This window comes from Oreochromis niloticus, linkage group LG5 (assembly GCF_001858045.2).
Source record: "Oreochromis niloticus isolate F11D_XX linkage group LG5, O_niloticus_UMD_NMBU, whole genome shotgun sequence".
In the NCBI taxonomy this organism is placed as follows: Eukaryota; Metazoa; Chordata; class Actinopteri; order Cichliformes; family Cichlidae; genus Oreochromis; species Oreochromis niloticus.
The window spans coordinates 36098555-36170643 of record NC_031970.2 but is presented as its reverse complement, the minus strand read 5'-3'; the positions used below and the strand labels follow the sequence as shown (position 1 = coordinate 36170643).

Below are 72089 nucleotides of genomic sequence, written 5' to 3'. Positions count from 1 at the left end.
GGTTATTGCTCATGAGTCCAACAGCAGAGGGGAAGAAACTGTTCTTATGGCGAGAGGTTCTGGTGCGAATGGACCGGAGCCTCCTGCCTGAGGGGAGCAGGTCGAACAGACTGTGTCCAGGGTGAGAAGGGTCAGCTGTGATCCGAGCTGCACACCCCAGTGTCCTGGAGGTGTACAGGTCCTGCAGAGATGGGAGTCTGCAGCCAATCACCTTCTCTGCAGAGCGCACAACACGCTGCAGTCTCTGCTTGTCCCTGATAGTGGGTCCAGCGTACCACACGGTGATGGAGGAGGTGAGGATGGACTCGATGATTGCAGTGTAGAATTGCATCATCGTCCGTGTTGGCAGGTTGAATTTCTTCAGCTGCCTCAGGAAGTACATCCTCTGCTGCGCTTTTTTTATGAAGGAGGTGATGGTGGGCTCCCACTTCAGGTCCTGGGTGATGGTGGTACCCAGGAAGCGGAATGAGTCCACAGTGGTGATGAGGGTGTCAGTCAGGATGATGGGGGGGAGTGGGGCTGTGTGCTTCCTGAAGTCCACAATAATCTCCACTGTCTTCTGGGCATTCAGCACCAGGTTGTTGTGGCTGCACCAGGACACCAGACGTTCAACCTCCCTCCTGTAGGCAGACTCATCCCCGTCTGAGATGAGTCCAATAACGGTGGTGTCATCTGCAAACTTGATTAGCTTGACAGACTGGTGGGTGGAGGTGCAGCAGTTAGTGTACAGGGAGAAGAGCAGAGGAGAAAGAACACAGCCCTGAGGGGAGCCGGTGCTGATGGTCCGGGAGTCCGAGACTTTCTTTCCCAGCCTCATATGCTGCTTCCTGTCCGTCAGGAAGTCAGTGATCCACCGGCAGATGGGATCAGGCACATTCATCTGGGAAAGCTTGCCTTGGAGATGGTCTGGAAGGATGGTGTTGAAGGCAGAGCTGAAGTCCACAAACAGGATCCTGGCGTAGGTTCCTGGGTAGTCCAGATGCTGCAGGATGAAGTGTAGAGCCATGTTGATAGCATCGTCTACAGACCTGTTGGCTCTGTATGCGAACTGCAGGGGGTCCAGGAGGGGGGCCGCGAGGGTCTTGAGGTAGGAGAGAACCAGGCGCTCAAATGACTTCATGACCACAGATGTCAGAGCCACAGGTCTGTAGTCATTTAGTCCACAGATTGAAACCACAGATTTAACATGAAAGGCATTTTCTGCATTTGTTGCTGATGTGCCCAGTACACAAACAGCCAAAACAGATGCCATTCCTTTTAAGAAATGAAATCTTCTCATTATGAGATTTCTTATCAAGCACAGCACATGACTCCAGTGCGTGTCCACCTTTGCAGAGCAAATCAAGATCATCACAGTACTGTGATGATCTTGAGCCCCTGTTTGATTCTTACTCTCAGCATCAGAGACAGTTGTGCCAAAACTACTTCCTTTAGCCCTTGGATGTGGAGAACGTCTCCCTCCATCACTGCCCTTGGCTGTTAGGTGTGTTGCTGGAACATCAAATAGATTTCCAAAGACAGGATCTGTAGCAATTTTAGCTTGAACCTCAAGGAAGGAAACAATGTCAATGAGTGCAGTTCTGTCGCCTCTCCTGGATGTCACATGCTTGTATTGCCATACAAGCAATACAAGCATTGTATGGCGATTGCATGCCATACAAGCATGCAATCGCAGCAAGCATATTGGCAGTTGTATTTAATTAAGAGAGATCATTAACCTCTTCCATTGCATTGCAGCATCCATGTAAGAACAAACAGTATCCCTGAAGAGCCTTTCCATCTTCTGATCTATTCAGTGGCCATGAGTGAACTTTATTCAATAAGGAGATGCAATCACATGTCCATTCCCAAAGTGCTCATACAGAAGAGTCTTTGCCTTTACATATCCAGCACCATCAGGTGTATGCTGACAGCTTTTAACAAGTTCATTGGGCTGCCCCCTGGTGTACTGTGCAAGATAATGCAGGCAGTCGCCAGCATCACCAGTCTTTGCTTCTATGACCTGTTCAAATAAACGCATAAAAGCCTAAAAATGTAAAGGATCGCCATCAAAGGTTTGAATCTCTCTTTTGGGCAGTGAAGAGAGACTTTGCTGATGGACTGACATACAAGTTAATTCATTTTGTTTTTCCATAATGGACAACAGGTTTTCATTGGCTACTGGATGAGCAGCTTGTTGCCGAGACAAAGGCGGAATTGGTCTAAAAGTGTCAGAGGGCCCCATAAGAGTGGGTGCAGGCCTTTCCCTTTTCATACTCTGTTGTGCTGTTTTTACTTGAAGCTCTGCATTCCCAGTGACTGTCTGTGGTAAGCATCTGTGGAAGAAAAGTCTCTGCATTCGCATTAAGGATTTCAACGCTGTTTCTTTTTGTTTTAAAATATGATTCCATTCCATTGGATTTCCGTGAAGCAACCCACAGTGGATCCAGTTCTCAGCACATTCACTTTTTCAACAGTTGCAGCTATATCTGCTTCAAACTGCTCATATCTGCTTGAAGTTGTTCTTTCTTTCTCCTCAATTGCTCCTCCTATTCTTCAAGAGAGTGTTTTTCTTTGAGCATATGTTGACGTGCGAGGAAGGCAGTCATCTGCCCTGAGATGTGCAGATGAAGTGGATGATGTGCTTGAGTTGGATCTACTGCCTTTATTTGACACACTATCAGATGGCAACAAAGTGCTCAAAGTGCTTTGAGTGCTCAATCATCAGTTTATGGATCAAACTTAGCATCCATCACCAACATACAACCTTCCTCTCTCTATTTATCCAAGTCAATTTCATGTTCACACATTAAACCATTGTTAATAATTCATGCAAATCTACTTCCCACTATACAGCTTTATCTAATGTGTCTATATCTCTCTGGATAGCTGCATCATGCTTGAAGAACCCTGAACACTTGGCTGTTCACAGACTGCTGAGTGAACTGGCAAGTTGTTACTTCCTCTGTGATCTTGAGGATTGGTTTGTGTGGATTGTTTATTGTCCAATAGGAGAACAGCTAATATTTCTATCTTTCACATTTCTTAATGAGATTGTTACTCAGTATCCAAACACGTTTAGAATTGTTAAGTTTTGTTTAGATGTGTCAAGTGTGGATTAAATAATGGAGGGCATTGATAGGATATTATAAGTCCCATAAGTAGAAATAGTAAGGGTTGCTTTAAACAACACTTTTCTTAAAGATGAAATGCAAAGTCTCATAAGTTTTATACTTCTGAGTGTATTGCAATTTATTTTGAGACAATTCTGCTTATAAAACTGCTGTAAAGTTGGCTAATTACACTGTGATTTATATAATAACAGTTTTACATCCCGATATATAAATAAACCTGTTGCTGTAAATTGTTCTGATAAAATAGATACTTTAGATTGTTCATTTTAAATTTTATCCATTTTCACCTTATCACCGGAAGTTTAGATTGGTGAATCCATGTTCTAAACTATTGTTATAAATGGTAGATTTATAACAACAGGTGGTGGATTGTAAATCTAGAACTGAATGTTTCCTTTTAAAGCTTTCCCATATGTACATGTGCTGTCTGAGAGAAGATGCATTTCTCAAAAATGTATCCTAAAAAGTTTAGAGTACAGAGCTATAAAAATCTAAATCTTTATTAAAATGTTTTAAATCTAATTTATTTATTTATTTTTGATAATTTTTCTTTTCCCGTTTGGTTTTTTAACCATCAGAATTATTGTTTGAAGGTCAAGAAAGATGCCCAACGGATTTACTTTACCAAGTGGATCATCACAGCCTTACTGTATTGGTCCATTTGATTGACCTTTCCTATTATCATTGTTTATTTATTTTATTTTAAGTTATTACAGACAGGACAGACATGAACTGGGGGATAGGAAAGGGAGAAAGAAAGAAAGAGAGGGAGGGAAAGAAAACAGGGGAAGAGGGACAGTGAGACAGGACACTTAAAAAAAAGAAAAAAAGAAGAAAAAAGAAAAAAATCACCTAGATCACCTGTTGAGAGAAAAACAGAGAAAACAAGCAACAAAAAAGAAAAAAGAAACACAATACACACAGCATCATTGCAATAACCTAAATAAATGTAAGTAACAGTAAATACGAAATATTGAATGTTATTGTGCAGCCGACAGCGCACAATGTGCTTTGAGGTAGCAGCCAAGAAAGGTGTAGTTTGTTTCTGTGAGCACTCGTGTGCACACCTGTGTGGACATGCGCGCTTGTATTCAAAAGGTTTCTCAATGTAACGATATGCTAGAGGGTGTGGGGAGCCATAGTCCCGTCCCCCATGGCATGAACCAGGCATGGAGGAGATCCAGGCCCCAGACATCCAGAGGCCCCCCAGAGCGCGAGAGCCCAAGGAGGATCAACGGAGGGGCAACTGTGCCACCCTCCCAGAAAGAACTGAGGAGAGCCCCAGACGTGGGGTCACTGAGCAGCCACGGTGCAGAAGCCACAGGCAGCTTCAGTGACATGCCCGCCCACTCTGCTGGCAGCCAGCCATGCCAGAGTGGAGCCCAAGGCCCAGAGGCCTGAGGTCCGAGGGCCCCCAGCCCGGCTTCCTTCGTGGCTCAGTCGGGCCCCTTCCGGGGGGCCCGCCTGAGCCACAGGCCCCCGGCCCTGCCAAGCAGACACTGGGAGTGAGCCGGTACATGCCTGAGCACCCAGCCCCGGACACCGAGAACCACCAATGCCTGAGGGGAATCAGCCACCGGCAGGGAGTGTGGTGAGTGGAGATAGGCCCCCACTAGGAAACTAAACCCCATTAAACTGCACGCTGCTTTGGTCTGCTGTGGTTAGCCATAGACTGAGGTCTCATTACCAGCAACGATCCTTCACAAGAATTTTAAGTCAGTTTGAAACAGAAGTTGATTTTTGGTTGTTATGTACGTTTGAGGATTGTGGTGCAATTGCATAGTAATTAAAGAGGGCAGAACCTGTCATGCCATGTTATGCTTGTCAGAACGGAATTTCCAGAGAATGATAAAAAAAAATTCAGCCATTCTAGGAGCTGTGTGGACATGCCCCAGAAATTCAGTTCTGTTCATACAGAGCCAAATCACAGCACCAGTCACCTCAAGGCAGTTTATACTGTAAGGCAGAGACCCTACAATGACCTTGTATGGCAGATCAGACAAAATCATGTAAGGTTTTTTATTTTTGTGTTCTTAGAACTGTTTGATCATACCTGTAGATTCATTCACTGGACTGTGGGCTTACTTGTTGTTCCTATAGAGTATTTAAAAGTAGAATGGGAGGCAGAGCCTTCAGTTTTCAGGCCCCTCTTCTGTGGAACCAGCTTCCAGTTTGGATTTGTGAGACAGACACTATCTCTGCTTTTAAAATTAGGCTTAAAACCCAAGTAAAGCTTCTCCTCATTTTTCTGGGAATACTGTCAAGGGCTGCCAGGACCTGGAGGCATTCGTGAAGTATAACCAGGATTTGATGAATGACATGACAACTTATATATGTGTATGTAAACGACTTTGAGAAAAGAGTTACATCAGTGTGCCGCGCCTCACGTTGTCACTGGCATTCATGATACCAGTGGTATTTGACAGTGGTATCAAACGCATAATTCTGTTTATTTGTGCTGGTTTCTATCAGGGACCAGTCTAAGGAGCCAAGAGTTTGCGTAAAAAGAGTTTCCACGTAAAATGCCTTTCCTGAGAAGAGGAACACAGCCAGTTTTCTAATGTGATATGCAAATTGCAGAACATACAAGTCAGCAACTTGATCCCTGACAGGTACTATCAATTCTTTATTAAGAGACTAGATGTTGTTAATTTGGTTTATGGGAGATGGGTTGACACCTTTACAATGAAGAAGCTGAAAGTTTCCAGTTGAGAGCAAAATTTCCTTATGCATCCTGGACACTGGAGACCTTGAACATTTCCTTTTTGAGAGGAAAATCTCTCTCTTTTGAACATGAAGAGTGAGAGAAATCCAATGCCTCGCACATACAAAGATAAATAGACTTGACCTGCTTTATTACAAATAAAAGAACTGAAAAATATACACACACAACAGATTGTTTATAAAATGGATAAAGGATCTGTGTCAGTAGCCGCTAAAATCTACAACCCATTAAGACCTTTTATGTACTGTGAATTTTAAACATCATTGTAACAGACAAAGGTTCACTGAGAAGATTTTTTACTGCCTTATAAATATGTATTATTTATTGACACTCTTGGATCACTTTGAAATTATGTTGTTTTTGAATCTCTTAACATCTACCATGTCACTGGAAACCTGTGTAGGATTATGGACCATCATCCTTTTCAACTGAATTTATACCTGTACGGTTGACCCAGATGGAAAAGATTGAATGTATGAGGCTAATATCATGTCTGATATCTTAAATATTTAGTAGCATGTAGCTTAAACTAAACCCAACCCAAATCCTAGATGGATTACTGGGGACCTGACAGAGGTTTAGTAAGTATGTTTATTTTCTTCTAATTATCTTCTTATTTTGGGTGTCACCAAAAGCAGATCATTTCCCTTCATCTCACCATATCCCCTGCATCCTCCTCTGCCACACCTGGGTAACAATGTCCTCCCTCACTACATGCCTTACCTGGCAAATCCATATACAACATCCTTTGAGCAGTATGTCGACTATCCTTCTGCACAAATCCAAACCATCTCAACCTGGCCTCTGTAATGTTGTCTCTAAACTGCTCAAGCTTCTATGTCTGTGATATACTAATTTTTATGCCTGTCCATCCTGATTATTTCCTATGAAAATCATGGCATCTTTAGTTTTGCCACCTTTGTGGCAAATCTGTGCAAAAATATGGAATCATTGTCATGTCATGAGAGACCCTGCTTTATGCGGTTCAACAACCCGACCACGTTCAGAAAAGTTTTTTTTGCCCTTGCCATCATAACATCATAACAGTGTGACTACCTGCCAGAAAATGACAATGAATCCACATTTTTGCACAGATTTGGCACGTGGTCCTAAACCTTTGATCCGCTGTTAAACAACCTGTTTCAGTTTAAGCTTTGTTTTCAATAAATTGCATGCTCAAACAATGTTTTGTCTCACTCCCATTTCTTCTTTTTGCATGTTGAAGCTCGACTTGGAACCTTGTTAAGATCCAACCATGCAAAATATGATTTTTGGCCATTTTTCAAGTGGTCTTAAACTTTTGATCGGAACTGTACTACTACTACTACTACTAATAAAAATTAATTCACAGAGACTATAATGACAATAAATTACATTTTCATTACATTTATAACTGAATAAAATATAACAAGAAGTAACAATTAAAAAAAAAAACTAAGACATACTTGTTAAACATACAAAATATGCTGATAAGAAAATAGGGCTAGGTTTGAGATTCATTAGAGATTCATTCATTAATTCATTAGAATTTAATCTGATGGCAGTTGCTTGTTACCACAGAGACAGCAACAGTTAATGATATTATACAAAACCTTGCCCCACATATCCTGATGTTGATTATTAGCTCATTAACTATATGCAATTACAGGGAATTTATTCATTTATGTAATCTAACTAAAAAGTCAGACTAGATCATTGCAGAACCAGCTGCCCTGTCTCACAAAGAGGCAGGACTTCAGTTTGGTCCATTTAACTTTCTGTTAAACGGCCATAAAAATATATGTAAAAGTTAGAAGTAGAGATGATTACCACAAATACAAGCTCATCATTGTGTTGTCTTTACTGTTTTAAGTGTACGTCAAACAAAATCATATTCAAATTTATTGAGTTTGCTTTATAGATAACCATACATTTTCTTACACCCTTACCCAAATCTGGATTGCGAGGGTTGAACCCATCTGAGCTGATTTCGTTTTAGAAATGACAAATAGTCCAGCTAGTTTTTTTTCTAACTTGCTTAAAAGCCTTCAGCCATTCTAAACACTGCAGTGAGTGCACTAACAGGGGAGAGCTCATATTTTCTCTATTTTCTATTTTCTCTATTTACATATCTGCCAGTGATGTCCACTGATGCACTTAGCATTTCTTCTATACACTCTTTTCAATTGTTGTTCTTTTCTTAAGTCACTGTCAGTAACTTTTGTATACACGATCCCATGGTTTGTGTTTTGTGCTGTTTGTTGTTCATGGTCTTTCTATATCAGTCTGAATCTGGAAGAATCTTAAGTTCCAAAAAGACACCAAAAATGTGAAGCAGCAACATAACGAGATTACAAGTGGACCATTTCTAATTTTCCAAAATATTTGCATGACAAATTTATTTGCTATCAGAATCAGAATAAGAATACTTTATTAATCCCTAGGGAAATTATGTGGGTTACGGTTGCTCCAGTACAGTAACATTAAGAAAAAGAGAAACAGAAACAAAAACAGACTAGACTATTAGCAATACAATATGCCAAGATATTAGGAATAGTACAATATATACAAATCACTAAATAATAGATATCCGGGGTTGACAGATGTGATTATAAATAAATATCAAGAAAAATAGACAGCAACATTACCAAGTAGAAAGGAGCATGTGCAAAAGGATGTAACTATTGCAGTGTTTACAATGTATTAGATGGAGGAGTTGTACAGGGAGACGGCCACAGGGAGGAATGATTTCCTGTGTCGTCCAGTGCTGCTTTTTGGTAATCTTAGTCTCTCACTGAACGTGTTCCTGTGGCATGTGGTCTCTGGCTGCAGCTGTATCATGTTGTTGCTACCTCTAACTTCTCATACACATCCATCAGGCTGTTTTCTGTTTTTGTTACCAGACTCTGCTTACAGAATTAGAAATGATGTCCCAGGAAAAATCTGCCAGATGGTAATATTTATCTGTTGCAATAACATACGTTTGTTTGGGATCTTTCTCAAACACCAAAAGAACATAAAGTACACATTCAGAAAGAGGAATTTTTTGTCTCTTGGTTTCTTTCCACATCAGAATATTCAGAGTTTCAGATTCAGAGTGGGGAGATCCAGTCAAATATATGCTTGAGATGGGAGAATCATGATGATTTGCAACCTCAAAGGAAAAAGATCCTCCATACTAGTGCGATTTATTGCCATAAAGCAGACAACATATTACTTCCTACAGAGAGGTGTTTTACAAAATATGAAGGAAGTTGTGCATGTTGTTTTTGCAGAATCAAGAAGCAGTTCACAATTCTTGTTTCAACTTCAGTCAAATATCTAAAGACATTTGTGGCTTCTGTGTACACTTCAGTCCACCAGGAAAATGTTATACTGGGAAAATATAAATCCTCATTGTGTTATGTTCCTGTTTATAAAACAGTCCTGGTGTGATACCAGCCAAAGCTCAAGTGGTTAGTCTAACAAGCCTGGTACGCACATACTGGCTGCTATGCCAGCGTGGGTCACAGATCTGATAAGTCATTTAATGCAATTCTTACACTAAAGCCAGACCCATGTTCCTTGCCCTGAACTTCCTATGTTATTGTGCTGCTTGAGACAGGATGTTATACCTCATTAATGTTGCAGTTCCAGACAATAGATGACATCAGCAGATGTAATGCTTACTGTCAGACCTTGCTAATTCATTCCTTTGCAGCTTGTTTTTCCTTTTGTTATGGGTTTATTTTTGTTCTATTATTTCCCTTAGACTCTCTTACAATGAGCTATAAATGTGTTTTTTATTCTACTGAGCTTTTGCATTGAAAACCATGCAAATGCTTAATGTTATACAGGCAAGGAATGTGCTCTTACTATGAAGTTACGTGATCAAGCTGTTATAGGCTACATAAGCACACCCTTTCCTGAAAATGTGCACATGACATAACTAGCAGCTGGGCTTACTGCCAAGTTGCTCCACATCTGGAAAGAAATGTATGGTGCTTTTCTTTTTGCCTGAACAAGGTACCAATAAAACGTAGTGGAATGTGTAATAGGCATTTCAGAAACTGAAGGACATCAAAAATACATTCAAACCACTGGATATATGTAATTTATGTTTAATACAAACTTTCCTGCAAAATTATACAAATTTGAACACTCTTAGCTGAATATGTTAAAAATGTCAGGGTGTTGCAGTGGTTAGTGCTGTCACCTCACAGCAAACAGGTTCCTGGCTGGGCCCTTTCTCCAAGTTGGACCTTCGCAGTGAAATTTCTATGCGATAAATAAACTTCCTGGAGTGTATGAAGCACTGTTTGAGAGTATATTTTTAAAATGGCTTAAAAATAGTATACCTAAAGAGTGTACCTGTAACCCATTTCAATTTCCTTCTAATGCTTTGATGACAACAGCACTCAAGATGACTCAAGATTCATGGACTTCAACCTGACACATGGAGTCCAGCATGATCTGATAATGTTTGAAAGAGCTCCTTTTTATAATAAGTTTCACTTTCTCAGAGATCCTCGGCAAGGTTAGCAGAGCCAGGCTGTCTTTGTCCTAGCTGACTTGACAAAATCTAAAACTCGAGTCAGAGATAGTGTGTATCACCACTGTGGTTATCAAAACTGTAAATACAGACAATATCCTCACTCACTTTAAATTACTATCCCATCTGTCATTAGGTTATATGTATATGTAATAATTTATTGATACAGATATTTTTCCTAAAGAAAGAAGCTACACTGGATCTGTAGCCTCAATTTTTATGGCAGCCATCTTCAATACCATTCCTACAGCGTCGGCTAAAACAGATGGAAAGACAAAGCAGCACTGCAAAAAAGAGATCCAGGGTTACTAATTGTGGTTAATGTACAAATAGTACAATCCAGCAAAGACTAAAAGCAATTAAACATTGCTTTAGACAGTAAAGACTTGGGTCACATTTTGAGGTTTAATGCTGGCTCCTTTGAGCGACCTGTTTTTTCACCAGTGTTGGTAGAAGCGCTCAGCATTGCCATTTAGTTGACACAACATGCTTACGGTTCAAAATGAAGTTTGCTCATTAAAAAAAAATAAATTACTTTCTTAAAACTAATTAATACACATTGTGACTTATAAAAGCAAATAGCTTAAAAATCCAGTAATGTTCAGTAAAGAGGAAAATGTTTCAAATCATAGGAAAATAGACACCACGTCTATGTTATTGCTATTTATTGTAGCTTAACCTGTCAAGGACAGACATGTAAAGAAAATTCTGTGTCAAGCCTTTTTATTGTAGTTTGCCTACATTTGTTAAGTATGGATGGCTTGGTAGCATGATGGTTAGCACTGTTATCTCACAGTAACAGGGTCCTGAGTTCAAATCCACCAAAATGCCTGAGCCTTTCTGTGTGGAGTTTACATGGGTTCTCTCTGGCTTACTCTCAAAGACATGTTAGTGGGGTAACCAGAGAGGCTACCATAAACTTTAATGTGCGTAATTTTGCTACATGGGGGTATAAAAGCACAAGAGCTGAAGTCAGTTTACATATCAAGGGATGGGGAAGTAAAAGTAAAGGCAAAATAGAACAAAATAGAAAAATTTAACTAACTAAAAGTAACTAACTTGTAAGGGGGACAAAAGTGATGACGATTCTAAGGGCTCATGACTGACAGGAGTCCTACAAAACACTCAACTAGTCTTCATTTTTTCTTTTTTTCTTTTGAAACAAACAATAAAATCCAGTCAGCCTCTGACCTCGCCAGTTCAGTTTGGCTTGGTCCAGGTGCACTTGCTCCTAGCTGATGCTGAGCAGTAAGATAAATATGTTAGGATGGCTCAGTTTAAAGTGAAGTCTGTATTTAAAAAAAGAAAAGAGAGACAGGGGGAAATGAAACAAATAAAAGTCCACGGACACTGTTTGACTTGATTAGCTAATATATTTAATTTCTAACAGAAAATAACGTGTTTGAGTTATTTTAGCCAACATGTAATTGGTGCAGGCAGACCCTTTGTACATATGTGTACTAAATCACTTATCTGCTGACCTGTTGCGAGGCCAAACAGATCAAACCTCTGGCTCAGGCTGCTGTATCCTCACACCCACACTCCTGACACTGAACCAGCCCCACTGATATGTGAAGAATGAGGTAAGTTCTTTTAAGTAAAAAAAACATGTCTAATTGCAGGATGCCATTTAGGACTTTTCCCCCACACACTATTAATTTTGTAATTTGATTAATAATCCATTATCATTATAACATCACATAAAGAGCATTTTTGGACAAGTGTGCATTGCACTGCATATGTTTTGCACACTGCCTGTGAGTGCTGCAGGTAGCCAGAGCTTCCAGTAAGCAAAATCACATTTAAACCTATTTTGGTTGGCTATACCTTGTTGAATTATAATGTTTTCCAATACCTAATATTATAAAAAATACTTTTACACCATTTTATAGATAAGAATTTAAATGTACTTCCATCCAAAAGTTAATATATATATTATATATTTATATTTTGTGTAAAGTACCAATCACTGTAAAATAAATAAACAATAAATAAATAAATAAATATTTTTTTAATCTAATGGTATCAATGAAAATATTAAAATGTAAAAAATGGCTTGCACATATCTCATCAGTCATGCATAAAATAAAAATATCTATTTATTTAAACAGAATATTGATCCTTGTCTGCAAAGTATTACAGCTTTAGGGCTGGCATGGTTTGCAATAGTAAAGTGGTCGGGCCCAAAGTGATTTTTTTTTCTTAACTGGGCCCCAAACCCTGAAAACAGCCCTGCAAACTAGATTTAAAGATAAGACATGGACAATTAATTAAACATAGAAAAGCACAGGAGAGGCTACGTTCAACTAACACACAAAGCATCCATTATTATATTTCTAAAACACCACTTAGAATGTTAGAATAGTCCTAGAAACATAATAATAAATCAAAACTAGAACTCAAGAATAACAATGAAAAGTAAACTAAAAACTCGTAATACAGTAACCTCACAATAACCAGAAAAGCCCCAAAAGGACCCAACAAAAACCAGACCATGTCACACTTTCTTTTATTGTAAAGATGAGCAAAATCCTTATTTTAATAAAGCAACCATTTGAAAAACAGAGATCTAGTGTTTAAAGTGCGTCTTTAAAAATGAAATTAAAAAATAATGCTATTGTGTCTGTACAAAACAAGTTTTGGAACTAAAAAAACAACAGTTTTACCTTTTAATGGCCCACAAAAATAATGATGAATAAACTTACTGCGGTTGAGTTCAACTTAATTTAACTGAGCTGATCCAACCCATGCAAATTACATCAGTCCAACAAAAGTAGTGAATGCTTATAGAGAATAATTTATTAATGTGGAAATCCAATCCATGGTTATGTTTCTTCCATGATTCTTAGAGTCTGGTTAATATAAAGCTTTAATTGATTTATAACAACTTTCACATAGCTGTCACTCCATCCATCCATTCTCTTCCCCTTATACTTATCATTGTGGTGTGGGGTGGGGTCTACAAGTTAGACTTTTGTAAATGTAATAACCAGTCAGTTTCGCGTTTTTGAGTATAGAAATACTTTGTATTTGACTGTATTCTTATTCCTGTGTAATGGTGGTTTCCCCATAGCAGAGATGGCAGTATATTCGTTATCAATTCTTCTCTGCGATTTTTACACTTTGCAAAGCACCACAGTGGACCAGACTGAAACCTTAGAGCAACTTTTATTCCCACGGTGCATGTTTGACACGCATACTTCAATGGAACCGTGTGAGGGTTCCGCATAATGTGCATCGTCTTTGCTACCCATCTGTATGAGATATAATTAAATTATTTCACCTTTGTGACACGCGGATACATTTGATGATTTTACTTTTATTTATTTAGGTTAAAAAGAAGAAGAAATAAGAGAGCACTTGAAAAGTTTTAGTGGTATTTCTACTTCAGACTGTCCACTCCAGTTTCATACATAGCTGTTGGTGTATTTTATGTCTGTTTTCTCTAAACAAACGGCAGTAACTAGGCTGTGCCAGACTCCTAAAACAAGTGCTGTTAAAATCCCTTTTATGGTTTGAGTCTCAGTCGGTTACATAACAAAGTGTTGAGGTGAAAAATACAACTCATGGTGAAGTATAACAAAGCTTCATCTAACAGTCCAAAGGTAGGGCAGTGTAGCACATAACACAAATAAGTGTCAACAGCATACCTATACTTTCTGCTGCACTGTACAGAAGAAAGATTTGAGGCGAACTAAATACGCAGAAAATAAAAATATATAGGTTGTTACAATGCTTAACACTTGGAACAGTTAAAAAACAGAGCTATATGAGCTGGAGCTTCAGCTTTAAGTCTTTTTGGTAACATCCAGGGAACCATCCGGACATTTGACTTTCTCTGTGCACTGACACCTCAGTGACCTACCCCTCGCCAGTCCTCCTTTAAGCACAATCATCAGTCGCAGTCACGTACTTTGTTCACGGATCTGTGGAAGTGCTGGCGGTGGGAGACATGTACAGACAAGGAAGAGCAACTCGAGTTAACGGATTCTGCGTCCTATCCACTCGTCTTGTCGAAACTGTTGCACGTGTCTGCGGGTAAATCCACGTCCGCTTCCATGGGTTTGCGGTAAATAATTGCGCTCTTGAGTCCGGCAAGAGACATCCTGGTCCGATTACTGAAGTCTTGAAACTTTGTCAGGAAATCATCATTTCCTACAATATAAATCAGCGGGTTTATCGCGCTGTTTAGACAAGCCAGGAATCTGCCGACCTGGTGTGCAATGTAGATGTCGTCGAAGAGGTGGTGACAAAGCCCCTCTTGTTTCAAAATCCTGGTAGTGAGATTCAAATTTCGAAATATATGATAGGGAATGAAACAGATGGAGAAAAGTATGACCAGAATCACGACCAGTTTCAAACACCGCTGCTTCAGCAGTGGGTTGACATTGGCGTTCTTTGCCAGAACCACCACAATGTGTCCATAACAGCCCAAAATGATGACCAAAGGCAGGACAAACCCGGTGACCGTCCAGCTGATGCTGTATGGCAGGTAGTATCTGGTCAGGTTGGTTGAGGTGGTGTCAAAACACGAATTTGTTTTTTTTTCATCATTCTTGTCAAAGAATATATCAGGAGTAATTTGAATAATGACCAAAACCCAGACCAGAGCGCTTATGGCCAGAGAGTGGCGACTGGTGATTTTCCCCATTACTTTCATCGGGTGCACAATGCCCAGGTACCTATAGATGCTTATGCAGGTAAGGAAGCCGATGCTGCCATAAAGGTTGAGGTTGAAGCAGAAGCGCGTCACCTTGCAGAAAGGCTGGCCGAACTGCCAGTCGCTCTCACGCGCGTAATAGTAGACGAGGAACGGCAGGGTAAATAGATACAGCAGGTCCGCCACCCCGAGATTGAACATGAAGATGTTGATGTTTCCGTTTTTCTTCCAGCTCACACACACGCTTCTCAGTCCACAGATGTTGGACACCGTCCCGACAATGAACACGGTGATAAAGACGGGCGGCAAAAAGCTGTGCGTAAAATTTAGATTGATTAGGTTGCCCTCACAAGGTCCTTTTGTGTTGTTTACAGACATCTCTCGCATTGATGTAAAACCTTTGTCATATATAATCTCCCACAAACACACAACAGCAGTCAGTGATCGGCTCGCTCAGAGCAATGACCACCACTGGAAGCTACTCGTGAAAAAAAAAAAAAAACCACAAGTGAATATGCAATTTTAAAAAGTATCCGCCCACTTTTTCCAGCTTTGGTGGCACACTCATAATGACGTAAAGAATGGAAAAAAGAAAGTAAAAATAAAAACAGAGACGCACAAAGTACAAATCAAATTACGTATTGCTTTAAATCATTTGACATCACAGATGCAGTCAGCTCACTGCTGTGTAAAACGACACTAAAGGATACAGCCAGCTTTCTCACCGTACCTTATAATATTTAAGTGACTTCGATGGTATGTGGTCCAACCAACTGAAACACACATAAAAATAAATGAAATAATATTTAAACAAGCTACAGAAACGTTTTAAAAGATCAAAGAATAAATAGAGATTTAGTAAAAGATTACTCAAAAAACTGTTCTGTTGTTCAGAACGTCACAGCATAGACATTCTGCGTTGTGACACTAGTTTCCCAGGCGTCTCCACTCTGTCCTAGTTACCCTTCTTTGTATGTACAGTCACTATAATCCTTTGTCACACTGTCTGTGAATCAGTCTGGCCATTCTACTCTGACCTCTGGTGCCAGCAAGGCATTTATAATTTTGCATCACAAGCTGTTAACTTATTCCACATCTGTTTTTATTTGTCCTGAGCCAAGCTTTTCTCCTGAGTTCTTTCTTGTCTCATTAATTTCAAATATTTGAAATATTTAATATCTTTAGACAGTTTTGTTTTTACATTGTTTACATCAGTATAATTACTCTTTTTTCCCCAAATTTTCCTGTTGAAAAACATTATATACTTTGTTTTTTTATAATTCTGTAATAAAATGATTTAAAGAAAGGTTTCTTTGACTCTGAAAACAATCTAATACTCGGTATAAGTGGCAAAGGTAGTTTTTCTTTTAAATGAACAGACTTCTACCATGCCATAAATCTCTAATCTTTCCCAAACTTTTGTTATACTTAAAATACAAACTAAATAAAGGTCAACTTCACAAAGATTTTATTTTGTATTGAGTGAGACTTTTTTGTACTCCTGAAGCCTAGTTGTCTATACAGTATATTCAGAGGCAGTTAGGTTAAACGACATGCTCTGGCCACTCTGTTCTGGCTTATTTTGTAGGCTAACACTGGATATTATTTGGTGCTGTCACAATATCAGAATTCAACTACATGATGACAGACAGAAAATCTCAAAGTAGCCCATCAAAGTTATGTAAATTTTCATCATGTCCTTTTTGCCTGTGTCTCTTCTGAAGCCATATCTATAAGTAGTTTAGAACCTTAGAAACTATTTGCATATTCACTAGTAAAGGGGCATTGAGGAAAGACCTTAAAACAGAAGGCTGTCATTTTTTTCACTGCAGTAATTTCCCCCTGATGATGATTAAAACTCCACCTGAAACCATAAACAACATGGGCTTGCTGACACTGCCTCTAATCCTGATGTAATCCAAAGCTGAAATCTCCGATCTCATCTTTGACAGCTCATGATAAGAGCTTTAGGTTTTTACATTTCTGACAACACTGAAACAAATATAAACCTTGTGGTTTCACCTAGCAAAGAAATTTGGATCGGCACATTGTTTTAGCAGGACTTGCCTGAGTGGTACAGAGCAGAAAAGAGCAAAATGGCTGGATATTTTACTTATTTCCCTTCAGCTCTAAAGAAGTATTTTGTAAAGAGTTATAGAAGACGACTCAGTAGAAATAAGCTCGCAGATATTTTTCAACTTGAAACACAATTCAAATCAGTATTTTCCTCATCTAATAAATATTTCCATAAAAACAATTGTTTTACAATACAATTCAAACTAAAGATTCAGTAACCAGTTTTGGTTTGGATAACAGTTTGGATTTTCAAATCTAAAGCCTGTGTTCACTGTCCTGTTTGTTATCGTTTGGACTATGTCCAGAGCACACTGCTATATAGTAATTTTTTTTATTCAACAACAAAAAACAAATTAAAGTCGTTAAAAGGTGTGATACAGTAAAAATAAAACAAACATATTTCAGTCGGTATTGAGAGAGGGAGAAAGTGAGAAAAAGAGATAACCTTAATAGAAAACTTTAATGGTTGTATAGGCGTTTCATTACATTACAAACCTAGACTAGATAAGCAATTGTTAACCTACTTGATTTAATCAGGCTAAGACATAATATATGACATACCGGTGGTACCGCATCCTTATTTCAGTTCTATTTATATGTATGTGTTGAAGTAGACCAATGACACAATGAAAGTCTAAGTACTATAGTAATGCTGATTATTTGTCTCCACCTAGTGGCTTACCCCAACACATACATGGCTGTTCTCATAAACAGGTAACGCTATAGAAAAAGACAACATTCGAATTCACAGCAATTTAGAATACCTAAATAATCTAATAAGTATGTCTTGTGCTGTAGGAAGGCAGTACATGGAGATAACCCACATGGTACACGCATATTATGGAAACGCCACACAGACCCCAGCTAGTTTAAGCTCAGGCCCTTCATGCGGTTAGGCAACAGTGCAGATCACAGTGCTATAAGTTTTGCCATGAACTGCTGAACCTTCTTGTTATTGTGTTAACTTGTAATTGTGTGTGTATATATACACACTATGTATGTATGTATGGATGGATAGATAGATGTATGTGTGTGAGTGACCTGTGACAGAAAGAGATTGCCTTCACATCACAGCCAAGAGAGATTAAAAGGTCCTGATATCCAGCCTTATGTTAGTAAAAATGATCAGTGCTAAAACAGAGCTTTTCCCTGTTTCCTAATAATAAAGCATTGCTATTCTTAATGAAAGAAATCAAAATATAAGTTTGATCAATATATAAATGAGAAATGTAGTGTGAATAGTAAAAATGACTGTTCTTATGTCTGGTCAGCCTGGTCTTGTTGCAGTCTTGGGCAACTGCTTTGTCTACCAGTAGACAGTAGACAAAGCAGTAGTATTCCTGCCCATTTCCTTCTGTGGCCCGCTCTGCCATGTACCTGTTAAAAGCCCCGGAGAGCTATCCACCTAGGCATGTAGAAGCATGCTTGATTTTATACACCTGTAGCCATGGAAATGACTGGAACTCCTGTATTCAGTGAGTTGGATGGCTGAGTGAATACTTTTGGCAATATAATGTATACGGTTCCAGTTCACAACAGTATACCATGGTCATGGAGATATTGACTATTTTTTAGTGCACATGGACAACATGACTTAATGCATATTTGTTTGTCTCTGTCCGTTTAAAGATTATTGGTACACATGTGTGTAGAAACAGACAGCTGCTCTTCACATTCAGTGTCCATTCTGGTTTTTCAGCCCATATGCAGTTTGTTTCTTAGCATATGAGCGTTACAAAACCTCACATTCTGAAGATAAACATCATTACTGGGACTCTCTGGTGCACTGTGACAAAGTGGTTATGGTTGAACTCATTTATCACTTCTCCCTTAACCATATTGATAATTTATCCCTCTTCTTCTGGTAATGTAAAACTCACTTTACTTTGGACAGTGACAATGGTGTTCCAGCAGTTTCCTGTTGTTTGGCAGGCTTGAGATTTGGTAGCTCTTTGGTTGTCCTTGGGCTTACTAACTAATCTCTTCTTATATGAGGGTGACAGTTTGGGTCTTGTAGACCTTGGCGTATAGTGGGGACATATCCAAATAGCTTGTAAGCATTTATGTGCAGTTGTTTGAACTGATGATCTTGGAATCTGCAGTTTCAGCAAGTTTTGGTCATTTCAGTAAGTGCCGTCAAAATAATCTTTTGTATGCTTGCAAAGGGAATAACAGTTGTAATCAATCACAATCACTAATGACAAGGTAATATACCTTGGCATTGTCATGTTAAAAGACAATATAGAGCCCTCGGCACAATTTATTAAAAGATGTGAATAAGTGCATGTATATATTTGACCCGGTAGGTATCATTTTGAACCTATGTGGATCAAAGAAAATCCAAAATAAAATTGTGCACCCAATTTTTTAAAGTCATTAAAGATGCATCCTGTGCAATTTATTTCACCCAGGGTAAAAAGAACAATTCAAAGAAATCATTAAAAGTACAAAATTACCATGAAAATTGTGGCTACAATAAATGTATGTCAAATTCTGACCACATCTCTATGTATTTTTTCACAAAATTCCCAGCCTTAATGGTCTTCTCCTTTGACAGAATCATAATGTCATGTAAATGTAAAACAGTACATTTGTTCATTTGTTCTGTCTCTGTAGAGCAAAAACAAACGCTATTGTGTGAAGTGGTTAAACAGTGGTTAAAGAGGTCAAACCAAATGTTACTACAACAGTGAAATGCTGCTTTTGAATACTGATGTGCCTAAAAGTGTCTGGACTGTCACATTCCAGCTGTGAAATGAGCGATGGTGCTTAACTACACAGTCAGCTTGTCAATTTCAGATTCAGTTCAGGTTCAAAACAGAGTTCAGTCAGAGCTCAGGCTCAAACTGCAGAAGACCGAGTGCCTTAGTAAGTGCCACATTTATTGCTTTCCATGTTTACTTATACCTAACAGTGAAAGTCTATTCCACCATCAAAAACAATATTGTTAAGAACTTTCGCTCAAATAGTAATAGGTTATTAATACTGTACTACCATAATATCCAAATAGATATGCTGCTTTCAGAGTGCACAATCATGCAGCTGTACTTTTCATTTCAGGATAAAAACCTCGAAGGCCGTTGAATGTTTTACTACAACTACTAACAAAATGTTTTTAACCCTTTCACGCATAGTTGTCACTACAGTGGACAGCTATTCAAAAGTTGTTTTCTTGTATTTGTGTCAGTGTTGATGGTATACTTGCACATAAACCACTACATTGGACGCTCATGTGTCACTCCATACACATCAGTTGTCCGCCTAAGTGGACATGTAAAAAGCCTCTTTTAAAACTACGTTTAAAAAATGAAGTTCAAAAATCTTTTTTTTTCATGCCTAAAGATGAATAAAAGTACTTAAGAAAAAAATCCGGATTAAGGAAAGGGTTAATCATTCTTCATTAACCCTGGCAAAACTGAAGGCCTTGTGTTCAGCCCCAACAGAGTCACAAAGGTCGGTCATTGCACTGGTCTCCTTGCCAGCGACATCAAAACACTCAAATTTTAACTCATATTTCTGAATATAATTCTTCAAGTCTTTTTTCTTTCATTTAGGAGACCTTTCAAAATTCGAAATGTTACTGTCATCAGAAAACTTATACAGACTTTTACACACTCTAATCTTCTCATCAGATTACTATAACTTATCATGTGCACTTCTGAGTGCTCCCTAGTCAGCATTCAATTAGTCTACAATACAGCAACTAGGCTGTTAACAAAAATAATTCAGAATTAATTTTGAAATTCTAGTGACCGCTTTAAAAGCCCTGTATGAATGTTTGATCCCATCCTGAATTTGTAAGTTTTTCTCACTTACAAAGAGATAAACAGTCTATACGTTTTATGGTAGCTGCATTTTAATGGAGAGAGACAAAATATTAACCAAAATCCATAAAATGTTCCATAAAATGTATTAATTGATAATTGATTGTCATTGAATGAAGTCAGGATTTGATTCCCAAGCAAAATATGGCTAGCAGCTGATGGAGAAAACACTTGTGGGCAAGCAATATCACCTTTCTTAGTTAGTTGCGTACCAGATTTGTATACATCCCAAGAGGGATTTTGGCCAATTCCTTTTTAGAGAAACACTCCAGATTCTTTAGGTTTCCTGGCTGCCACTTGATAACTTTAAACTTCAGCTCCCTATAAAGATTTACTATTCATTTCATTTCATTTATTTATTTATTTCACACTTGGTACAACAGTTTCCACAGTTAGTTCTTTCAGACAAACCAACCACACTTTCTATCGGTAAAGCACTGCAACCATGTGTGAAAAGCAGCAGGAAGAAGAAAATATTCTTATTAAACCCTGCCCCCTATCTACAATCCAACTTATATTGCAAGTGGGAACCAAAAATCAAGGAACAAACTAACATTTATCTCCGGTCCTAACGGAAACCAAACAACAAATTTACAATCAGAATATACCACTCCACATAGTAACAAGGAGAAAAGATAAGTAAATAAAATAAAATGAGGCAAAAAATAAAGGATCCTTTTTCAATTAACTCCAATTTCGTTTACGTTCTACATATTGAGTTATCGTTTTAGACATGTAACACTTTTTAAAACAATGTAAATTTATACAATTCTTTAAATTATAATGAAGAGAGTTCCACAGTCGTATACCCCTAACCGTTGGACTCATTAATCTTTGTGTAGTCCTAGCTAGCTGATGCTTAAAATAAAATTTCCTTCTGCTGTCTTCTCCCCCCGAACACATTAAAAATAATCTTTGTAACTTAAAAGGCAAAATATTATTTTTAGCCTTAAACATAATTAATAGTGTCCGTAATTTCACTAAATCTCCTAATTTTAATAATTTCGATTTTATAAATAATTTATTTGTATGTTCTCTATATTTAACGTTATGAATCATTCGTATAACTTTCTTCTGTAATAAGTTTAGAGGCTTTATAGTATTCTCATGTGTTCCCCCAAACTTCCACACAGTAACTAAAGTATGAGAAAAACAATGAAAAATATAAAATGCGCATTGTTTTGTAGTCTAATAAATCTCTTACATTTCCCAAAATATAAATGTTTTTAACCATCTTCTTTCTAATATACTCAATATGTGATTTCCACGTCAAATTTTCATCTACTATTACACCCAAAAAGCAAAATTCAGTAACTCTTTCAATCAATTCTCCATTAATGGACATAATGACTTCTTCCTCCTTTACACGATTGCCAAATATCATGAATTTCGTTTTTGTCAGATTCAAAGATAATTTATTTACATCAAACCATTGTTTTAATCTTAACATCTCAGAAATCATAATTTCAACCAAATCTTTCAAATTCTCTCCTGAGCAATAAAAATTTGTGTTATCTGCAAATAAAATAGAATTTAAGCTTTTTGATACGTCACAGATATCATTAATATATAAATTAAAAAGTTTAGGTCCCAAAATAGAACCTTGAGGAACGCCACATACAATCTTCAATCTTTCAGAGGTATTGCCGAGATAATGTACATATTGCAACCTATTTTCTAAATAACTCCTTAACCAATTCAATGCCACTCCTCTCACACCATAATTATACAATTTAGAAATCAAAATAGAATATTGTAACGTATCAAAAGCTTTTTTTAAATCAACGAATACCCCAACTGTGTATTTATTATTATGGGTTGCAAATGAAATATCGTCAATAAAAGTCAACAATGCTAATGCCGTTGATCTATTTTTACGAAATCCAAATTGATTTTCATTTATTAGTTGATTTTTTTCAATAAAACTATCAAGTCTTTGCGCAAAAAGTTTTTCAAGCACTTTTGAAAACTGTGACAAAAGAGACATGGCCTATAGTTGTTAAAACTATGCTTATCTCCTGATTTATATAAGGGTATCATTTTTGCCACTTTCATTCGATCAGGAAATACTCCTGATTGTAACGAGAGATTAAAAATATAGCAAAGAGGAATACTTATACAGTCTAAAGTCTTTTTAATTATAACCATGTCTATACCATCACAGTCAGTAGATTTTGTATTTTTAAAGTTTTCTACAATTGCTACTATTTCTTTTATGGTAATATCAGCTAAGAATATAGAATTAACCACTCTACTTTCTCCTTTCCAGACTTCCTCATATTCTGAGTCGTCATTTTTTCTAATTAAATTTGCTAACTTAGGTCCACCATTTACAAAAAAGGAATTGGGCTGAGGTCTGGACACAAGCTATGACCTTAATGTGCTTCTTCTTTAGCCACTACTTTGTTGCGTTGTCAGTATGTTTTGGTTCATTGTCATGCTGTCCACAGTCCATTGCTTCCTGAGGGTGGGAGATTCTCATTCAAGATTTTACTGTACATGGCCCTGTCCATTGGTGCCTCAATGCAGTGACATTGTCTTCTGTCCTTAGCATAACAGCATAGTGTTTCTACCTTTGTGCTTGCCTGTGGGGATGGTGTTCTTTGGGTCATAGTCAGCATCTCTACTCCTCCAAACACAGCAGGTCCAGCACAGTTTTGGTTTCATCTTACCACAGAACTTCGGATAACTTTAATGCAAATTATTTTTTCTGGATTTTCGGTCTCTCAATTCATTAAAATTAAACTACAATAACACTTAAAGACTGTTCATTTCTTTTTAAATTGGCAAACTTATGATTTTAGTTTCCCCCAATGTATATTCTTTCTCAGCACTTCTTGCTGAAACTGTAGCTCAATATGTGCATATTTGTCTTTTCAAGACTTATTCTACCTACCTACCATTTCGTGACTTGCTGCTCTGGAAGACTTTTAGAATTCCTATTAACTTTAAAATATACAGAAGACAGTTTATGGATGGACCATGGACGGAAGTAAATTGATAAGTTAGCACTTTGCATGTTCATCATCTGTTATATAGTTTATGGTTGTGTTTCTAGATTTCCTCTACTCCATTTTCACCCATGACTGCAGACCTAGGTATGGATCCAAATGCATCATCAAGTTTGCAGATGACACCATGATGATTGGTTTCATCAGTGACAACGATGAGTCTGACTGTGTGGTGTGCTGACAGTAATCTGCTCCTGAATACCAGCAAAACCAAGGAGCTCATTGTGGACTTCAGGAGAGCCTGGTCAAGAAGGCCCATCAGCGCCTCTTTTTCTTGAGGACACTGAAGAAGAACCACCTGTCTGCTGACATACTGGGTAACTTCTACCGCTGTGCAATAGAGAGCATCCTGAACAACTGTGTCACGGTGTGGTATGGGAACTGTGAAAACCGCCCAACGCATCACAGGGACTCCACTTCCTGCCATTCAGGATGTCCACAAGAAGAGATGTCTACACCGGGCATACATCATTCTCAGGGACTCCTCTCATCCTGCCAATAAACTCTTCCAGCTCCTCCCCTCCAGATGTCGCTACAGGACCCTTCAGAGTAAAACCAGCAGGTTTAGGAACAGCTTCTTCCACACAGCTGTCACCCTACTGAACTCAGTCCCTCGCTGAACCTTCTCATCCACACTTACTCAACCCTCCAATACTCCTCCTCCCTATCCCTCCCGATGACCAAGATCATGACTGGCATTCATTCTCAGCATCCACCATATGCTCACACTGGATACTGCTATAGTTTAGGACACTGACATAGAATAGTCTCTGTTATAGTGCGTACACTATTCAGTATTATAGTCTGTTCAGAGCTGCTACTGCTTAAGTAGTGAAAGCTATATTCATAGCACTCGGTGCATCTGTATATATGTAGCACATCTGTATGCTATACAGATCATCTGTACATATGTATACAACACTACATTTGTCTGTAGTTCATCTGTATATTTGGTCTCTGTATAGCAATATAAACATCTGTATACTTAACTGTATTTTGTTATCCTGTATTTATAGATGTGTAATGACAATAAACTTGACTCTTAATCCTAATATTTGTCTTCAAAAACTTCATCTTACACACTCCAGTCGCTGTCATGTCAATGTTAAGAAGTCACACAGAATAAAGGCATTTCCAACCTTTATTAAAACAGTTCCTATATGTAGTTGGCAATAAAAAACAAAACAAAACACAAAAAACCCCACAAACATATTTCCATTTACTCAAATGGCTTTAGCAGTCAAAGGCAGAACGAAAGACTGCTGCAAAGGGTCAGCCACTTGAACACAATGAGGTCCAGAGTTTAACTGTTTGTAGAGATGTGAAGCAAAGGGCTACAACAAAATTAGCCAGGGCTGGATTGCATAGAAAACAAATGACTCATCAGTCACTGAAGTTTAGACAGGCGTAATAGTTCCATAACCTGAACAGCAAAAGAAAGCACAAAGCGGGAGCAGAATGTATATGGAGGGGAATATCTGAACTTTGTCTAATATTTTAAGAAGAGTCGTTTGATTCAAACAATAGATCAGAAGTCTCGATTTAAAAAACAAACAACAACAACAACAACAAAACAGTCATTTCAAGTTTCCCTCTTCCATTAACTCATCTCCAGTTTATCAATAAAACATTTAAAAAACAATAAAACAAAAGAGTTGAGCTGAGGTATGTTCATCACAGAAGGTCAGGAAATTACCATTTGTTTTAAGAGCTTCATGACCTATCCGGGGCTAAAGAAATTTAATCATCTGTGTCAGTGTTAACAAGGGTTTTTTTATTTTTAATTTTTAAACACACTGAACAAAAGGAAAAACAAAGAAACAAGGCAGCAGCAGATTTTTCAAAACCTATGTGATGTTCTTGTAATGCAAATCTTTTTGAACATGCCATCAAGGAAAATTAGAACAAACATTGATGAGTGGAAGCAAAAATGAAATCTACCCAGAGGAATGTGAGGAATGGCTCAATGAAAAGGGGAAACACGAGGTAGCACAAAGACAACTTTTAGTCAGCTCAGTACAACTCTGCAGCCAACTGAATCCAAAATATTGAGCTGTGGTTCACTGCACTAACATCTCCCACTGCTTACAAATGCAATCATTCAAACATTTGATACTTTTGATACCAGGCACAACTAAACTGTGCCTAAAATTTGAAAGACATCAGCAGCTTTGCTTCTTTGCTCAAACAGCACAACTGCAGTTACCAGTAAAAATGTGACTTTGCATGCCAAAAGCTCCAAGAACAGAAAAAACCCCTGCTGAGTCACCATCTCATTTGTAATTGATGGAAAACTTATTTGGGTAAAATTACATTCATGGTTCCCTTTTCTATAATTACCCTTAAATACTGAAGAAGCTAAATTATCAAGGCCCATATACCCTGGATCATGTAGTTGCGTGCAAAATCAAAGATGGTGAAGCAGCTGGTGCAAATTTGAATTTAAAGGTATGACACATGGAGCGGTGATGTGTCACTAAAGTTCAACTTCAATGAGAGATATTCAAAAAAGAAGCCAAAATGTTGTATAGGTGGGTGGTGCCATCTGCAGTAAGAAAGCATGCAGTAGTGACCAGGAGGTGGTGGAGTGTAATGAATAGGTCCCACTTCCCAAATGTGAAGACACACCCTTTTACCTTCAGTTGAGTAGATCTGATTGTCGTGGATTGTGATGGACAAGCACATTGTAGATTAAATGATTAGTTAATTTTGAAAAGACTAGCTTGGACTGAGACCTTGGCCTGCAAGACAGCCTACAAGCAGCTTGGACAGACAGCAAACGGGACCACAACACAAATTCAGGTTTAAAACATCTGGAATTATTACAGTGGCTAACAGGGTTTGCCAGCTATTATTACTTAATTCTAGAATTTAAACCCAAAAGAAAAAAAAAGCAGCTGACACTCTTTTCTATCATGTCCTAATATCAGAAAGCTGTCACTTTTTAGACAAAAAGAAAAAAAAAAACCCCAAAACAAAACAAAAATTCACACAGACGCTCCACCGGATCAAGTGAAAATTTTCCAGCAGCAGTTTTTATCTTACATCACAGTGTTTTCATTAAATATCTTCAGAGTTCCAGGTTGGCGACCAAAGTGTCACCATCTCAAGTCAAGTGTGAAATGAAAAATGTTGCTGCATCTCTTTTATACGTTCCATCTATTCCCATCATAAAGACAAAACAAATCATTTATCAGTAGCACTGGCAAATGAATTCAATCTAACAAGCAAAAGAATTACGATCCCATTTCACCATCTACATTACAGGAGAAACTGCTCTTTACTTCTTTATCTTCACAGTCTTCAGGTTGAATGAAGGCAGATGCACCAGCTTTGGACAGCAACACACATCTGCAAAGAAGCAGGAGAAATAAGAGTCAGACCAGTGAACCAGCAGACAGAGGCACAAAACCTATATTACAACTACAGCCTGGCAGAGGATAAATTCATTTGCTATAAAGTTTGAAATTTTAAAAAGAAAAAAAAAAAAAGACTTGTAATGTCTGGCACATTTTGCCATCAGAATTATGATCTGAATGAACCGTTGTGCCAAACATCACAAGTTCCTTGAGTGTGTGAGAGAGAGAGAAATTACAAAATGTACTTGATTACAAGGGTGGCTAGTTGCAATAACAATTCCCAGGAGCCAAAGGCAGACAGAGATAGATCCAGGAGATCGGGCCATCCACAGCCCAAAAGAGTACCTGAGACCACACATTTTGGCGACAACTGTGTGTCCAACCCAGCAGAAGGACGAGAGTCCCAAAGAACCAATTCTATTCTATTCTATTTTATTTATACAGCGCCAAATCCCAGGCGACTGTTGTTGGGATCGACCAACCAGAGGCAACGGGCAGCTGACCTCACTCAAGGCCTTGTGACATCTGTCTAACACACATTTGTGACTTCAAATATTCTAACCAATCTTAGCTGATAACTTGCCCCCCCCCCCCCAAAAATAGTAACATGGCAGACAGTGATACAGAATGCACAATCCAGAGACCAATTTGTACCAAACATTACAAGCACTAAGGGTTGTAGAGCCAAAAAGGCTGCATACATTTGATGTGTTATAAATTATAGAACATGCAAACTGCTGTAGATCATTATACAGGGAGTGCAGAATTATTAGGCAAATGAGTATTTTGTCCACATCATCCTCTTCATGCATGTTGTCTTACTCCAAGCTGTATAGGCTCGAAAGCCTACTACCAATTAATCATATTAGGTGATGTGCATCTCTGTAATGAGAAGGGGTGTGGTCTAATGACATCAACACCCTATATCAGGTGTGCATAATTATTAGGCAACTTCCTTTCCTTTGGCAAAATGGGTCAGAAGAAGGACTTGACAGGCTCAGAAAAGTCCAAAATAGTGAGATATCTTGCAGAGGGATGCAGCAGTCTTAAAATTGCAAAGCTTCTGAAGCGTGATCATCGAACAATCAAGCGTTTCATTCAAAATAGTCAACAGGGTCGCAAGAAGCGTGTGGAAAAACCAAGGCGCAAAATAACTGCCCATGAACTGAGAAAAGTCAAGCGTGCAGCTGCCAAGATGCCACTTGCCACCAGTTTGGCCATATTTCAGAGCTGCAACATCACTGGAGTGCCTAAAAGCACAAGGTGTGCAATACTCAGAGACATGGCCAAGGTAAGAAAGGCTGAAAGACAACCACCACTGAACAAGACACACAAGCTGAAACGTCAAGACTGGGCCAAGAAATATCTCAAGAATGATTTTTCTAAGGTTTTATGGACTGATGAAATGAGAGTGAGTCTTGATGGGCCAGATGGATGGGCCCGTGGCTGGATTGGTAAAGGGCAGAGAGCTCCAGTCCCACTCAGACGCCAGCAAGGTGGAGGTGGAGTACTGGTTTGGGCTGGTATCATCAAAGATGAGCTTGTGGGGCCTTTTCGGGTTGAGGATGGAGTCAAGCTCAACTCCCAGTCCTACTGCCAGTTTCTGGAAGACACCTTCTTCAAGCAGTGGTACAGGAAGAAGTCTGCATCCTTCAAGAAAAACATGATTTTCATGCAGGACAATGCTCCATCACACGCGTCCAAGTACTCCACAGCGTGGCTGGCAAGAAAGGGTATAAAAGAAGAAAAACTAATGACATGGCCTCCTTGTTCACCTGATCTGAACCCCATTGAGAACCTGTGGTCCATCATCAAATGTGAGATTTACAAGGAGGGAAAACAGTACACCTCTCTGAACAGTGTCTGGGAGGCTGTGGTTGCTGCTGCACGCAATGTTGATGGTGAACAGATCAAAACACTGACAGAATCCATGGATGGCAGGCTTTTGAGCGTCCTTGCAAAGAAAGGTGGCTATATTGGTCGCTGATTTGTTTTTGTTTTGTTTTTGAATGTCAGAAATGTATATTTGTGAATGTGGAGATGTTATATTGGTTTCACTGGTAAAAATAAATCATTGAAATGGGTATATATTTGTTTTTTGTTAAGTTGCCTAATAATTATGCACAGTAATAGTCACCTGCACACACAGATATCCCCCTAAAATAGCTAAAACTAAAACCTACTTCCAAAAACATTCAGCTTTGATATTAATGAGTTTTTTGGGTTCATTGAGAACATGGTTGTTGTTCAATAATAAAATTATTCCTCAAAAATACAACTTGCCTAATAATTCTGCACTCCCTGTAAGTGTGGCTACTGAAGAACTCAAAGTGAGCTGTGGCCATCAGGGGGTACTCTCTTATTTTTGGAATTAAAAGACCAAATTGCACACCGCTTCTCTCCTGACACATTTCTGCTTGGAAGCGGCACATCTGCCATTAAAAATACTAACACATTTAAAAAGTGTTTTCCTTGTCCCTTAGAGTATTTCAGATCGGTGCCAGGTGTTGTTCAGATTCAGAAAAACATGTATGGCACAGAGACAGCTGGACAGACCTCAGTGACATCCATTCTACAAGGCTGATCTATGTGCACTGCTGACGGTGGATCAAGGAGACCAGCGCTTATGCTGCAGGCCCGGATGTACTGTCTACATTGGCTGTCTCTCACCCTTTACCCACCTCTGTTGCTTGTCATGTGTTTCTTTGGTGTATTAAGTGTTTTTTTTCCATGTGCTATGTGCAGAGGTGTTTTTTTCTGTTCTCAAACTGATCTCCCTGTTGGAGCTCAGTCTGGGGGGAGTTATTTTTTCTCCTTATCTTTCCTCATGTTGTGCATTTTCCATTGTTATCTCTCTCTGACCTGTCTTCCCCATGTGATGTTTGTGTAATGTATGTATGGTCAGAAGGGTAAGATGGCGCTGGCAAAGGTCGGGAGCCTTAGCCCTAATTTCCTTCGGGGTCAACCTTCAGGATCAATAAAGTTTTATTGAATTGAATTGAGTATGTGAAAAGAGCAGCAGAGATGTGCTCAGTCAGTACCTGTTGCAGCAAATAGCTCCCAAATTTATTACAGCAATGCCCACTGCAGACTGCACACACACTAAGCAATTTCACACATTTGCTTTCAGCAGATGGACACAGAATGTAAACTGAATTACACAGAAATATCTTCAAGGGCAAAGTCAGCAGGATGTCAAATGAGTGAATATCAGTACTGTAATCTACAAGAACAGTGAGTAAGCTGACTCCAGAGTCAAGACAAAACAAATGTTTCACTTAGCAGATCTGAGGGGTATATCATAAAAGAATCCATCACAGCCAGACCAACCCTAAATAGCTGTCAGAGACGACAATGTAACATTATAGTGGTCACATAAAGGAATCTGTGAAAACACAAAAACCTTGCATCCCCGGTCATATTCACACATTAAAAATATCTGGCAGCATGGCAGACTGCACAGATGTGTTTATGGTACAGCTGAGAGGATCCAAAAACACTGCTGAATTCTGCAGCACAAACAAGCCCTTTGTTAAATGTGACCTCAACCATTATGTCTTTCCCTGCAGACTGCACCCAGTTATGCAGTCATGCATTTCCACTTGTACTGTTACATAAGTGACTTAGATAGCTTTAACAGGGATTTAGAGCTTCATCCTGCATTGATAGTGAGTGCTGACTTGTCGCTTTATGCAACATGAGAATCTGACAGACTCTTGTGGTCCCCCCCCTTTGCCACATCACTGCAACATACTATATTATTCAGAACAGGTTTATTGTATACTGAAAACGCTCATCACACAGGACTACCTTTTGGAGGATGATGTGATGGAGAGCTTACCTTTACATGAATATTTGATGATTTTTAGGTCATTGTGAACTGTAGCTAAGCCAAAGAGAGTTAACTAGGATGTCAGCAGAACCAATACCATCTCTCTCTCTCGTACCTCAGTACATGCTGAGGCTGCAATTCTTCCAGACCTATTGGGTCAGCATACCTCTACAAGTCTTCTTGTCCCTCCTTCCTTGCTGAAGAAGAACAAGGACACCATTACGCACATAAAAATGCAAAAATACTGGCAGCCTTTACCCTTCCTTTCTTTCTTCTTCTTGTTTTTACATCAGTAGGAGGCAAAATAACTGACAGTATTGTGTCTTCTGGATGTTGGAGATTTGGTGTGTATTCATGTGTTTTTGTGCATGTGTATCTGCGTGTTTGATTCTAGTGAATCAGTATGTGTGTTAGCCTTGAAAGGAGCATGTGGTGACTAAAATGAAGAAAAACAAGCATATACGCATTCTCTGATGTTTGTCCTGTGCTATGATGCAAAATTTTGCACTGCAGAAAAAAAAAAAAAAATCTGTTCTCGTGACTTTACTTGTATGAATATTAATTATTAAACTGTAAACGAGTCAACCCATTTGAACTCATGACAGTCGTGCTCAGCATGGAAAACGTGCAGGGAGCTGAGTGGGGGATGGCTGAAACAATGAATGCGGGGGTGGTGGGAGTCCTCACAACACTTAGAGGAAGAAAGCAGAGCAAGAGACCGGAGGTCAGCTGGGTTTGTAGTGCCCCCACCCCCCAGTGTCACATTATGCAATGGCAAACACAAGCATAGTGTGTTGTACAGTCACACAGTCAAGGCATACGACGCTCACCCATCATGTGCACTGACCATGTTCAATAAGGGAATGTATGCTCTCTTTATAACCAGCCATCTGTGGCTCAGAGGTCAAAGGGTAACTGGGGCTTTGGTTACTCAACCAGTGGTCTTGGTTAGCACCACCACAACGCACACAGGCATTTATACATGTGAGAACAAATATCCAGAGTCCAGTCACTAAATAAAGTATGTAGGCACTACACAAACAAATGCTCCGCCCACTATTACAAATAAATTAATTCTGTATAATAGGTCCCATTAGCTCACACCTGAAATGTAATTTGAGGCAAATAACGTACAGGAACCAGAATACAGATTGGAACAGAAATGAGAATTCTCATATGAATAATATAGATTGTTATTAAAGCACAGGTAGGCAGCAATAGACGATTCAAAGATGTTTCTCAGAAGACGATCCAATTTTCTCTTTAATTTGACAGCAGGGCAGAGCCAATATTAAAAGAAATACAGCAGTGGTCCTTGAGGTGCTTGGCTACAAGATGAACAGCCAAAAGCAGTAGTACCCTACATGGAGGAGGAGACTACCGGTAGATAAGTTTCTCCTCCTCCTTTTTTTCTAAACTGAGCACCTGATGGCTTTGAACCTTTTCTTGTCCACCTTTTTAATGTTGCACTCCAGTATGAACACCCATCCCTCAACCAGAGGATCACCACAACATAACCTAATAGACCTACACCTTGGTTCACAGAATCACTTTGTCTAGGGTTTATTTCTGGGATTTCGCCCAACCCAGGATTCAGATCATGAATACATAATGGGCTTGGATTTACAACATTATGAATGAAATGTGCTCTATTTGGAAGCAGCAGGCCCCTCCCCTTTCGACAGGTTGTGTGTGAGACTTTAAATCATCAAACTGTAAATTAAAAATTTTAAATTGTTATTGATCCCTTTACCCCGAGTCCTAACGTGTATCTTTATTGTCTTACTCTTCTTATATTTATTGTTTGTTTACTTGCACTGCTGTAACTGGAGCCTCGTCGTCTCGTCTCTATATATGCTGGACTGTATGTAGCGGAGATGCCAATAAAGTTTACTTTGACTTCAGCAGCGAGCAGGCGCACAGTGCAAATTATAAGTCTGTATCATAATGTCCGGTGTTTTCGTGTTTGTTGGTTTGTTTTTATTTTGTTTTATTTTGCGAGTTGGTTATTAGATGCTGCTCCAGCCAGCCAGAGAATCCCCCGCCACCCCGCCCTCTCCTCCCTGTGTCGCAAGCAGCAGGCGCACCTCACAAGCGGAGAGCGCCCTTACTCCCAGCAAATGGGCGCTAGAAAACCGATCGGTGCCTATGTCATCCCCAGTATGCACTGGCATGACGTATGCAGCATGAGTATGAGCAATGGTTTTTAAAAATTTTTTTTCCGATGCCCGTGATGCCGCCCCTCACCACGATGCTGCCCCAGGCAACCGCCCGTGTCGCCCGTATCAAAAACCGCTATTGTAGCCAACTATCGGTGCTGTAGAAGTGTGATGAAGAAAGGGATGCCTAAGAAGAACAGCAAACTGTCCATACTGGAGTCTTTGAAAACTGCAAAGCAAAGAGATATAGGAACAGAAGCCAGGAGAATAAACCAGCCGTTCTCCACTGAACCATCCAAGGTGTACTCTTAGTGGCAAGGGAAGAATATGAGAACAGCCCCACCAAGGCTGGAGACAGAGCAATCCTTGAGAAGGGAAACAGTGCACTGTATATTAGGCCAGTAAAGTATGGAATCCACACACAAATACGAACCAATCTGACAACATGTAAAACTCTTTTACAAATGCATACATCAAGGAAATGATCAGATTCATGAGTTGAACTTCATTAATTTTGCGTACATGATCAGTGTTAATTCAGGTTTGGATGTATGCATTAGTAAAACAGTTTTACATGTGGTCAGATTGCTTCATATCTGTGTGTGGATTGAAGCACGTGCGTTAGTCCTTAAACGTTACACATAAATCACCGAACATTTGTAAAGCTCAGTTTACCCTTGTAGATCATATCGTACGTATTTGCAACCTTTTTGAGGCAAATTTGTCTCCATAGTTTACTGACCTGATATGCAACGCACGGCTTCCCCAAACACACTTTACTTGGACCGTTTTCCTGAATACATATGGCAACTTATTATTGACACCATGAGTTTACTAGTGGATGATCCACCTCAGTCAACTGAAAAGTGCTAACTAGCTACCTTTGCTGCTACTCTACTTTTACCATAGACCAAGCTGGAAATGCCAACCTGAAGGCCACCAGATGTCAAGAGTTTGTGGGCGTTTATGCGATCAGTTGTTCATTTGGAGTCATACTGAACAGTCTATGTTTATTTTTTCTGCTGCCTATGGTTTTTACTCTATGTTGGCTAGCTGGCTAGGTTGCTGTTGCACTGGTGTTTTATATCATTCAGCTACTTCACCAAAATCATATCATTCTATAGAATGATAACTCTCAGTCTTCACCTTTGTGGACTGCAGCTCTTGTTCTGCTCTGGAGATCCACAGTGAGCTGGAGGGTCACTCTTAAGCTGTGCATACACTATGCGATTTTTTCAGTCGCGTTATTCAGCTCCTGCTCAAACTGTATGACTGAATCACAGGGGTTAGAAGTTTGTAGCTCATGATGCATGTTCTCACACTATATGCCCGATGTGCTGATGTGACCTGAGTGCTCACAGTGTGCGTCCATACACAACATGTGGTGTTCTTGTTTCCGGAAATGTAAGACGAACCCGGAAGTGGGGAGACGACAATCTGTGTCCAGATCCCACACTGCACTGCCATGCTGCTCCGTCTTTTTCACTTCTATTTCTGTTTGCGCATGTGCAGCGTGAGAGGTTGCGTTAAATCAGCTTCATGACCAGGATTTCAAACAGGTTTGATTTTCTTGTGACCATACAATCGCTGATCGGGAGCTGGTCATGAGGTGTTAATCACCTCATTACCCCATGTATACTACACGATGCACGACACACAGGTGAAAAATAGTCTCAAAATGGGCCAAAAATCACACAGTGTATGCCCGGCTTTACAGAAGCTGCAGCAGGTGGAAGACTGGTTCATGTGCTGAGCAATTACCACTGGGGTGAGCTGCAGTTCAAGACTGGAAGGTTCTATTCATTTACAGGATAAGAGACTTACTGGAGATCGGCTGATGATATTTCCCACGTTTTTGTCAGAAGGTACTTGGTGAATAAAAAAAAAAAAATTCAGTAGTAATATTGACTAAACAATATTTAGTAATAAGTTTAAGAAATAATTAGGTAGCCCAAGGCCTTCCTATCTTGTACTTTCCCCTGGCGGCTGGTTCCTTTGCTAGTTTTCTATTTTCTTGGTCCTCAACATCAAATAAAAACCTGTGTAGTCAACACTAAGCATATTTGATGTCAAACCACAATAATATCTTGATTTCATATGAAGTAGTATTGTATTTAGAGAAATTCCTCAAACTATCTCAGTCTAAAGGGTGATCTGAAGTTACTTCATATGATACTAGTACATTACAGAGCAGGCTGAACATTTCAGATAGCAGTAATGTACAATGAGTTTTGATCTTTTTTTTTTTCAATTCACTTTGACTCAGCAGAGGGAGCAAATCTGGAAAAGGGATGCTGTCAGCTAAACCTGAAGACCAATACAAACAGTACTAGCAGACAAACAAAAGGCAGAATAACTGTCAGCAAAACAGAATGCTGGAGGGTGATTAAAATGAGACATGTACCTGTAGAACAGTATGGCTGAGGGTCATGTAGTACACATAACTTGGTCCATTCTGGCTTGCAGCTCAAAAGCATCCGGTCGGTCCTGAGGGTTGACAGCGAGCATGTCCTGAAGCAGCTTTTTCACTCCATCTGACATACATGACCTGCGTTTCTGTGGGATGCTCAGTACCATCTTTGGATTTTCTAGAAGTGCCTCACCAACAGGCATAATGTCACCTCCCTGTCGCACATAGGTACCCAATAGCTCCCGCTTAGACTCAGAATCAATAAAAGTAATTCTCTCCAGCATGGCCCACATGATGATGCCCAGGGCAAATATGTCAGCCTTGGCTGTGTAGTGGCCCTCCCACACCTCAGGAGCCATATAGAAGTCTGAGCCACAAGCAGACGACAACCAAAACTTGTTGAGGTTGACGTTTTTGTTCTTGTCTTCACAGTCTTTTCCCTCGCTGGTGTTTCCTAAACCAGCGCAAACTTTACTCAAGCCAAAGTCTGCCACCTTCAGAACTGGAGTCCCTGATTTCTCTGAAATTAGGATGTTGTCAGGTTTGAGATCTCGATGAACAATACTGTTTTCGTGCAGGAAAGCAACAGCACTTGTTAGTTGGAGCATAAAGCTGCTGTTTGTTCGTGGGTTGGGTCGCCGAGATAAGATGAACTGGTTGAGGTCTCCTCCTTCGCAGAACTCCATGACGAACCACAGGTAACAAGGCTCCTCTGGGGGGCTAAGCACTCTCTCACCTGTAACAACGAGACACTTATCAGACAGACAGTAAAAACAGAAATGATAAAAAAAAAAAAGAGACAAATGTAGAATGACACACAGTTTATCAAAGTGATGTCTATGTGGTATGACAAAGTGCCTTAGACATGCATTCATTTTAATGGCCAGCAGGCATCTCGATGTGCAAAAAGACTTGCAGTTCTACAGATGTACACATGTTATAGTCATCGAGTAATTTAATGAGTATTCCATCAATTACTCAAGTAATCAGATGAGAAATACTCCAGTCACTCGATGAATCATTGCAGCCCCATTCAAATTATATATGACCATTTAACATGATTTTCCTTATCTCCCTCTCATTTTGCCCCTCCACCTCCACAGCTTTCCTCCACTTCACCTCAAAACTCATCTCCTAAATTGAAATCAGGGCTCTAACACAGTATGTGCATAAACATCCTTATTTATTCACGACATTGTGCTAAAACTCAGTTTCCCTCTGACAAACAGTTTGATTATATTTTTGATTAGAGATTGCAGTTGGCTGAAAATGTAATCTACTGATATCTAGCAGTGATATTTTACACACTGTACACAATCTACAAAAGGTCTATATACAGGGCTGGACTGGTAAGCTAGTATACTGGGTATTTTTCTGGTCGGCTGAAGGGTCAAAAAATATATTTTTATTTTCCTTTGTCAATATAATTATACAGGCTACAGCACTGACAGCAGCCCACTCATTCATTTTCATTATTGACACTGGATTGCAGAAATAGATGCAGCAAAATGTGTCAAATTTACTGACATGTTGGGGCTGCTGCACCATCAACAGTAGCACCTGCAACAACTAGTAACAAGGCCTCACAAATACAGGAGGCTGCTATTGCTAGCAGTCGCTGTGGAGAGGTTAGACAGCAGTCCCAGCAAGAGTTAGAAAGACAAAAAGTAAGGTGTAACAATTACGGAGGCACATAATTAGGAAGTGAGAGATTCAAGGATTCAAATGAACCTTGACTCACTGACAATAGATAAAATGTAACTTTGCTTTGAAGAATTGTACAGATGTGCACATTTAACTGGACCACCTGCGCTGTTTAGACCGATCATGGTGGCCACCTGGACCAAACATGCCAGGGCTGATTTTTTTTGTCTCAGTCCTGACTGTATATGATCCCAATCCCAGTTTCAAGACATTTTAAAGTTAACATGATGCTCATTTTGTAAGTTATGGTCCTCGTAAGTGTCCAGATGTATGATAAACAGGGTATGCTGTACTGACAAGTTGCTACATTATTTGTACTCTTTTTTTTTTTTTTTCTTTTTTTTTAAGCGGTTGTGTATTATTGGTCCTACACCGAGTCTATGGCTACATTCACACTGCTCAATTCCGATTTTTTGATCAAATCCGATTTTTTTTTGTCTGCTTGTTCACACTACAAATAAAATGTGACAGCAAACGCGCTCTAGTGTGAACCCTCAAAGGGGCCCGCATGTGCAAAAGAAGACGTCACACACAACGCGCTCTGTTTAGACCCAGACCAAACAGTATTATTCGGACTTCACGTTTCCCAATTTTGCTTTAAGTTATAAAGTTATTTTGTTATTTACATATGGCCTAATAATTATCCTTATTGCTGTTTTAGAGAGGAGCGGTGCTTCAAAGGATAGTTGCAGATTTCTGTCTTGTGTCTGTGACATAAAAGACGGATTTAATGCGACATGACCGTTCAAACAGCAGTCGCTTTCTAAAACATCGGATATGTATCGGATTCAGTACCACATACTAAAGTGACCCAGGTCAGATTTGAAAATGTCGGATTTGTGCCGTTCACACTGTCATACCATGATCAGATATGGGTCGCACAGGGTCAAAAATGTCGGATTTGATGCGCTTTCGCCTGCAATGTGAACGTAGCCTATGTTATACATGTCTTAAGGAAAACCTACTTTTAGCTGCTTCCCTTGTCACGTAGTTTGATTTGCCAGAGTTTATGCCTGCTGTCCTTCCTGACGCAACCCCAAAGGGGATTTGTGTCTCTGCCTGAAATTAAACCTTTCACTTACCAAGCAAATGTGTTACCAGTACACTGTGGAGATATGTTATGTCACTAAGAATTAGTGTCAAAAAGGTGTTGAACAACCAGTCTATAGCTTATGTTTTCTTGTAGAAAAACAAAAGTAAAATTTTATAAATACTTTGTAAAGACATAACACAGAGTTTTTAATCCAAACTGCCCACATCTTCTTTGATCTTCTTGAGGCAATCGTCTTTGATGGGCTTTTCGTACTTATCCAGTTTTGTAATGCTTTGTCATGTATTATATTTCGTGTTACACAAGTAAATGGTGAGACATATCTGCCCCCGCTTATGAAAGAAGAACACAGATGAGGTGGATTTTATATCCAAAGCCACTTCTACTGAGAAAACCTACCAATCAATGACTGGTGGGCCTGAGATAAACTACTCTGTCCTAAGATAACATTGTCACTGAGCGTTTAAAGAAAGCATCGCCAGGGAGGTGATGCCACCGAGACAGGCTAAACCAATAAAGCAAAAACTGTAAGTATAAACTTGTCTTAAGTGCCGGGATTGTGAGTGGAATGTGAAAATTACCTCTAACACAAGCAACGCAACAGACTCCATTTTAGTGTGTCAAAATCTACCCATCCCCCAGCGAGTCTGTGTCATGGCGACAAAAACAACTGTGCTATAATGACAAAGCTAGCCCTTCAAATTAACCTTTACAAGCATAAGAGCCTTATTATGGATCATTAAAAGCTGGCTACAGGCCAGCACAAGGCACGAATTACAAAAAGTAAAACCAGCAAGATTAAACAGCCTCTGGGTAAAAATCAGGTCACCAGTGATCCAAATTGTGACCAAGCCAGAACTGAAACTGATAACTAATGAACGCCAATGATTAGTAATTGAAGCAAAATAAGACAAAACCGTGGCACAAGCAGCAAATCCGTATCTAAATCTGACGCAGTACCCAGTCCTTAAAATGTAAAGTCAAAAGTACACTGAATAATCCTCTTATTTTGGTTACATTAACCTAAAAGCAAAACATATTTCTACACAACACAACTATCTAATACCTATTGGATGCCATTTTACTTCGGCACTAATTGTGAACACAGCTTTTACCCAATTTATCTAATCTCAGCTCAAGTTACTCAGCTCAAACAGGTAAAGCTGTAGGGCTAAGCGAGAGCGACCCCCACCTTTTAATGACGTCTCCACCAGGCGCAGGTACTGCTTGGACAGTTTGTTACCATGACTCATTTTCTGTGCCATACCGTTCCTCTGCAGCACACACTCCTCTAGATGAACAACATTTTGATGCCTTTTTTCTAGACTTGCTAGCGCCCAGAACTCCTGCAGGGCGAGCTCCACGTTTTCCGGCGCGTCGCACCGCAGTTTCTTTACAGCAACTTTAGCACCCGACCTCCGGGCCAGAGCTTCGTACACCACGCCGTACGTTCCCCTTCCCACCTCCCGCAGCAGACTATAGCGGGGCGCCATGACCTTCTGCTCCAGGCCGTCCTGCTTGAAGAGGCTGGTGTCCTCCTCCATGTCATGGTCCTCTTCCGTGTTTCCCACGTTCAGACACCGAAGCACGCTGGACTCGTCAACTCGCGCTTCGGTGGTTTGTCTGCTGCACGCTCGCGCACTCCTGGTACGTCTCCGCCAGTTATCCCCACCGACGGTATCCGCGCGACAATCGCTCATCCTTTCAACAAAAACGGTCACATTTTTTCCGGCAACAGCGCCCGTGTGTCTCGTCACCTTTCTACAGAGAACACAGGAAACTTTCGCAGCAATGTGGCCAAGGGGACGATATCGCACGATACACAAACAGGAAGAAACGACAGTGAGAAAAACTAAGCATTTCCGGCAAAGGCCTTCACAATAAAACGTAAGGCCTGCGTTACATAACAGTCTGTCCCTCGCGCTCCACAAAAATACACACTTCCTTTTTTCCCGCTGCTTCCGTGAGAATTTTACTATTGGTGTTGTAGCTTCAAAACTTAATGTCACAGTCAACGTGGCAAAAAGTGACTGGCCATGCAAATACTTAAATTGTATTAAATTATGAATTATGCATGTAGTAAATATTTAATTTGCTAATATTAATAGAAATTTTAATTTCTGTTTAAACATCTGTTTATCATTTACATTGATTGTTTAAATTTGCTTGGCTTCTAATCCTCCCGCATGATTTCAATAGATAGTTTCGTGGGCGTATCCCTCACTGAAGGCATACTTCCATCCCCTTCCATGACCTGGATAAAAATGTCACCCTCAAGGAAAAGTGGGTGGGAGAGTTGATCACAGCTGTCTTGAAATTGCACTGTAGTACGGGGCAAATGAAACTTTACGAAACATTGAAATGGCTTGTACTGAAATGGGTTCTTTGCTTGAAGCGTTTCAATATGCATATATACTACATTGTTAATCTGAGTATAGCATCAAGTCAATTAAGTTTTGTAGCAGAAGTATTAGAGGAGGTTGTTAACCAGTTTCAGCTGCTTTGTTGTTAATGAAATTACCAACAGGTGCACTAGATGGCAAGGATAAGAAACCCACATCAGAGGAACGGTGGAAGCCACTGACAATTTTCTCCTCATCTTTTCCAGCTGTTTTTTCATAGTTTTGTATTTGAATATGGTCAATGTCACTACTGGTAGCATGAGGTGATACCTGGATGCTACAGAGGCTGCAGAGGTAGTCCAACTCCTCCAGGATGGTACATCAATGTGTTTCATTGTCAACAGGTTAGCTGTGTGTCCAGCACAGTGTAAGGAGCATGGAGAGGATTCCAGGAGATGGGAAGTTACTCTAGGAGAGCTGGACAGGGCCGTAGCAGGTTCTTAACCCACCAGTAGGACCAGTGTCTGCTCCTTTGTGCAAGAAACAACACAGGAGCACCGGAGTTACAAAGTGACCTCCAGCAGGCTGGTTTAAATATATCTAACCAAACAATCAGAAACAAACTTCACAAGGGTGGCCTGAGGGCCTGGTGTCATTTAGTGAGCTGCCCTGTACTGTTGAGCCCGAATGGCATTTGTCATGAAATACCAGAATTGGCAAGTACACCACTGGCACCTTGTGATTTTCACAGATGAGAACAGGTTCACCCCGAGTGCATGTGACAGACATAAAAAGGGCTCGGAAAAGCCGTGGAAATCATTATGCTCCCTGTAACATTGTTTAACAGGACTGGTTTGGTGGTAAGTCTGGGGCGGTCTGGGGTGGTATATCCAGGGACAGACCTTTACAGGCTAGGCAACAGAACCCTGACTGCCATTAGTATGGGGATGAAATCCCATTGTGAGACCCTATGCAGGTGGCATAGGTCGTGGGTTCCCCCTGGTGCACGACAATGTCCAGGCTCATGTGGTGAGACTATCCACGCAGTTCTTGGAGGATGAAGAATTTGATATCACTGACTGGCCCCCAAACTCATCTGAACATGTTTTAGGCCATCCAATGCTACCTCAAACTGTCCAGGAGCTCAGTGATGCCCTGATCCAAATCTGGGAGGAGATCCCTCAGGGCACGATCAGTTGTCTCATCAGGAACATGCTACAGTGTTGTCAGGCATAAATACAAAGACATGATACAATGGTACTGACCATTTTGAGTGGCTCTATGAAATTTCAGCAAAATGGACTATCATGCAATTTTTTTTTACTTTTATTTTTTGGATGTCTCTGAATTTTGCCCTCTGTAAATTGATCATTTTAATTTCCATAAAAAAAAAAAAATGTCTCACCGTTTCATTTTTAACAGTCCTTATCACCAAAGAGATCCAGCATGATTGAGTTTGGATGTGTTTAAATTTTTTTGAGCAGTTTATTAATTGTTTATACAATACCGTTCATTAGCCAATCAAAGACAAAACCCACAGTGAATATTGATCAATTTGACAGCATTATTACTATTGCACTATATATTTGAAGACAGAGTTCAATGTGAAACACGGTATGAAGGAGCAATATTATTTAAATTTAAACTTATAATTTACACATGTCAATACATACAACAATACAACCAAAAAACAGGATTTTGGTGTAAAACTCCAGCCAAAGCTGATCCCTGAAGTTACAATATAAAAAATTTTAAAAAGAAAAAAAAAAGCAATATTATAATATTTCCTTAAAAACTGTGACAGGCTCACTGAATGGTGAGGCTGTTTAAGTGCTAAACCAAGGTTTCAGGTAAGAAAACAAAATAATTCATCAATAAGCAGGAACTACTGACAATTTGATAGTTCATACAGTTCAGGTATACCTAAATTAACTTAAAAGACCTATAATAACATGCCAAGTCTCCTGCTAGCGATACACAACTGAAATATCCACTGTGATACAAAGTTCAATATTTGCAATTCATGTAACAAAGTTTTGTAAGATTTCCTACTTACTATTCATATTTCAAAAGAGCAAGATGAATGTAATAAAAGAAATATTTCCAATATAAACTTAAAAACAGAGAAGTGAAAAAAAAAGAAAACTTATGACATAAAAAATCATAAAATTGTACTAGCTTCCCTGTAGGAGCTCTGGTCTGCTGCTGCAAACTTCACAAAGCACAGAATCAATCAGGTGGCTGAACACACTGAAATCTTGTCTGCAATTGTCACGGCATTTTTAAGAGTGTAGTGGTTCAAGAGATGTCTCCAAGTTGGACTGCACATGAGCAATTCTTGGTCACCTTTGAAACAATAGAAACACGTTAGAGACTGCTTCGATAATCTTGGTAATGTTGCTAAAATTAGAAACATCCACTTTTAAAAAGTGATGCTGAAAACTAGAGAGTGATCTGGTCATCAAACTGACTTGTATGAAAAAGTCTTGCCAAAAATACAGTGGAAATACAGCTGATTTACATCATCATCTACCCCCCAAAAAGCAAATATGAAACAAGACTGCAACTGCTAATACCGCCTCCTGCATACAAGCTGCCTACAAATTGCAGACAACACACCAAAGTCAGACTTTTTACTAAGGTGAAGGCCATGTACAGGTAGCATTGTGAATGTTTAAAATTAAAACTTATTATGACTTATGAGTATCAATAATAAAGAATTGGATAGTTTAGTACTCTACACAATGATAACATATATTTATAACTGAATACATTTTAGGTTTTAATTACCAAAAATTTTTAAAACATGCTTTAAAATAATCGTTGTTGGTTATTCAGTGAAACTAGGTTAGGAATATGACAGTGGTAGTAATTTAAAAAAAATCCACAAGTCAATTAATAGTGTAAACTTAGACAACTGTATATTAGGAGCTCAGCAACGTCTGCATAATTCTTAAAAACAGATCTGCAGAGCTGCATTATCTCACCAATGATGCAGAGTCCCTCCTTGGCCCTGGTGATGGCTACATTTATCTGATTGGGATCACCAACAAAGCCCAGATGTTTGGAAAGCCAGCTTCTTTCTGGTTGTCTCTCAATTTCTTCATTTGGTAGAGAGCACACTGTAGATAAGATGACATAACGCCATTCACTTCCTAAAAGACAAGAATGTTGTCACATATTTTGCTATCATTAAACAGCATAACTGAGTTTTTCCTGTGTCTATCCTTTGACACTTTTGAGTATTGCTTATTATGCAAACTGATCCTAATCCCCCAATTTCCTAGTTATTATCCTTTGTTGTAGTTCTTCTTGTTTCATGATTTTGTGAGAAATTCCTGAGTCATACCCAGAAAAAGAATTCCATGTCAACTGAATTAAATGAAGTCAGTTATATTTGATTTAATATTTTAAAACCCCCCACAAACTACAACACATGGGTCTTTTTAAAACTGAACAGTTTTTTTGTTCTGTTGGCTTTTTTCCAAATTATTTTTTGTTTATAGTTTTGATATAGTTTTAATGTTTTATTTATTCTAAATATATTTTACTATATTTTGAATACTATATTCTGAAGCCTTTCCTTTTTAGGAAACTTTAGGAAAGGTTTTATTGTTAGGTAACAGAGTAGCACACTGTCACCTTGACTTTTTGTGATCGTGGTAACTGGGATTTGTTCCATCTTCTTTTTCATCAGCTCATTCCTGATTTCTGACACCTGGGCATTATAAGGTGATAAAATCACAATACTTTGCTGTGCAATTCTGGCAGTCTTCACTAGCTTTTCAGCAATGGCAATCTGCAAGAGAACCAAATTGAAATAGTTGAGCATCCAGTAACTTTACAGTAACTTTTGCTTTTTTATATTTAAATGTTACTGTTTAAGAGGAAACAAAAGAACATCCAATACTGTACCACTTTGTTTCTCTCTTCAAGATTAGCTTTAGAGTTTTGGTTGCCTTGGGCTGTGTTGACAACTAGACTTATCGTCTTTCCTTTGACATCCCCAAAAACAATGGGTTTTGTCTTGCTGTCAATTTGAAAGACACTCCTCTGCTGTCTCACTTTAGTTTTCAGGTTTCCATTATAAAATTCATTTGATGGGAACTCACATATGTCCTCATGCTATCAAGGTAAATAACAGTTTAGTTAGAATTGGATGTGGTAGACAATGCAGTGTATAAAAAAAATACAATCCAAAAGTGTAAGACCACTTGGCAAGATAATTATACTAATAAGTATACTAACAAATTGTTAAGCTGGCATTGTCAATTAGTCTTAGTATAGGCAAGATACTCTATCAAACTGTTTAGATAGATACTCTATCTAAACAGTTTGAGTGAAGAATGGAGTGAGTAAGATTTGAGTGAATCTGTGAAACATGTCAGCAGTAAATAGTTGCAGCGTATTTGTTTGGCCCCATTTAACTATAGAGCTGCATAGACTCCAAAAGTTTACTCAAATCTGATAACTGAGGCCATATTTGTACCGTCACATAGTCAGTGATGTTTTGCTTTTCCAACAATGTTTTGATGAAAACTTAACTGACGTGCAGGTCAAGCATCCAGGTGAATAATGACAGCAAAATTATTGATTTGAACAAGCCTCTGTTGAGTTGATCAAATTCACCTGAATCCTTTGAAACCTACTTCTACGGCAGGCTACAAAGGAGTTCCCGTGGGCAATTTCACTAATCTGCTGTTTAAATTCTTGTTCTATTCCCCCCTACACACATACAGGATTGTGCATGTGTGTGTGTGTATGTGTGTGTACTTTATTAAGTTTAGCATATATAAAAACTGTAATGAGGTAAGATTAGATTTTTGATGTGGTCTTAAACTTTTGTAATCCAGTATATTTATTTTGTGCTAAACATCACTATTATATACACTCCTATCGTGTAAAGTTAATGTTCTTACCATTCTGTATTGGGTGTCCAGCATAACTGCCCTCTTCTCATGGATTGTATAATAGCGCTCAAACAGAGACTTGGCCATTCCAAGCTTCCTCACGTGTTCGTTCCTCACAATGGGTCGTAGCTGTTTGTGGTCCCCAATCAAAACAACCTGAAAGTTATATTGGTGATATTGTAAGACAGAGTGAGTAACTAGCAATAGAGTGACTACTGTCAAAGCAGCGATGAGGCACCCTCTTTTTTTGGGTCTTATTTACAAAAAATCTTATCCTGAAGTTAGGAGTAGTCATAAATGAAGATGAAGTAGTAGTCCTAGATTCTAAAAAGATGCCCCTTGACCTAAGTTTAGTTGAAAGGATGCTATTAGATCAATTTTCTTCACCACCTATCAGGCTACAGTCACTTGAGTACAGTCTATTCTAGTAGACAGCCTGTGAGGCTCTAAGACAGGTATTTTAAGATATTTACAGCTGGCTATAGTAAGCTCAATAGGTCTTATTCACCCCAACCGGTTGCAGCAGATGGCCGCCCCTCCCTGTTTTTCCTTCCCACTGTTTCCAAAGTGCTTGCTCATAGCGGGTCATATGATTGTTGGGTTTTTCTCTGTATGTATTATTGTAGGGTCTACCTTACAATATAAAGCACATTGAGGCGGCTGCAGTTGTGATTTGGCGCTGTGTGAATAAAAAGGAATTGAACTATTGTCCAGTATTATAACAATCATCCATTCACTGTCAGTGTGTGAATTTGATTCCTGTTTTATCATGTGTTAGCTTTGTCTTTGTAATACTAGGTTATGAGTATCTCCACAGTTATGTCTCTTGCCACAATTACACTAGTATTTTTTTTTAAAGTTATAGCTCTTGAAACAACAACTAGGTGTGATATTTCTACCACACTTTCACCTATGAACTAATATTGACCCAATGCATATGATGGGTGAACCACTTGAACCTTGTTTTACACTTCTAACCAACAGAAAACCGCTTAGTGTGTTTCTGTGCAAAGATATATCTTTTTTAAATGTCTTGTCAGCAATATGAAGCAACATCATTTTACCTTTTACTTATTAACCACATTTAGTACTGATGGGGGATCTTTTTCTAAATTTCTTTAATGGTCATTTCAGCCCCCCTGGTTTCAGTCCAAGAGAGCATGCTTTTTAGTTATTAAAGAAGACAGAATGCAGAAAGACCTCAGAACAGGCAGCAGTGGTTTCTATAAAGGCCTAGCAGAGCAACTCAAGGAAGGAAACACAGCATTTGATGATGTTCAAACCTTTTCCGGTTTGTTGCAGACAAGTGGAATCAGGGCCTGGGGTTCAGTGGCCATAGCACACTCATCAATTAGAATCTGACGTGCAGTGACAGTCTTAGTCAAGACTGGGGTGGAAGACTGCGTACATGTGCACAGTATGATGTCGTGGTGTTGGAGTTCATATGCCCGAGCTTTTCTGAGAAGGTTTTTGTATCTAGAGGAAAACAATCCATGCAGTTCCTTCAACTGATTTTTATGCAAAATTGATTGCTTTTATTGCAAATAATAGTCTCACTAACATTTATTTAAAAAATGTTCCAAAATCTTCCAACAATACATGAGTTTAAGAGGTCAAAAAATTATGTTTCAGGCACTCAAAAATAAAAAACAAAAAAATTACTTACTCTTTCACTTCTTCAGCAGTCAGTTGTCCTTTTTTTTCAAAAGCAAGTTTAATACGTTTATCAAAGTCTTTTATTTGAGCTGAATAAATGTTTTGGTCCTGACGCATGCGGTGATGCATAGTGATATCCCTAAATTCATGTAAAAGAGGCCAGTGTTATACTAACAATCAACAAAACAATCCAAATGCAGTTAGTCACCAACTGATATGATTGCAGTACCTGAGCTCTGGTTTGGAACGATCTTGGCGAAGTGTTCTTTGGGAAAACTGCAGCTTGCAGTCTGGAAAAGGGAAATCAAGCATCTCCACTTCTTGGCTGTAAACCCTGAGGGGCCTTAGGCTGTCCTTAAACCTCATTAAATACTCTGTGTTACAGCAATAAAAGACACACAGAACACGATGGGTTTTGATGACCACTTCAAAGATGAAATTGAGATTAAATTCTGCAGAGAATCAACATAACCTGCCTGCTACAACATCAACAGACTTGTTGGATGGCCCACAGTAGAGAATGACTTCTTTCTTTTCCTTATCCTTTGGGTCATCCCATTTTCTTTTCTTTTTAGAGTTGTGCTCAAAAAAACTGTGTACAATGTACACACCTACTACTGTTTTTCCAGTTCCTAAGAGGCAAAGAAAATGGTTTAAACCTTTGCAGAAAATATGAACCATCAAGGTACACAAGTTGACACACCTACCAGGGGGTCCTTGTATCAGTGTGAAGGTATTATTTAGAGCTTTATCTACTGCATGGTACTGGCTCTGGTTCAGCGCTGGCAGTCCATTTATCTTTCTCCTCACAATATTTAAGCTTGATTTAACTGAAACACAATGCAAACTTTTAAAAAATTTAATTTTTTTAAAAAAATTCTGGGTTTGGAGCTTGTAATTTTCTGTGTAACTAATGGATATAAGTATCAAACTATTTATTGATGAATGATGTACATACCCTCTCTTGGAATGCGCTGCCCTAGAGCTATAGCCTTAACAAAGTCACATGCAGACGTAATGTTGACTACAGCATTTTCTTTCCGGCTACAGAAATAAAGAAGTAAATCAGTGTCAATCAAAGTAAGAAAATGTGTAACTGAAAAAAAAAAGTTTCAACTATCCAGCAGTAAGCAATGTAATATAAAACTGAATTACTATTGAACTTACATGTCAGGGATGAGTTTTGGAATGATTTCAACTGTGAAATGAGTGTTTTTCTGAAAAATACATTTAAGAATGTCCTCCATAGGCAGGTGACTGATGTAGAACTCCACTTTACTTCCACCATTTTTCAATTTTTCTGCATTACTTGTGATACCATGGGCTACCCATGTGAACTCTTTTGGGTCTACCAGGGTGGAATATTCCACGTTAGAAGTTTCCACCTTTGAAGTTTCCACATTTGAAGTTTCCAGTTTGAGACCTCTTTTCCGTATGCACAGAAAGCAGTTTCGAAGGTTAAATTCAATGGCCCATTCGTTGATCCATTGTAGCGGTAACAAAAAGCTTCCTTTGAGTATGCCTTCCAACTCTTGGTTAAACTTTACCTGGAGGTTCTCAATGATAACGATATCACTTTCATTCACTGCATTAGCAGCAGATTCCATCTCACACAAAGGTTTCCAGATTCGTATATACTCCTTGGTATCATTGTAATGAGTCCTTGAAGGAATATCTGCCGATCTGGAGAAGCATGTGATAGGGCTGTTGACATGGTCAACACAAATTTCAAACTTTGGTTTAATGTGTACCAACTGAACAGTGGGCATTTGATAACCTCTTTTAATCCTTGAAGTCAATTGGACCTGTAGGATGTCACCTGGCTGCAACTCGAGTTGGATGTCAGCAAAATGCTCACTTTGCATCTCTGGTATTTCTTGCTTCTCAGAGAGACACTTTTCAGCCTGGGTATAGCAACCTTCAGAGGACTGAGGCAATACAGTTTGTTTTTCCAGTTCCTTCAAATCAGCATCAGCATGCATTATGAGACGCTTTGCATGATCTAATTTTCCATTGTCAATTGCCTCAATAGTATCTTTCCATACTGTCAATAGAACCTCAATGCAAGGACGACTATCTGCCATCATTTTCAGCTCTTGGTGGATTTGCATGGCATCAGCTGAATAGATCCGTCTTTTCCATTTAAGAGTGATGCTGTGTTTTTCTTCATTGTAAAATGGCTGATCGTCTGGTTGCAAATCTTTGTACATAATTGGCAAATTCCCGACAAATATGTTCTTGTTAAAGGGAAAAGCTACTGCAAAACTGTCTTCTTCAGGATTTGCCTGAACAACAAAGGCTATCTTTGAAGCACTTTGTTTTTTCATGCTCACTGCATATGAAATTTGCTCAGCCTTCTGTTCATACTTCTCGGCATTCTTGAGGTTCTCCTGAAATTGACTGCACAAAGCCATGATCCTTGATTTAGTGTATTGTACATTTGTATTACATATGAAAGAATGCAAGAGTCTTTGCAAAATGACATCCATGTACTGCCGTATTGGTGAGGAAGCTTTTGTGTAAGACTTTAGGTTCAGAGAATAATGCCCTATTTCTGCCTCAGGAGATGATTTTGAACAGATGACGTAAGCTTTACTGAAGCACCTTCTGAACATTTGAGTGACTGGTTGTATCAGAGGGTGGATTTCATCAGCAGCAACTAGATCTATCATTTTGTCTGTATCATCTGTTCTGGCCGCTGCAACAATTTCTTTCCACACTTCAGGGAGTATGCGAAAGTTTTGACACTTTGGGCTTTGTTGTTCATGGTCTACTTTGTGCCGCACGAGAAAAGACAATGGTATTAATTCTCCACATTCCTCTTTGAATTCTTCTACCTTTACAGGATCTGGTTTTGCCTGACAGCGAAGTGGTGTGGAATACCTGGTTTTGTCATAGCTGATCAAAGTCTCGGATGCATGTTGGTTAAATAACACAGCAAGCTCTTCAATCATCAGATGGGCTTTGCGCTTCCCGGGCAATCTGTCAGCATCGGTTTGAGAATAAGCCCAGTCAGATTTAAGTCTTATCTTCCTTTGAGCTTTTGCAAAACAGTAAGCAACTGTTACACAATGCTCAACAGTATCAAATTTGGGGGTCTCTTTATAGCTTTTGGAGATGATGTCCTCTGCCTCTAAATATGACAGCTGCTTGTCAGAGTTAATTAGAGAAAGCTGAAATGTGGGTTTTTCTGTTATCTTGTTTGTATTCTTTTCTGCTTTGAAAATCAATGAGACCACCCTGCGATCTCGACCTTTTTGCAGACTGAGTTGAATGCTCAAGTCCTGGGGAAACATGGAAATAGGTTTCTCCTCAGCACAGTAGTATGTAGTGCCACTTTGTTCTGCAGCCCTGTCTAAATCATCACCTGGCTTCACAACACTTGCCACATCAGCAATATGGAGTCCCAACTCATAATGATCTTCAAGTTCCCTGACGCTGATAGCATCATCCAGGACCTTTGCTTCTGCAGGATCCACAGTAAAAGTGATTAACTCACGCAAGTCCTGTCTGTTTGTATTGTTTTCATCAGTGTTGGAAACGGCCTTGCCCGATTTGCATGTATTGTATGCAACTTTGAATTCTTCATTCAGGATCTTTAGTCCAGAATCCAAAGAGCTGCCAACTGGAAGAATATCTATGACGTACCCCAATGGAAAAAAATTGTTTTCATTCCAGCAAATCACTTCCACCTTGAATACACTGTTCTGTTTTAGATTTTCATCAATATACTTTTGTGTTGCAACTGTCCATTCTCCATCAATTTCCTCCCATATTGGCATAAAGTTGCGTTGATTCTTGAGGATCAGTATGCATATTTTGGGCTCCGATTTTTTTATCGGTATCATCATCCTTCTGATAAATTTGCTTTCAGAATTCTGTCGTGACTTGCTGTGATCTTCATCCTCAAGCAGGCACAGAAGTACACGTGCTGATTCTTCTTTCTTGGTGATGCTTACAACTTTTGTTTTGTGGAGGACCACTTCATCTCCAGTAAAGGCCTTACCAAGGTTTGCCTGTCCCACGATGCTTATTCGTTTGGTTGGATTATGAAATGGTATGACGTAGCCTTTCCTGTGTGATTCCCTGATCAACTTCCCCTGTTTGTAAATCTCTGGTTGTTTTTCACACATCTTTAATAGATCTGTGCCAGTATTGGTGAAATTGTATAGTGCTCTTGACCCATCGTGATTTGAAAAGGTCATCTGAAATTCCAAACTGTCTTCATCTGTTTTCAGTTGCTCATAATCATCTTTCAGCTCTTTAAGAATTGCATCATCTAGAGTGTGGCTCTCATCCACATGTTCAAACTTCTGAAACTTTGCAGTTTCCATAATATCTTGTTCAAAGAACTCTTTAGTGAAATGCTGTGGTGCAACACTGTTGCTGTTGATGCAGTGGTTTATGAAACTCTTCCAGATTCCTGAACATTTCCCAAAGCAACACAGGGCAGCAGCATCTCCAATTACAACCACCTGGGATTGAGCCCTTGTCATCGCAGTGTTTAAAACACGGGCATCATTGAACATCTCCAGACCAGGCAGGTGAGATGTTTTTAGGCTGTCGCGTGTTTGCACAGTTGTCATTATGACTGCTCTGAACTGTTTTCCTGTAGACACATGCAAGGAGTTATTTGAAAATGATAATAATAGCGATGCAGTATTTAAACAGTGAGAGTTTAGACTTCCTTTCTGTCTACAATAATGGAGAATCTGACAAGGGGTCTTTACCTTGAACATTTGCAAGTCTCTCAACATTGATGTTTGCAAGGTTTCTGCTTGAAAGCGCTGTCCTAATTCGAGGAACCTATAAATCAAAGAAATCAACGAAAAAATGTTTTAATCATATCTTTACATGTGTGTCTTGGAGTTTATCTTAAAGTCCTGTATTTATCATTACTGTGATTAATGTTTATCTTTTAGTCTGATTATAACTGGACTCAACACAAAAAGTTATTACCTGAAATCCCTCTGACAGAATGCAGACTGAACTTTGGTCCTTGTGACCCCAGCTTGCTGGCCAGTGTTTAAGAATATCTTTCACTACTTCAACCACTTCTGTCACCTCTGTGTTGTTATACCAAGACATCGATACTGTCTCCAAGAGGCACTCTCCCCTGACATGGTGAAACTTCAGGGCATGGCAGTTTGTAGGAGCTGGAACATCTCCAGCAGCTTTGATGAAATCATTTTTACCAACGTAAAAATGGGTGGCGACAAACTCCACAATTTCTCTGGTTGAGCGATAATTTTCATGAAAAATGATTCTGCTTTTCTTAGCGGCATCACAGTTTTGGTCTTGATAATAGTGGAACAAGCGAGTGAGGAGTGTGTGATTTGAACGATCATGGTCAGGCACGGAGAAAAGCTTTGGTCCCATTTGCATGTGATCTCCTGCTAGAACAACTCTTGTGTTTGCTCCAGCAAGACCAAGGGCCATTAGGGCTTCACATTCTAGCATCTGAGAGGCTTCATCAATCAGAATGTGGGTGAAGTATCCCTCTGGAAGATTTAGGTCATGAAAATGTCTTGCCATGGTTGTGGTAGTTATGATTATGTTGTGCTGATCTAGAGCAGCTTTTGTAGGTGGTAGAAAATAATGTCCTTCTTCTGAAAGAAGACAGTATTTCAAAGTAATGCTATCAGTAGCATGCAAAGCAGTCCCTTGTTTGTTTGCTTTTATTCTGATTGGCCTGATTCCACCATTTTTCTTGCTGATGATTGGATGGAAGTGTTCTCTGACATATAGATCTGCTGAACTGAAAGGAAATGACAAGTAAATGTTAGCATTTGATTAGATTTTTTTTTTCTGTGCTTAAGTGCCTTCTAATTAGTGACCTGCTCTATCTACTCAGAAACCTTTTTTTTGTTTTAAAGAAATGTATAGTCATTAAAATGTTGTTGAAACATTACCCAAGTGTAATGTTAACTGAGATATGCCAACCCTTCACTTTAGAACAAAGTTTAACCCAATTTTAGACTCTGAATAAGTCTAAAATTATTCAAGCTTTGAATAAAGAGAAAACTGCCCAGACTGATGCATATATTTTCAATATATTACCTGTTGGTGTGGGTGCAAATTAGAACTTTGTTCTGAGGATCCTTACAAAGCTCACTGGCTGCTGTTGCAAGGGTGAATGTCTTCCCAGTTCCAAAAGGTCCATAAATCAGGAGGGGTGCCACAAGGTTTTTGACATTAGAATTCCCTGTGATAAATTCAATTGCTAATTGCTGCTTTGTGTTGAGATTTTCACAGGTGATGTTACCATTAGGAATTACACAACTTTTAAGGACTGGCAGCACAGTCTTTGTATCGGGAAGAAGATCGACAGCCCTGTGCATGGTGCAGTAGTTGAGGCGGTCCAGCTGGAATTGCACCTCCATTTGATATGATTCATTTCTTTTTAGTGCAAGATCAAAGCAACATTGCTTTGACAGTAGCAAAAAAAGTTTATTCTCAGTTGTTTTGTATGGCAACACGCTGGCTTCATAGACTTTAGAGTTTGGGCGAGAAGTTAAAGGGGCTATCAGGGCAGATCGGATGCTTCGTTGTAGTGTAAGTCCCTCAGGGCTGTCTTGTGTAAGGTGACAAGGAATCAAGACAACACCAAAAAGTTGCCCCCGAGGAGCCTCCACACCAAACTGCAAACTGTATAATGTATCCAGTGCTGTAATTTCTCCACAAACATTTAGTCTAAAAAAATATGAAAAAAACTTAGGCAATTGAGTATATGTGCAAATTCAAACAGAAAATTTTAAATCATATACAAAAGCCTATTACCTTGAAACAACCTGGTCTTCTGCACATTCTTCATTGTAGAGGAAATGATGCATTCTTTCTTTGTAGTTTTCATTATTCAGTGGTGTTTGAATGTTGTGGGAGGATTTATACAGGAAACTAATCTGTGGAGGCTTGTACATCTTTAATAACTCATCCTGTTCTTCTGTCCTCGACGAACATGGGATGATTATCCTGTTCCCTCTGTGCCAACGTTCACAACTCTGAAATCTTGCTCCACTGCTCACAGCTGGTTGTTCAGTGACTACTGAATGGCCTACTCTGACTTTGAGTTTTTTCAAGAGCACTGGTCTCATGTCAAAATCAAGCACTAACCACTGTCTGTACAAGCCTGGGTTGATGGATGTGAACGATACGGTAATGTCATAGGTCCCATCCTCCCTGAGAAAAGGTTCACCTGATGAGTAGATGCAAGGTTCGGAATCTGCATCACCAAGGGTGAATGAAGCTCCTGGTTCTTGCTTTAGCAATGCCACATGCACAAGCTCTCTCTGTTTGAACACAAATTTGCATACTGTGACATAATTCGAACCTTTCTTGGGCAATACAAATTTTGCATTGAGCAGTGAAACCAGACCACACAATATTAGTGTTTTGGTAAAAGATCTAGCTGTTCAAGCCTGAAAGTCTACTTTGTTCAGTCTAAAATACCATTCAGATGTTTGGGGTCACTCAGAAATATCCTTGTTATTCGAATAAAAGCAAATAAATAAAAAACTATTTAAAAAAGAAAAAGGAAAAAACCAACCTTTTTTCATTTTTCTTTTTTAAATAGTTTTTTTTATTCAGACATGTAAATAACTATTAATCAGCAATTAACCATTATTTAAAAATCATAGTAATTAATGCTTCTTAATGGATCCTTTAAAATACCTTTGAGGTACCTCTCCGCAACACTGAACCGGGTGTCAGCCTAAACCACCAAACCACATTCAGAGACTTTAGCATCTCATCACAAAATCTCATTCACATCCTACACCTTGCCATTGAGGAGTTTTGCAACTACCACAACTACTTTCTCCCTGGAAAATGTGCAAGATTTCCCCCAGGTAGGTCTTCAGACTTTGCCTCTTTACTGAGGATGCGTTGCTTGGGTTCAGGAGCTCCCCAGTATTTTTCCACTATTAAACCGAGTTCCTGTTCGGGATCAACAGTAGTTGATCTTCAGTAGTAACTGAAGAAAAACTGTTTTTTGCTTCAGGAAAACCCTGTGCCAGCCAGTCCTTTTTCAGCCTTACAGCTTCCTCTATCACTGCTGTTTTCTAGCAGTGGTAAACTTCTCAGGCTTCTGCTATAATAGGCTACCTCTGTAAAGGAGATGTTAATTAAACATGGTCTACTCAGACTGCAGGTCCCCAGCCTCCTCCAGGATGCAATTGGACTTATTAGACCCTATCAAGGCTCAAGCATTCAAACAGTGTTTAAAAAATGTGTTGTTTCAAGGCTGGAGGTTCTCCCATTAGTGTCACTATTCTGAGATACATTTTCTTAAATGAAAAGTTTGGCTTCTTTTATGCTGATTGTGTGAGTCCTATTTTGTGCAAATTTCACTATTTTCGTGACTGTGGTCCCAAAATAGTGAAACGCGAAACCTGTGCCTGGACACAGGGAACACAAATTTCACACTTGAAACAAAAAAACTGCAATGAACATGTTTTCTGAAAATAAAACAATATTAAGTCTTACCTCTGTCTCAATTTGAAAATTCCATTTTAGTGTTGCATCAATCTCTTGACACTCCACAGTTGAATCTTCATCGCAAGAGATGCTGACATCATCAACATGTTCAGACATCTGTTCAGCATTTGAAAAAGTGAAAGACATCATTTAGAATAGTCAAAAGATGAATAAAAAATATTCTACTCTTAAATCAACATGTAAAAAGTAAGATTCATTGCATTAAGTCAGCTAATTATGCTCTGGGCAGACTGACTGCTCTATATATTTTATCAGTCTGTTGTTGCGAGCACCATCTTCTTTGGTGTGGCATGCAAGGACACAAACAGACCAAACAAACTCATCAGGAAGGTCGAGTCTGTTGTTGGCATGAAGCTCGCCACACTGGAGGAGGTGATCAGTGACAGAATGGTGGCAAGACTGCTGCCATTCATAGATAATGACTCCCATCCCTCCATAACACACTGGAGCAGTCTGCATATGTTGATGTTTGTGTGCAAGCGGTTTATGTTGTAACTCGTTTCATTCTAGAACCTGGCCTGAAACAACAACCTTGTCAGTCAAAAATGTTAAGGGCTGCAACATGTCACAGTTACAAAAAGTCATTACCCTTATGCTTAATTTCAACCTGTGTGCTTTCAGTAACTGGAGAAAATTCCTGTGATGGAAATGCTGCCAAAGACTGTAGTATACCTTGGTGATCCACCTACACACCCTGTCAAATAAAAAATTCTTCAAGACAATACGAAGATTGTTTACAGTGGATTCAAGCCTTATACTTACAATGTACACTTCATTACTGCTGTTTTTGTATTCCTCCAAGAGCCTATCATTATAAGACATGAGGCCCTGGGCTTGAATGTTATGTCTGATCTCCTTCTCTTCTGCAGCACGCATCATCCACTCCTGCAGCTCTTCCATAGAATGAGCTTTTGGGCACTTACTGCCGTACTCACAAGTTTGGGGTCTAGGACCAAATAACAAGTTTGACAAATAATAAGTGAAATGAATCAGTCAAATTAGCAAAAGAAATGGAAATGGTCCTTCAATGATTTTTACCACTATAGACATAAACAATTAGGTTTAAATTCTTTATATTTTTCTGTTGTTCCCTAACATAGAAGATATAAACTTATCTGACTAGAGTGAAACAAATAAAGTAATTTGAAACACATTTTCCCTTCCTGTAATGGTTGTTACTATGGTATGACAGAACATGAAAACTGTGTTTTGTAGAATATAAGATTATGAATTTTGCTCCTTGACAAAAAGACATTTTACAATATACATCGATATTAAATAGTTAAATAGATTTTGATAAATATTTTTAAAGTAAAAAATAAAAGAAAAATGTTAAGCAATGCTTTGTAAACCATCTATGAAAATAACATGGATGTCATTATCATATTCATAATATCCATCGATTCGCTTATCCTTTTCAGGGTCACTGGGGGGGCTGCAGCCTAGCCCAGCAGTCTTAGGGCTCACTCACATTCACACCTATGGGCAATTGAGAGTTTTCAATCTATCCGCACTAACTGCATGTCTTTGGACTGTGGGAGGAAGCCGGGGTACCTGGAGAGAACCCACACAAACACAGGGAGAACATGCAAACTCCACACGGAAGGCCTAATGGAGGAATTGAACTCAGGACCATCTTGCTATGAGGTAACAGTTCTAACCACCATATGTCTGTGAAGGTTCTCAGTCATCCAGGTCATCGTAGTCTAAGGAGCTTGGAAAGAAAAGCTTCTGGACTTCTTTGAGTTGCTTGAAGACGTTTCACCTCTCATCCGAGAAGCTTCTTCAGTTCTAAGAGTCAAATGGTGGAGAGTCCCAGATTTAAACCCAGTGGGAGTTTCCCCCCAAAGAGGGACAAAGGACCCCCTGATGATCCTCTACCTAATCACATGAGCCAAGGTGTGAAAACGGGTGTGGGTCACAATCAGCCAGGGTTTCGGGTGAGCTCATTGTGAAACCTGGTCCCACTCTATACATGAAACCCAAGCTCCTTAGACTTCTAACCACCATGCCACCGTGCTAACATTAGTTTTAGAATGCTTATAAGCTGGCAAATGAGGTGCTGGAAGCATAGCTCATGAAACTATGTCCTGTTTCAGTCCTGCTCACTTGCTGTTTAGTTACATTTAGACATCAGAACCACTTTAGTTAAAATATTCAGTTGATCTGAATCTGAATACTTGCTCCACATCTGTTTGTCCTTGTTTTGAACAAATTACATGACAGAATGAGCTTAATAAACTAAATTGAGAAAAAAAAGCTTTGGTCTATTTGCTTAAAGCCTTCTTACAGAACCTTCATGGTAAAAGATGTGAAAGAAACTGGAGCCATTTACCTCTCACAAAGCCAAAGCTCAGCTCGCCGGTTGTGTGGCACCTCACGTCCTCTCCACCTGGTAGTGGTGTCCTGGGCGACTAACTGGGCATGTTCCAAAGAGGCGCAGTGTTTATAGAAGCTCTCTGGGGAAGAAAGACTCAGGTGGCAAACTTTGCAGTACATGGTCACTTTTCTGGGCTGTGTCTGCACCGGTTGGCTCAGCTGAAGTAGGTGAGGCCGAACACAGAGCCCGGTATGCTCTGCTTTCCACACAGCCATCTCCACCTCACTCTGAGCAGACTGGCATTCATTGGCGGTGTGCCAGCAGGGCTTCCCTTGTATTACATAACTACAATATGTAAACTGACAGTTTGGGGGAAGCGGGCGCACCTGACTGTAGACATGTTTCCTGCTGTTCTCTGATAGGTGATAAACTAAGACTGGGTTCCAGGCATGTGCTATGTCTGCCGCACAAAAATCATTCCACCTTTTGGTTGTTAGCTTTTGTGGGTGTTCCTGAAAACAGTCTTTACAGACCTCAATGAATTCACCTGAAAAGTGCCGGAGTATGCTTTCAGCTGCATGTTCTGGTGTTAATGAAACAGACTGTGACTCAGTTAAAAGTCTGATTAACTCATTCTTATCCATTTTTTTCTCTGTAAGATAGTTCCAAACAGTGGCCTCTTCGAGGCTTTTGGCATAAGTGCATCCTCGACCCTGCGTGTGTTGTGTGCATCTGGAGTCCTCAGCAATGTATTTACACACTTCGTAACAAACAGTTTGAGCAAGTGTAGGTCGCTTAGAGACAAGCTTCCATAGGTCGGAGGCTTTGCCTTTAGCTAGTAGCAGAGATCTACTACACTTGTGCACAACTGACTGAACTGTGTATGTTATTTCATTTACCTTGACAGAGCACAAATTACACACAGCTTTTAGATCTACATCTGCCAAGAGGTCACCCAGAGGTTCAACAATGTTAGCCTGACGAGTTCCTCTCTCAGACTCAGCTATGAGATTACAGAGAAGTGTGTGATCCAATCCCTGGTGCTTTTCAAATGTCCACACTGCAGCTTCCTCATCACTTCTGGCAAAGGTGCACCGGTTCTTGTGCTGAGTGCAACCACGCCCCTCTACATAGTACCAACAGGCCATATACTGATTTGGGTTTGGAAATATTGGCCGTCTAGAAACGGGCCTCCATTTAATGCCACCTTTGGCTTTGCAGAGCAGGACATTGTGTCCGCACTTGTGTTGAACTGATTTCAATCTATATGTAATTTCTTGTTCCTTGACACAGCACTGAGTGCAAACAAGTTTGAGGTCATAGACCAATAAAAGAGGAGACAGTCTGGAAGCACTTGCTGACATTTTGATACAATCATAATCTTTAAACCAGGCACTGAATACAAAAATGTGTAATGACCCTTGAAATGTCTTGTGGGTGATGAATCTCTTGCTTGGCTTGAATGTGTCTGGAAAAAAAATGAGAATAGAATTATAAGAAGTGTGTTCAGTCACTGCAGAAATTATCCACTAAGACTCAGCCATTTAATCTTAACATATAGATTAGTGAAGTACTTAGTTGGGGATGTAAAGAGAAGCAATGATATGGATGTACATTTAATTTCATTCTCAAAACTACTATTATTGGATACAAGATGTCTCATACTTCATAGAAAGTGCATTTCAAGTGTTTCTGCAACTTGGATTTCCATGCTGATGCTAGTAACCAGCACTGGCAAACTAAGTGGGCCACATTCCGGGTTAGACAGACTTAAATAAACTGTTTACTTTCAGCAGCTCAATTTAAAAATAGCCATACAGTTTTTAGTCTTTATAGAGGTCAATTAATTCACTTCAGTATATTTTCAATTGCATGTTCTGGTGTTAACAAAATAAAATCTCATTGACTTATTCTTATCAATGTTTTCCTCTGTAATATAGTTCCAAACTGTGGCCTCTTCATGGCCTAAATCTGCCTTTCAACTTTTTCCAAAATATTCTTATCTTATATGTAGAACACAAAAGGAAACGACAGAACTTGAAGTTACAGTTCAGAGTTGCAGTGTAGTGTATTTTAGCTGTCTGCCATTTCCCCTGCATTAAAACATTGACAGTACACTACTGTAGCAATCGTTGTTTAAAATAAAACTAGTCTGAATGAAGATTTTTGACATGTAAAATACTAGTATTAAACTAATTTGCTAATATTGGATGTGCTGTAATCTCTCACTGATGTAAAAATTGTCTCATACTGCAGGCATTTTATTGGTGTTAGATTCTTTTCAGTTAAATTCAATTACATTTTATTTGTATAACAGTCACACTTTAAATATAAAGCACCTTGAGGTGACTGTTGTTGTGATTTGGTAATAAGGTAAACACTTCTCAGTCATCCAGGTCATCGTAGTCTAAGGCTACGTCCACACTAGCCCAGATAGATTTGAAAACGCTCCGCGTCCACACTAGCGTTTTCAGTCGTTTTCACAGAGTTGTGCGTCCACATTGAAACGGCCGAAAACGCTTACGTTCCAGTCCTGCGCATGCGCAAAAGCGAGTGAGAATTAAAGAATTTGAGGAAAAGCTGTCTGGAGCATGTACAAACTGATATTAATCTTTTATAGGGCTGTCAAAATTGAGAGCAATCAAAACAACTGCTGTATAATGCCCTTCGCTATCTCTGACTGAGAACCTTCACAGACACTTCGCTATCTTTGTTTAATTGGTCACATGCCTGCATCACATGACTAAAATGCGTCATCGTTTTAGAAAGTCTGGGTTTTCGAGTGTCCACACTGAGGCCAAAACGGAGAGAAAACGATGCGTTTTCAAACGAAAACGCATTAGTGTGGACGTAGCCTAAGGAACTTGGAAAGAAAAGCGTCTGGACTTCTTTAAGTTGCTTGAAGATGTTTCACCTCTCATGTCCCCCCAAGAGGGACAATGGACCCCCTAATGATCCTCTACCTAATCACACGAGCCAAGGTGTGAAAACAGGTGTAGGTCACAATCAGCCAAGGTTTCGGCTGAGCTCATTGTGAAACCTAACCCCACCCATGGAAATCACATGATAGGGTGGGGTAAGCTTCTCGGATGAAAGGTGAAACGTCTTGAAGCAGCTTCAACTTCAAACAACTTCAAGCAACTTAAAGAAGTCCAGACGCTTTTCTTTCCAAGCTCCTTAGACTGCTTTGAGCAACCACTGTTCCCAACAGGAAGGTTGGGAGTTGAGTTTCCTGTGGTGGACAAGCTAAGCAACATTAAAACTCAGAAGATGACTGAAGTGTGTTTCTTCTGTACTATTCTGTAAAATTTTCATTTAACAGCCGTTAAAAATGCCAACACTGATACATCGCCGAAACCAGATTAGACTTTGCCACATAAAACCTAAGATAAAGATTATTAATAGCAGGGCTGAAGTGTACAGGGCTATAGTCTCTAATTAGATTCAGACAAACACTTCAAAACTGTAAGGATAAATCAGCAATGACCCAAAGCATACTGCCAGGAGTTTCTCAAAGCAAAGAAACAGCATATTCTTTAAGCTAAGTTAGCCCCCTGATCTCAACTTGAAGAGGAATACTTTTCAGTTACTGAAACGAAATTAAATTCCAAAAGACCCCACAAAGAAGCAGAAAATGACGGTGGCTGCAGTAAAGGCCCGGTAGAGCACTTGAATGGAGTAAATGCAGCACTTGGCAATGTCCACAGGTTCTAAACTTTAAAATTACTCAACTGTGGTGCAATCAGCAAACAGTTTTTTATACCCGCCCATACTTGAGTCTTCTTTGTTGTATTTTTTGTTTCATAATGCTTCAAATGTTTTGAATTGGAGAATCATGTCTGGACTGTAGGCAAAGCAGTTTAGCACCCAGGGTCTTCTTTGTAGTAGGAGCTATGGCTGCAATAAGCACTGTCTTACTGAAAAATGCAAGCCCTTCCCAGAAAAAGACATCAGTTGAATGAGAAAATATGTTTCTTTACAACCTGTAATACCTTTCAGCATTGACGGTGCCTTTCCAGATGAGCAAGCTGCCATTCCATAGGCTATAGTGCACCCCCATACCACCAGAGATGCAGGCTTTGAACTGAGTGCTATTAACAAGCTGGATGGCCTCTCTTTTTTTTTTGTCTGGAGGACATGGCACCAATGTTTTCCAAAACTAAATTAAAATTTCAATTTGTCTGACCTAAAAAAGAATTTTCCACTTTTCCTCAGTACATTTTAAATTAGCTTGGCACAGAGTGGTGGTGTTGCCTTTTTTCATTCGTTGCCACGTAAAGATCATCCAGGTCCATCGTTATCCCGGGCGTTCGGGGCTCAAGCCCCAGATGTTTTTTTAAATGTCAGATATCATAAAAGAATTGCTGATTAAAGGGCAGGTGTATTTTTGCATTTAACTGTTGTGGCTATCATAGGCAAAGTCACACCTGAAACACTCCTGTCTCTGTCTGACCAAACTACCCTAATCCTAAGAACCAATCATAGCTGAGCATCCCACCTGCAGGTCCAACCTAACATGAGTGCTTGTGTGGCAAAATACATAGATCTGGTGGTGACTAGTTAGCTAAAACACTGCAACAACTGATCCAATAGGCCTTTTAAAAAAGCAAATAAGGAAGGCACAGGCGAGGCGAGAGGAAGCAGAAAAGGAACTGCTCCATTTCCCCTCATTATTCATTCTGATTCGTGTTTCTGTGAATAAAATTTTTGAACTATGTCAACAAAATACATAATTTAAGATGCTCTTTTTGTACCTGATGTTACTGACCTGTTGCCACTTGTTGCCAGCTTTTCTTTTTAGTAGCACTTACTTTTCCAGGCTTTTTTTGTACCTGTCCCAACTTTTCTGAGATGTGTGAGATGTCCATCAAATTCAAAAGGAAACATGTTTCTTAACATGTATAATTTTCACAGTTTAAAAATTTCACATTTTCTATGCTTTAATTGTGTATAACATATGGGTTTATGAAATTTGCAAATCTTGCATTCTGTTCTTATTTACATTTTACGTGGTTTCTCAATTTGTTGGGGGGTTGTACATTGTGTAATGTGTTGAAACAAAATTATGCAACAACAGTTGCCCTTTGAGATCTGGATTCAAACCACACCAAAAATCAAAGTTAAGTTTTTCCTAGTTTTTTGAAAATCACTAAGCACTAAGTCCACCTAGATATGCAGTCTGTAGTCTACTTAGGGTGGTAGAGGAAGCTATTGCTTTTCAGAAATTTGGTGGCTCCAGGTATTTTAGTTTGTTTTTTCTCTTGTGCCTTTACTGCGACAGTGCAGTGGAGATAAGACCAGACAGCTGGGAGCTGAGAGAAAGAGCAGGGGGAGACAAACAGCAAACTGAAGTGAATTTGAACCCGGGCCTCTGCATTAGCCTGTCAGTTTGTAGATCACTTACTCAAGATGCTTACTTAAACTCCCTCAGATTCCTATTAAGAATTCTCTCTGTCTGTAAAGGATTCTCGCATTTGAGCTACCAGCGTTTAACCAGAAACATCATAAGAAAATATAACTCATAAACCCAGAAATTAAATCTATGGGGCAAATCCATATTTAGAAAATTATACATGTGATAGGCAGTTACCCTAATGACCACTGAAATTAAAGCTTATTGAGATAATGCTTCTAAATAACTGCCTAAGGAAGTGCCCCGATGCGCTTCAAGATGGCTGCCGAGTAGTGAGATTTGCCACCAGCATTATTAACGATTAAAACGTCTGTATTTATATACAATAAATAACCACGTAGAAAAAGTAAAGCGGGTCTAAAGTCCGCTAGATGGCGTAATTACACATCTTTAAATACAATACCAGGTGTAACGTGGGCTGCCCCATTATATAATAATAATAATAATAATACCATTATTATCTTCACTGACTGACGTCCTATGTCACCTCACCCCACCGTGAGTTTGATTGTTCGGGCTTGGACAGCATCGCGTGGACTCAGCTGGAGTCTTACTTAAGTTTCATTTCTCTTCTTTTGCGTCAGCAACAATAATGCTGCTCCTTTTAACAGTAGCTTCCTGCATTTTTTATGATGTTCCTGCACGGTTAGTCTGGCTTCAGCCTCCCTCCCATTTCTGTTTTTCTGCTAGCTGAAAACTGATTATTTACTTCTTTTTTTAAAAAAAAGAAAAAAGACTTCACTTGAAAAGCGTATGATGTTATGATATACATTGGTCGTGTCATCACACAGAGCATAATTTACATTATTACTATTGTAATGGTTCCAGAGGACCAAGAAAAAAACACTTATTATAATAAAACTTATAAAGAAACTAGAGTTACTGAAGTGTGACAATAACAGTCGGTTTAGCACTGTCCAGTGTTTTATAAACAATTTGATAACCATGAGAAAATGCCAAATACCGGCAATACCGGCACCGTTGCCATTAAAAAAAAATAAATAAAAAAATCCACATTCACATTTAGAATTGACGGTCATGTTGTATACACATAATGAGACTTCTACTACTACTACTACTACTAATAATAATAATAATAATACTTACCGTTAAACCAAGGTGCTATTTGTCAACTGATCCCAATGTGAGTCTGATCGAAAACAGCGGGACTTGGATAGCATCCCCTGGACTCATCTTGGCTGCAACCGTCGGTCTCAGTTAAGTTTCATTTCTCGTCTCTTCCGTCAGCAACAGTTTGGACGTAATAAACATGGCCTTAACTCCACCCACCTGCCCTGGCGCACAGAGAAATGCTTGGTCGTCGAAAAAAAAAAAATGTTGCTTCTATTAACAGCAGCTTCCTGTGTTCTTTATGTTGTTCCTGCAATGTTAGTCGGGTTACTCCCCATTCCTGTTTTTCTGCTTGCTGCAAACTAATTATGTACTTTTAAAAACATTATTATTAAAGACTTGACCTGAAAAGCGCATGATGTTATAATATACATTGGTCGCATCATCACACAGAGCAAAATGTATATTATTACGGTACTGTGATGAGTGAAAATGCTGGTATGGTGGGACTGAATAATCTAGATGTAAGCAATAGAGATCCAGAATCATAGGTGCAGCAAAACAGTGGCTTCCTGTATGTATCATGCTCTTCTTGCATGGTTAGTCTGAAACATCCTTTTGGTGTAAGACGTCATTATACTGTGGCGTGAACCTCCTTCCCCATTCTAGAGATAGTTAAACGAGTGTTTTTCTCTGTGCCTTAAAATGTTACTCCAGTTAAGGTCTCTAAAATGCCTTGTCCCAGCATTAAAAAACAAAACAAAACACACACACACACACACACACACACACACACACACACACACACACACACACAAAACACTGATTATAATAACATTTCTCAAGCAACTATGGTCAGTTAAGAAGACCAGTATTAAAATTCAATTCAATTCAATTCAATTTTATTTATATAGCGCCAAATCACAACAAAAGTCGCCTCAAGGCGCTTTATATTGTACAGTAGATAGCACAATAATAAATACAGAGAAAAACCCAACAATCATATGACCCCCTATGAGCAAGCACTTTGGCGACAGTGGGAAGGAAAAACTCCCTTTTAACAGGAAGAAACCTCCAGCAGAACCAGGCTCAGGGAGGGGCGGGGCCATCTGCTGCGACCGGTTGGGGTGAAAGAAGGAAAACAGGATGAAAGACATGCTGTGGAAGAGAGACAGAGATTAATAACAGATATGATTCGATGCAGAGAGGTCTATTAGCACATAGTGAGTGAGAAAGGTGACTGGAAGGGAAAAACTCAATGCATCATGGGAATCCCCGGCAGCCTACGTCTATTGCAGCATAACTAAGGGAGGATTCAGGGTCACCTGGTCCAGCCCTAACTATATGCTTTAAAAAGACCCCAAGCATTTTACTGTGTGCTTCTTTTCTTTTCTTTTCTTTTCCTTTTTTTTAAAATTAAATTGGGTTTTGGGTTGTTGGGTTTAAGCACATGTAATATATTAACTTGTTCTTCTCTTTTTAAATTTTTTTTTTTTTTTTAAATTGAAAGCCCTGTTAGAAATTAGTATATATTTTTTCATAACAGGGACAGTGGCAAAGCAGTTATGTAATGCTACTGTGAACGTTTTAAGAACACCTGTTTGGCCACTGTGAGATGGGTGTGTTAGGTCTAATTGTTGAATGTTGCCATTGTGTTTCTTAAATTTGTACAGTCTTAGTTCAAGCAGTATTATCAAAGCCATTCCTTTGATCCTGAACACCTCTAACCACTTTGTGCTGGGGGAGGTTTTATTGTAGATACATCCTATCTGAAAGATCTGTTTCTTGTGTTGTAAACTTCCTGCTTTTACGACCCTTTGGTCAGCAGGAGGTCTCACACACACACACACACACACACACACACACACATTCCTACTTACATATAAAGGTTCACACATATACATACAATGCCTTAGAACCATGTGGGCGTTGCTTTGCTGTGTTTTGTGTGAACTGTCTCTCAATAAAAGGCAGCGAGAGGAGGCCGGATTTGGGGTCATTTTCGTGCTGGACACAGATGAGGCCTCCCTTGCGCAAGTAATCGATCGATCGCTGACTGTCTTGTTTTCATTCATGATGAATAAGTCTCTAGAATTAGCGGGGTTTGTGGGAACAGACCCAACAGGTGTACATGTGTTTTGGTTTTGCAATAAGAGATCAAGTAAATGTTGCTATAGATAACTTGGCCTGTTGTTAACAGCTGTCCCCTTTACAGCAATCCTCATCAATGTGGAAGGGCAAGAAAATATATAGATATAAAGATTATCATCACTAAATTAAGAGGCCTATATAAAATCACAAAATCTTAAGAAGCAGTTTTGAAATTTGAAAACAATTTAAGATTTAAAAAGCTGCATTCCACATACCACGTGATATCGTTTGATTGCAGCTTTGACAAACAGTCAAAGTCCTTTTCCTCCTGTAGGCTACCACAGGCCTACCACATAAACTGTCCTTGTAGGATTGCTTTGCAGGTCTGTTTTGACTATAGAAAAATGGACTGGATACCTCTGAGGAGCGCAGCTGGGCAGGGATGGACACTTTCAGAACATTAAAAATGAAATGAATGAAAATAGTAAATGGTGCAGAAAGAATATAGAATATAAACATTAAGAATGCACTTCTGTTTTTCACAATAACAGCTGAAAGAAATGTTGAATGAGATATCGATTTGAGTTAGTGAAACTAGAGCAATCTAAGCTGCTCCATATTTGATGACTTTGGCTCTCTTTCAATCACCTGACTGCTTCAGGCAGTCAGTCAGTGCTGGGTCATTTTCATGGTCATTTTCTCCCTTTGAGGCATTCCCTTCTCACCTACCAAAGCCATTATGAATCTGCTTTCACAACTTGTTGACTGAAGAACTGAAGAACAGAACTGTACATATAAAACTGACAGATAAGACCTTTAAGGCAAAACTTCAATCATAGGTCTTGGTCATCAAAATTAATGAGTGATGGGGGGGGGGGGGGGGGGGGGGGGGCTTTGTGGAAAGTGAAACTTAAGCTTGGTGGGTAGAAATGCAACTGATGGCTAAAGCTGATGAATCAGTTATGAAATACTGATAAAAGATTGTGAAACTTGTGAGTTTCAGGAAGTCTTTTTTATTTTTTGCAGTTTGCACTGACATCACATTTGCATAGAAAAATGTCTCAAAAAATCCCAAACACCTGCTGTTGATGCATATTAAACCTCCAGACATATATATGACATTTCATGTTCAGTAACAGGATTACATTATCATTTGAAAAAGTAAATCTTACTAAAAGTGTGTTAACTATATGTTTATAGATGTTATAAGATGTTATAGATGATATAAATGTAGTTAAACAACAGTAAACAACAGTAGGTGTTGGGTCGCAAATTTTGAAGCCAATATGATAACCTTATCCCACCAACAATGTGGAGGTCCAGCTTTTTTAGATCCAATTAAAATCAAATCACTCAAAAAAAGATCCTCAGTACCAGAGTTTATCAAACAGTGTCATATGAACAGCAAAACAGTACAATACAGCAAGACAACACATAGCAAAGCAAACAAGCAAAGCGAACCCCGGGGTGTAGAGCTTTTAAGCACAAACAGCAGAGACACACAAAATGACAGACAGGGATAGCTAACCTCTTCTTTTATAACCCCGCCCCAGCCTCCCAACGCCACCCCTCCAGCTGCTATGTAACTTTCTATTCCTTGCTTTTTACTTGGACCGTATTAATTTTAAACTAATAAGTATTTTCTCAACTCTACAAATGTCAATATTAACCCAATTATCGATGTAATATGTTTGTCAATACTTTTCCCCAATCACTTGTCAATCCTACCTGCACTTTGCTCCTTTTTAATCTCTCACACTTGTGTTACATAACTTTTTGGCACTACTCCATAACTTTCTGAGCGCTACTGCCAGCATCCATCATTTTTTATTAGATCCTTTTGACAGTTTTATGGCCAAAGCAAGTCCAAAAGTCTGCAAAACTACAGCTATCAATCCGGCTGCAGAGCAAAAACAATTAATCCTCCTGACAACTTTGTCAAGGGTTTGCTGCCAGAGGTACCAAATTTGTTACTGAAGGGTAGTTCACAACTTTTTGGCAGCGAAGATGGGCAGAGAGGCTCTCAGGTGCATCTTTAGCAGGGCCAAGTTTATTTAACCCTATATTTGGACTTGTCACTGTTGGCCATAACACAATCAAAGGTTAATTATTGATCCTGATTACTAGATTTCAAACAGTATTAATCAACATGTGCATGTGTATAGCATATATAACTTGATTACATAGTAATCTGCCTCCTCCTAGTGGGTGTGTTTTAATTAGGTTTTAATATTTTATCTGTTTTATAAATTGTGTATTTCTGTTTTCAATGTAAATTTATACAAACAGGAATTACCTTTATTGATGCAGGATCAAATTATTTAATGTTGTTTTATCCTAACTCTGTGGAAAAGACTTATAGAAAGACTTATTTGTTTTTTAGACACTGATCTGAAAGGTAAATTTTTTGGATTTGTTTTTTAACTTGGTAAATGGAGAATAACTTGGTAAATGAATAAATCAGAGACACAGGTCTCCGAGTGTCCAGCATTCAGACGGCTACCTGAGGACACTCATGTGAGAGAAAATCTGCTCACACAGATATGTAGAGCCAAATACTGTCAATAAGGCCTCTGCAATGTTCTGAAGACAGTTAAACTTGTCAGGTAGTGATGTCCAGCAGGTGAAAATGCAGCTCCATGAACACGCACAACTGTGGATTCCAGCTGCGTCTGTAGTTCTGCAAACTTTGACCCCCACAGACTCAAACTTTTCAGTTCAATCAGCTGCATTTCGATGTCCTCTGTGTGTAGCCACTTAATGCGAGACAACTCCAGCTCCTCATTAAAGCTTTCTGGTTTGATCAGAAAAGAAAACATTGGTCCATACACCTGAAAGTCCTGAAAACGCATTGTGAATTCTGTCTCAAGTCTACGGATGTATCCGTGTATTTCCGTGGTGGTGATGCTGCACTGAGCGGACAGCTTCTGAAGCATTTGAAGTGTCGGAATGTGGAAATTTCAACATTGCTTGAAAAAACTGCCAGCTAGCAACGTCCCTCTCACCAGTAGGCAAAGTTATCTTTAGCCAATTACAAGATGAATCTGGTAGTTGGGGTTATTAGCTAAGATACCGTCATTAAGAAGCGGCACAACTAATGTGTCTATGCGAGCTAATTTGCGATGTGCACTGCTGGTCCGGCCATTTATTTTTTAATGCACCTTCTCAGATTAATTCAATGTTGTGACAGTGATGTACACTTTTTTGTTTGTATATGTATGATTTCTATACATGTTACGTTCGGTTGTAAGATTCAGATAATTATTTATTAAAAGCTAGACATTTTAAATGAGAATAAGAAAGTATTTCTTTGTGCCCCCCTTTCCCTGTTAATGCCCTACCTGGCCCCCTGGCAAAACTTTGCTAGACCCGCCCCTGCACAGTTACCAGCTGTCAGCTACGTAGAAAAGGATCCTGGTGTTATTTGTCTCTCAGAAACAGTTCATAACTTCAACTCATTCATGTCACCTAAAAGGTAAACCTGTTTCTCCATCACCTGTTCAGCTCTGATGATTCAGTAAGGACATCTCCTGGTTTCGTCTTCATGTTTCCCTCTCACCAGATATACAAACCGATATCATGACCAGCAGCTTTTACAGCTGTGGCTCCAGCAAACATCAGCTGATACTAGCAATTAATATTAAATAAATTCTAACAACAGCTGATCAAGCTTAAACGTGCTGCTGTTGTTTAGCGCGACATCCGCTGGTTTCCTCTTTCTGGCGCAAAGTGGGCGATAAATAAACAAGAGAGAAAAGCCGATCAGCTGATCATTGATCGTCTTGATGCATTCTAAATCATCCAGGAAAGCAAATCTCCAAAAGTTGATTCTGTTCATCTGGACGTAGCGTTTTCAGTGGGAGAAACGTTTTGTCACTCATCCAGGTGACTTCTTCAGTCTCAGCTGGCTGCAGGTTTCCCCAAACCTTATAAACAGTACATTTGCATAATGACTGAAACCAGCCCACTGAAGGAACAATGGGCTGTGAGGTCAGTTCCTTAATGTTAATTATGCAAATTCTCATGACCATTGATCAACAACCACTGATCACAGCCCACTGATCAATGGCCATGAGTACCATTCACAGAGAGTTGGGGAATGGCTGCAATCACAGCATTGTAAGATGGCGAAAGATGTACCCTTAGGCCCCCTCCTCGATTCAGAGATGGTCTTTCCCTTTTCACGTAAATGGCCTCCTTGACTCCGCGCTCAAACCAGCGTCCCTCCCTGTCCAGGATGTGTACATCCTCATCGTTGAAAGAGTGTCCACTGGCCTGTCGGTGTAAATAGACTGCAGAGTCCTGGCCTGATGAGGTAGCTCTTCTGTGTTGTGCCATCCACTTCGCTAGAGGTTGTTTGGTTTCCCCGATGTATAAATCCTGGCAATCCTCCTGGCACTTAACAGCGTACACTATGTTACTCTGTTTGTGTCGGGAGACCCGATCCTTGGGGTGGACCAATTCTTGGCGCAGCGTGTTTTGGGGTTTAACAGCCACAGAGACCCGGTGTTTAGAAAAAATGTGTCTCAACTGCTCCAATACTCCTGACACATATGGGATCACTACAGGTTTTCGCCTGGGCAGCGGTTGTCCTTCTCTCCTGGATCGGCTGGAGCTTTCTTTAGGTGCCTTCCCAGCTTTGACAAAAGTCCAGCTGGGATAACCACATTTACTCAGGGCCTTCTTGATGTGATGTTCTTCTGCCTCCCTGGCTGCTGTGTCAGTGGGGATGGTGTTCGCTCTGTGTTGTAGCGTCCTGATGACACCCAGTTTGTACTCCAGTGGATGATGAGAGTCAAACCTTAAAGACTGATCCGTATGTGTAGGTTTACGGTACACGTCAGCTTTTAGATGTCCCCCATTACTGATGGAAATCTCACAGTCTAAGAAGGCTAACCTGCCGCTTTTCATATCCTCCCTGGTGAATTTGATGTGTCGGTCCACCGAGTTTATGTGATCCGTGAAATGTAGTACGTCCTGAGATTTGATTTTCACCCAGGTGTCATCCACATATCTGAACCAATGGCTTGGTGGTGTTCCAGGGTAGGATAGCAACGCCCTCTTTTCCACTTCTTCCATGTACAAATTGGCCACGATGGGTGAAACTGGGGACCCCATGGCACACCCATGTTTCTGCCTGTAGAACTGACCCTTGTATGTGAAGTAGGTGGAATGAAGACACAGTTCCAAAAGCAAACACACATGGTCGATGCTGAGGGTGGTCCTGTTGCTGAGGTTGTTGTCATCCTGTAATCTCTTACAGACTACCTCCAACGCTTCCGTGACTGGGATGCAAGTGAAGAGAGATGTAACGTGGTATGAGACCATGGTTTCATCTGCCTCCATAATGACATCT

General features: G+C 39.4%; 3 protein-coding genes and 1 long non-coding RNA gene across 8 annotated transcripts; 1 reads left to right on the top strand and 3 right to left on the bottom strand.

The window, feature by feature from the left end:
• Positions 1-13651: 13651 nt before the first annotated feature.
• On the bottom strand, positions 13652-15771 carry LOC100710318 (P2Y purinoceptor 1-like). Its single transcript, XM_005452196.4, has one exon. It carries the CDS (start codon positions 15393-15395, stop codon positions 14346-14348), a length of 1050 nt encoding a protein of 349 aa, XP_005452253.1. The 5' UTR covers positions 15396-15771; the 3' UTR covers positions 13652-14345.
• Positions 15772-25042: 9271 nt separating this feature from the next.
• LOC100710053 (serine/threonine-protein kinase 35) lies at positions 25043-40271 on the bottom strand. Its single transcript, XM_003446503.5, has 3 exons — positions 39627-40271; positions 35674-36415; positions 25043-27270 (listed from the first exon to the last, which is right to left on the bottom strand). The coding sequence occupies exons 1-2, from the start codon at positions 40132-40134 to the stop codon at positions 35697-35699; spliced, it is 1227 nt and encodes a 408-aa protein (XP_003446551.1). The 5' UTR covers positions 40135-40271; the 3' UTR covers positions 25043-27270; positions 35674-35696.
• LOC112846987 (uncharacterized) lies at positions 40202-42708 on the top strand. Its single transcript, XR_003220248.1, has 2 exons — positions 40202-40321; positions 41181-42708. It is a non-coding gene; the product is annotated as an uncharacterized LOC112846987 (long non-coding RNA).
• On the bottom strand, positions 42375-64836 carry helz2b (helicase with zinc finger 2b). Of its 5 annotated transcripts, none has more exons than XM_005452266.4 (20): positions 64679-64836; positions 58174-59626; positions 56601-56784; positions 55827-55934; positions 54123-54631; positions 53403-54035; positions 52302-53100; positions 52073-52148; positions 48510-51951; positions 48301-48386; positions 48050-48172; positions 47819-47974; positions 47572-47716; positions 47353-47481; positions 46970-47162; positions 45696-45842; positions 44692-44901; positions 44419-44575; positions 43764-43931; positions 42375-43122 (listed from the first exon to the last, which is right to left on the bottom strand). In XM_005452266.4, the coding sequence occupies exons 2-20, from the start codon at positions 59520-59522 to the stop codon at positions 43010-43012; spliced, it is 8727 nt and encodes a 2908-aa protein (XP_005452323.2). In that variant the 5' UTR covers positions 59523-59626; positions 64679-64836; the 3' UTR covers positions 42375-43009. The 5 variants fall into 5 exon arrangements, with proteins under 5 accessions (XP_005452323.2, XP_013127595.1, XP_013127596.1 ...); XM_013272141.3 differs by having other exon boundaries at positions 43764-43898; XM_013272142.3 differs by lacking the exon at positions 44692-44901.
• Positions 64837-72089: the final 7253 nt, after the last annotated feature.

Excerpts from the sequence above, each read along its gene's own strand:
- LOC100710318 (XM_005452196.4), bottom strand. The coding sequence starts at position 15,395 with ATGCGAGAGATGTCTGTAAACAACACAAAAGGACCTTGTGAGGGCAAC.
- LOC100710053 (XM_003446503.5), bottom strand. The coding sequence starts at position 40,134 with ATGAGCGATTGTCGCGCGGATACCGTCGGTGGGGATAACTGGCGGAGA. Across the intron at positions 36,416-39,626 it reads GGTGGAGACGTCATTAAAAG|GTGAGAGAGTGCTTAGCCCC; the intron begins GTGGGGGTCGCT and ends TCGTTGTTACAG.
- helz2b (XM_005452266.4), bottom strand. The coding sequence starts at position 59,522 with ATGTCAGCAAGTGCTTCCAGACTGTCTCCTCTTTTATTGGTCTATGAC. Across the intron at positions 51,952-52,072 it reads GAGACTTGCAAATGTTCAAG|GAAAACAGTTCAGAGCAGTC; the intron begins GTAAAGACCCCT and ends ATGTGTCTACAG. Across the intron at positions 45,843-46,969 it reads TCTGCAACAAACCGGAAAAG|GTTGTTTTGATTGGGGACCA; the intron begins GTTTGAACATCA and ends TATAACTTTCAG.